Source organism: Arvicola amphibius, chromosome 4, assembly GCF_903992535.2.
Source record: "Arvicola amphibius chromosome 4, mArvAmp1.2, whole genome shotgun sequence".
Lineage (NCBI taxonomy): Eukaryota > Metazoa > Chordata > Mammalia > Rodentia > Cricetidae > Arvicola > Arvicola amphibius.
This window is the reverse complement of record NC_052050.1, coordinates 33,410,013-33,470,960: the sequence shown is the minus strand read 5'-3', so window position 1 is coordinate 33,470,960 and position 60,948 is coordinate 33,410,013. Positions and strand designations below refer to the sequence as shown.

Below are 60,948 nucleotides of genomic sequence, written 5' to 3'. Positions count from 1 at the left end.
GTAGACTCTCAATCTCCCCGTGCAGTGGGCCATGGCTCTCTGAAGACCTCTGGGCATCGTGTCCACGGCCTTGATTGAGGTGTTCCTTTTTTTGTCTGTGAAGTGCTTCAGGTGCCACCTGAAGTGTCTCTGTCCTTCCTATTCCTACCTGGGCAGAGAGATGATATGTGGGAGATGGAGGTCAGCTTGGCACAGATAGTGAGGCCCCAGGAAAGGGAGGGGCACACCCAGGGTCAGCGACAAAGCAGAGCTCAGACTCTGTCCCATGAGACTTCCTTCCTAAACAGGGCTCATCATCATCTCCCTTCACCGCCATGCCGTGTGTGTGTGTGTGTGTGTGTGTGTGTGCGCGTGCACGTGTCTGTGTGTGTCTCTCTGTGTGTATATGTGTGTATCTGTGTGTGTGCGCACGTGTCTGTGTGTGTCTCTCTGTGTGTATATCTCTGTGTGTGTGTCTGTGTGTGTGCACGTGTCTGTGTGTGTCTCTGTGTGTGTGTGTCTGTGAGTCTGTGTGTCTGGAACAGCGGCAGGGTCTGTGACAGAAGAATGAAGGAATAAAGGCACTGGTGGGCAGGAGCCGGCCCTGGCCTTACCCTCTTTCTTACATTCCAGGACTCTGGAAGCACCATCCAAGAGTCGCCAGTGCCCTCTGGCTGGCACTATAGCCTCAGTTCTGGAAGTTCCTTCAGGACCAAACTAGGAGAGCCCCAGAGCATAGCCGAGAAGAAACAGGGTCTCCTCTCCAAAGGAAAGGAACTCCTCAAAAAGCTGGGCTCCAGAAAAGAGTGACTGTCATCGGTCTGCAGGTGGAAGTGGCCCCTGGGAGCTCCAGATCCACTGGGTGCCTGGACAATGAAGCCCAACCAATCCAGAGCTCCTGTTCTCTGAGCAAACACTGACACTCAGAGGGATCCGGGCACCTGGTGAGGGCGGGGCTCCACGCATCCTTAGTGCCAGGTCCTCTAGATAGACTGTGCCAGGCAGGAGAGAACTGAGACGCAGAGTAAGTAACTAAGCACCGTCCGATCAGGGCTGGACCCGCGCCTCTGGATTCCCAGTCTGCCCTCCTAACCTCTTCCTGGCTTTTATCAGGCTCCGCTGATCCTTTCTTGACCTTCCCTGCTTCCAGGGTGGCCCCTGGGTGGAGACACCGGCCACTCTGACAGTGGCTCTGGCTGTCTCCCCCTCTGTCTTCCCTCCCCTGTGGGAACGTTTGCACTGGAGTGTCCCCTGGGGCAGGGGACAGAGCCGTGTATATATGTACATATTCAGTGCCTCAGTCCAGCTCCTCCATCTGCTTCACCACACAGGTCAGGGGAGGAGAAAGGCCATGCCAAAGCGGGCCTGACCCCGCCCCATAGTGCTCCACCCCTCCCTACCCAGGCCACCTGGCCTTGTGTCATCCCATTTCCCCCAACCCAGGGGACCAGGGGGCAGAAAGCAGGAGCTGGGTTTGCCTTATTTTGCTCATTGGATTCAACTTCTCTTTTGCATCATTTTCTTCCAGTCCCTGCTGGGGTCCAGGTGCTGAGGGAAAGGGCAGAGTTATGCAGCTATTTTCATACGTCCATTGTTCAGAGCGGGTAGAGGTTTCTCCACCCGCCTCTAACCATCCCATCTGTCACCCCTTGTCTGGGCGAGTCTCTTTGCATGTTTCCTTTGCTGTGGTGGGAGATGTTTGACTGAACCCCCACCCCTACCCTGGTCTCCAGAGGTGTGGGATGGTGGGGCATTTGTTTAAAATGACATTTTATTATAATAAAGTCTATTTTCACAAAATTGATGCTGGCCTCTGCCTGGGTGGAAGACTCCGTAGAGGGATGGGTCATGCTGATGGCTTTGGATTTATGACTCCAATACCCAGAAGCTTTCCTTGAAGGGTGGCTGAGGCAAAAACTAATCTTTCCAGAGACAGGGTAGGCTGGGAAGTGGGGGACAGACACCCCCCCCTCCCCAGGAAGAGAGTAGAGGAAACAAGAGAGAAGGCATCCATTGCAAGAGAGCGGGCTGGCCACACACTGCATCCTCCACCCGGCCCACACCAGACCCATAGACATAACAGACATAAGGAAAACAGCTGATGAGCAGGGACTTCACGAGGTCCTATTTGAAGGCAAGAAATGGGCATCTTAGGCTGGAAACACACAACAGGATTGTAAGAAAAATGGGTGAATGGGTGAGGGTCCCATTCAGAGACCCCAGAGCAGGGTGTGGATGAGAGAGAGAGTTCCACACAGTGCTCCATTCCAGGGAGACAGGTTAGACAAACAGCAACAACAGCAATAACAACAAACCAAAAATCTCCACCCTTAAAAAATATTAGGCAACTCTAGTAACTGCAGTGGTGACATTAACATATCAACCAGGAGACTAGTAGATTGGAACAATCTAGAAATAGTCAAGTCATGGGTACGTGGCGGAAGCAGCGTCACAAGTGGGCAGAGAAGTGACAGATCAGCATTAAGGGTCTCGCTGTGTGTGGAGGAGCACTCTTTTAATCCCAGCCCGTGGGAGGCAGAGATAGGAGGGTCTCTGGCCAGTCAAGGGCCACATAGTGAGACCCTGTCTCAAAAAAGTGAAATGAATAAACAAACATAAATATTTATGGTATCTCCCTGTTCATATGCATGAAGCTTTATGAATTAAAACCTAAATATGAACTGTTAAGGTTGTATAAGAGCACACACAAGAGCCTATACACAAGAATATATGCTTCCTACCTTAAAGAGGGTACAGAAAGGAGTTATCACTCAGAGAGAGGGGAGAGAGAGAGAGAGAGAGAGAGAGAGAGAGAGAGGAAGCTGACACGGAGCAAGCAAGGTGTGACTGTCTCGCTGAAAAAGGTACCAAGCCACATGGCTAGCCCAGACAAGAATAATGGGTTAATATAAGATGTAAGAAAGAGTTATGGGGCTGGAGAGATGGCTCAGTGGTTAAGAGCATTGCCTGCTCTTCCAAAGGTCCTGAGTTCAATTCCCAGCAACCACATAGTGGCTAATAACCATCTGTAATGAGGTCTGGTGCCCTCTTCTGGCCTGAAGGCATGCAAGTAGACAGAATACTGTATACATAATAAATAAATAAATATATTTTTACACAAAGAAGAAAGAGTTATGGGGACTGGAGAGATGGCTCAATGGTTAAGAGCACTGTCTGCTCTTCCAGAGGACCCAGGTTCAATTACCAGCACCCATATGGCAGCTCACAACCGTCTGTAACACCAGAGTATCTGACACCCTCATACAGACATAAATAAAAAAAAATCATTAAAAATATTTTTTTAAAAAAAGAGTTAATAAGAAGCCAGAGCTAATAGGCCAAACAGTTTATAATTAATGTAGACCTCGGTGTATTTCTTTGGGAGTGAACAGAAGCAGGACTGGGTGGAATAGAAACCTCAGTGGCACCAACGTGGACAGCTAAATCCACTTACAACCTGAGAGAGCTTGGGGAGCTATTCTAGATGGAAAAAAAAAATAGAGTTAAGCATGGCTCCTTTATAGCAGCACTTTCTTGGGTGGGCTCTACTTGCTACAGGCAAACACTCTCATTTAAGAGAGGCTTCCTGACTCAGCTTTAGCTGCAAAACCTCTTTTAAGATGTCCTGCCATGAAACACTTAAATGGTGTTGATTTAAAGCTGACAGCATACTTTTAACGCCATAGAGTTGTGGCAATAAACATGGCTCCAGCCAGTACCTTTGCCATGAGGCTAGACTCTCAGAAAAGAGCTAAGGAATGGGGTGGATCCAGCCACATCTTTAATCCTGGCCATATCGCTTAGCAAATTAAAGACTCATGTGGTCAGAAAAAGAGAGATACACAGTAAAGATAGATTCAAAGATGAAGAAAATCTCTAAATGGTTTACTGTGTGTTTAAAAATATATGTAGGCTTGGGAGAAAAAAAAAAGGATAAAGTCCTTAAAAGAAAAAGAAAAAAAAGAGAATAGTTGGGTGTGGTGGCACACACCTTTAATCCCAACAGAGGCAGGCGGATCTCTGTGAGTTCAAGGACAACCTGGTCTACAGAGTGAGTTCCAGGACAGCCAAAGATACACAGAGAAACTCTGTCTCAAAAAGCCAAAATATAAAAATAAAAATAAAAGAGGGCACAGAAAGAGGGGACAAAAAGAGACAGGGACAAAATGCAAAATCTGAAGAAGATTATCAGATGGTATAAAGAATAAATAAAAAGCAATCGATTAAGAAAATATTTGCAACATGTTACAAATATTTTCTTCATCAATGGCAACATCCATGACAACTGAAAGATTACCGTATATTTACACAGAACATAAGCAATGTTTACAAATCAACAAAAAGAGTGATGGTTCAAGAGAAAAATGGACAAAGCCAGACAGAAAAGTGACAGAGGATTCAACCTAGGGGCTCATATATGCAAGGCAAGCGCTATACCACTGAGCCATGGCCCCAACCCTTATGTAACAATCTTGAAAGTGATGTTTTTAAAATGCTTTTATTAATTCTTTGAGAAATTCACACACCTTAGTTTCTGTCCACCCCCCCCCCACCCTGACTCCTCCAGATCCACAGTTCCTTTTCCCAACTACCTTAAGTCCCCCTTCTCTCTTTTAAACTTCTTGAACCTAATTTGGACTGCTTGCGTGCTCTTGGGTGTGGGGTCATCCACTAGAGCGTGCTCTACCTACCAGTGGCCACGCCCTTAATGAAGACTGACTCTCTCTGCAGCTAGGAGCTGCCAAGAGCAACTAGAGGTGGGACCTGTGCTCAGCTGCCCTCTCCAAGTCAGGACTTTGACTTGAGTGTGTGCAGGTCCTGTGCCCGCTGAGTGACGGTTTTTAAAGGCACTTAAGGCATGTCTATGAGAAGTATTTTCTCCCCCCTTCCTCCCTCCCTCCCTCCCTCCCTCCCTTCCTCCCTCCCTCCCTCCCTCCCTCCCTCCTTCCCTCCCTCCCTCCTTCCCTCTCTTCCTCCCTTTCTCCCTCTCTTCATCCTTAGTGGTGAAGACTGAGCCCAGGGCTTTGTGCAGGCAAACACACTACCACGGAGCCACACTCCCAGCCGAGATGTGTTGCTGAGTGAAAGAAACACGTTGCCAAGCAATACACATAAAGTCAGGTCAGTTATGGACAAATGTTCCCCACAGATCCACAAATGAATGAATGTACAGCGAATGCTTTGGAGAGACAAAAATAGATGGCCACAGTGTTTGTGTTTAAAGAGAGAAGGAAAGCGACCCAAGCTGGGAGTGCCACCGTAGCCTTTTAGAGGGGAATTTTAACCTCATCTGTAACTTTCTCTTGGCATAGGGTTCCATGTATCTCAGGCTGGCCTCCACCCTGCTGTGTAGTCTAGGACAATCTTGAGTTCCCATTTCCATCTTCTGAGCTCAGACATTATAAATGCGTTACACTCTGCCCAATCCATGCAGTGTTGGGGACTGAACGCCTGGCCTCCTGCATTCTAGGCAAGCACTCTACCAACCAAGCTATATCCTCAGACCCTCAAGCAACTTCAACCCTTTAAAGAACGAAGATTTTGAAGAAAGTCAAGCCAAGAGCTATCTATAGGTTGGGTGCAATTGGTGTGTTTGCATCCCCACTGCAAATGCCTGGTATCCAGCTTCCAAAGCTTGCTGGAGATACTTCCTTACACACACACACACACACACACACACACACACACACACACACACACACACACAAAAATCTTCCTCTAATTCCAACTGAACTGTTTCCTAAACAGGATTAAGAAACAGCAATCTGTTTCGCAAGCAGTGGTTGCCCAGTTATCACACAGGAAGCTGGGCTAAATTCTGAGGACTGGGAAGTTTGGGAAGATCCATCAAGAAGAAGGGAGAGTAGTAGCCGGGCGGTGGTGGCGCACGCCTTTAATCCCAGCACTCGGGAGGCAGAGGCAGGCGGATCTCTGTGAGTTCGAGGCCAGCCTGGTCTACAAGAGCTAGTTCCAGGACAGGCTTTAAAAAAGCTACAGAGAAACCCTGTCTCAAAAAACCAAAAAAAGAAAAAAAAAAGAAGGGAGAGTAGAGAGATGTGTGCACTGGCTGGGGTGTTCCCTCCCTCCATGACTGTAGTCTGGAGATGCAGCAGTTCCAGGGGTACCCGATCTTCCCTGGGGCAGGGAGCTGGGGCGTGACTGCTGGGGCAATGCTTGTGTGGAACCTCTTTCCAGGGAGTCATCTTCTGATCTTCCAAGTTCTCAGAGGCCTGGGAGCCTCTGGTAGAGAGTCCAGACATTGGCCTTCCTTCTCAGCAGTATTCCTTGTTCTTGCTGCCTATGGAAAGGCAGGGCCAGCCTCCCAGCTGGTGGGAGCCCACAGTGTTCTCAGCATTGACCCATATTCTCCTGTTTCAAGACCTTCATAGCTGCCTGGGCCCTTAAGTACAAAAATTCACAAGAGTGTTGGGCCTTGGGCCCTGTTTGTCTCCCCAGCCTACTCTAGTGACCACTCTGTCCCTGCATTGAAATGGTCTGAGTGACATCTACTAGGTCTGGTGTTTGGGGGTATCCAGAATGCCCTCCCCAATTTGTGTTTATTTGGTCACCCCCAAACATCCTTCAAGACAGAGCATAAAGCATAGGTCCCTCAAGGAAGTCTTTTTTAGTATCCCTGACCCCCCAGTTGATCCAAGCAAGGGTTTTGACATTCCATGAGAGTTCTGTGCGGGTACGTGAGATGCCATTTGCTTGCTTTTGGCTTCCTCACTATGAGTTCCTTGAGGACAAGGCCCACACTTTGCTCCATGGAGTGTGTTCCCTGCCCAGTGCAGCTCAACACTCAACATATGCAAGGGCTTAATAAATACCCATTAAAGAAGTCACCGACGAAGGGTCAGGAGTAACGGCAGAGGCCATTGGATAAAGAGCCGTGACCTGAAAGCCAGGGAGCCTGCTTATTCTGAACTGTACCGCACTGGTATCCTTGGCAACAGCGTTTCCTCGTTGGACTTTCTTCTTATCATCTCTGTTAAAAAAAAAAAAAAGCCATTCACTGTCTCTTCCTTCCAATCACGGAAAAAGGGCTGATGAGGGCCACAGGGAACAGGTGCTGTGGTGCTTGGCTGCTGGAAGGCTGGAGCGCTGTCCCCATGCGGGGCATTGGGCAACAAATTCTAAAGGCCTAAAATTGTGCAAGCCCAAATTTTACTGCTAAGATATTTTGGACAAAAAAAAGAAGCAAACTCACCTAAGAGAATTAGATGGCAGGAAATAATCAAATTGAAAGCTGAAATCAACGAAATAGAAACAAAGAAAATAATACAAAGGATCAATGAGACAAAGAGTTGGTTCTTCGAGAAAATCAACAAAATAGACATACTAACCAAAAGGCAGAGAGAGAATATCTAAATTAACAAAATAAAGAAATGAAAAGGGGGGCATAACAACAGACATGGAGGAAATACAAAGGATCATCAGGTCATATTTTTTAAAAGTTTATTTATTATATATGCACATGACATAAGAAGGCTCCAGATCTTATTATAGATGGCTGAGGGCCATCATGTGGTTGCTGAGAATTGAACTCAGGACCTCTAGAAGAGCAGCCAGTGCTCTTAACCTCTGAGCCATCTTTCCAGCCCCCAGGTCATATTTTGAAAACCTGTACTCCACAAAATTAGAAAACTTAAAGGAAATGGACAACTTTTTGAATAAATATCACTTGCCAAAATTAAATCAGGACCAGATAAGCAAATTAAAAAGACCTATAACTGCTGAAGAAATAGAAACAGTCATCAAAAGTCTCCCAACCAAAAAAAGTCCAGGACCAGATGGTTTCAGCTCAGAATTCTACAAGACTTTCAAAGAAGAACTAATACCAATACTCCTCAAATTATTCCACACAATAGAAACAGAGGGAACATTGCCAAACTCTTTTTATGAGGCTACAATTACCCTGATACCCAAACCACAGAAAGACAATACTAAGAAAGAGAATTACAGACCAATCTCACTCATGAACATTGATGAAAAATACTAAATAAAATACTGGCAAATCGAATCCAAGAACACATCAGAACCATCATCCACCATGATCTAGTCAGCTTCATCCCACAGATGCAGAGATGGTTCAACATGCAAAAATCTGTCAACATAATCCATATAAACAAGCTGAAAAATAAAAACCACATGATCATCTCATTAGATGCCAAAAAAGAGTTTGACAAAATACAACATCCCTTCATGATAAAGGTCTTGGAGAGAGCAGGGATACAAGGAACATACCTAAACATAATTAAGGCAATTACAGAAACCAACAGCCAACATCAACTAAATGGAGAAAAATTCCCAGCGATTCCACTGAAATCAGGAACAAGACAAGGTTGTCCACTCTTTCCATATCTATTCAATATAGTTCTTGAGGTCCTAACTAGAGTGATATTTTGGAAAATATCTGGGTCTTCTTCTATCTCAAACAGACTGGCTTCAAGATCAGGATCCACCTGCCTCAGCATCTCCAGTGTTGGGATTAAGGGCATGCAGGCTGCCCCCAGCCTAAGACTTCTTGCCTAAGGAATTAACTGAAGATGTGACTAGCGATTCATCTTCAAGGATGCTCCTCCAAATATTGTCCAAGTATCTAACAAGAAAGGGTTATTTAATAAATCACATAAGTTATTCATACAGAATCTGCAGGCATAAAAATAAAGCAAATAGTGCCCAGGATGGTGGCACATACCTTTAATCCCAGCACTCAGGAGGCAGAGGCAGCTGGATCTCTATATAAATTGGAGGCTAGCCTGGTCTACATAGTGAGTTCCAGGAGCGCAAAGGCTACATAGAGAGACCCTGTCTCAAAGCAAAAAAGCAAAAAGGAAGGAGACAAAAGGGGCCAGCAAGATGACTCAGTGGGTAAAGGCACCTGCACCAAGCCTGAGGCTGCGAGTTCCGTCTTTGGGACTCAAATGGTGGAAAGAGAAAACTGACACCCCCAAGTTGTCCTCTGACAGCGGTGTGCACACACACACATACAGTCCAATAAATAAATAAATAATCAAAACCACAAATAAATACAATGAAACGAATTTTAAAAATGAAACAATTGCATATGTATTGACGGGAGGTGTGGAGACTAAGCTGTAAGAAGTTGTGACAATCTCGGTGGTGGTGTCTGTTTGCGATCCTAGTAATCCAGAGGCTGAGGCAAGAGGTGTTCACGTTCAAACAAGATCAGCTTGGGTAATACAATAAGACCCTGTGTCAAAAAGTTATAAAATAATTTAAAATTATCTTTAATAGTCTTTCAAGATAAATATTATTTCTACAAAAAGGATAGTAAATTCTATAGGATTACTGGAATTTTTTCTTTCTTATTGTTTATTTATATGACAATGACACAATTTTGAAAAAATCAACCATAAAATCAATTTATTATAAGTAATTTCTATTTACGTTGTTTTATTTCTGAGATGAGGTCTCATATAGGTCAGGCTGGCCTCAAGTTAGCTCTTCAGCTGATGCTGGCCTCTGATCTCTGATCCTCCTGTCTATTTCTCAAGTGCTTGAATTACAGGCATGTACCAGCACTTTCAGCTCAATTTATTTTTATGTTTTGCTTGTTCATATCCTCTAGATTCTCACTGATGAAAAGTATGTTACCTGTTGAATTTTAAAAGCATATTGAAGGACTGGAGGGGTGGCTCAGAGGGTTAGGAGCACTGGTTGTTCTTCCAGAGGTCCTGAGTTCAAGTCTCAGAAACTACATGGTGGCTCACAAGCATCTAGAATGAGATCTGGTGCCCTCTTCTGGCATGCAGGCAGTCAGAACATATATACATAATAAATAATTATGTATATATAATATTTATATAATATAGAATGTGTATGCATAATAAATAAATAAACCTTAGAAAGTATATTCAAAAGTTTCTAAAATTTTAGACCTGATTTTCAAAAAGCCATTTGTCCAAGTTCATACGTAGCATGACCAGAAGAATGACTCTTCTGAGTCCGGGCTCAGTTTCCCAGGTAACAGGATTCTTGGACACAGTGGGAAGATATTTGGGTGTGGCCTTGTCCCTTGTTCCTTACCCAAGATGGGATCTAAGCATAGACAAGAGTGCAGACAGGAAGGTGACCACACAGTCCTATCCCAGACCTGGGAAGGGTCCCAGGAGGTAGACAGGCACTGTACTTTCTCTGGTTAAGAATGGCCATTCCGAGCTAAGCCTTTCTCAGTGGAGAAACTCCCCCTTTCTATTTCATAACGACCTCGAGTCATTAACCCGAACCTTCCTAACTGACTGCTCTTGTCTTGGAGAGGCCCTGGGCTGCATCGCCAACTGACCATCAACCACAACCAACTCTGCCCTTCCAGGAGCAGACGTGGGTCCCTCCCCCGCAAGTCAAGAAGAAGGGGCCATGGAGAGACAGGAAGTTGCTTTTGCTCTGAGCCTCCAGCCCCCAGCGTCCTCCTTCCTGTGAAGCCCAACTGTCTCCAGCCAGATTTCCTGTTCCCTTGGCCCCACTGGGTTCCAGGATTGGAGAGGGGTTGGCTCTGGGGCCACCTAAGGGGTCAACGTTACTACATTTCCCTACCACCTTCCCTTTCTCGCTGGGGGGACTACACGACTCCCCATAGCTCCTTAGCTTTTGGCTCCTGAGCTTTGTTTCTTTCAAAGGAATCCAGGATACTCAGTTGAGCCGACATTTTGAGGGGCTAGCTGTATGTATGATCCAGAAGGAGCTCTGATCTATTCTCTTGCCCAGGTCCTCCATCTCATGGGCTCCTCTCTGTGCATCCCTGTTGGTAAAGTGAGTCAGGCAGGATGACTGAAGAGAGATGCTCCAGGATGCAATGGGGCCTTGAAGGAGTGGGGAGGGGGTCAGCTTCGGTGAACTGAACACCAAAGCGACTTTCCACAAGCATGTTTATTGACTGCTCCACAAAAGTTATTTCAGAGGGAGACAAGTTCCTCACAACACAGTCCTAATCTGTGTTTTTCTTGTTTTCCTCTTTCTTTTTTCTTTTTGAGACAGCGTTTCTCTGTGTGACAGCTCTAGCTGTCCTGGAACTTGCTCTGTAGATCAGGCTGGCCTCGAACGCACAGATCTACCTGTCTCTGCCTCCCTAGTGCTGGGATTAAAGGAGGGTACCACCACTCGCTGCAATCTTTGTGTTTCTTAAAGAGTACATCAGCTCTGTAACCCCAGCCTCTAATTGTGCACTATTTGGAGTGATTGATAGTGCAAGATTTCCCGTTTGAAGAGTCTTGTGAGGAAGATCGTGCAAAGGCTGCAAAGCTCAGGAAAACAACTCACAGAAACAATCACTTTACCATAACGATTTCTTCAAAGTGAGTCCATCTAAAAACAGCTGCTTCATTCTGACCTTTATACCAGACACAAGGGCTTCCTAAATCCCCATACACACCCCTAACCCAGCGGGGGAGGAGAGTCTAGTCTTGGGCCAGATCACTTTTTACTTCGCCCCGCCCCCAGCTTAGAGGACTTAAAAGGCCAGTTTTAGGGAGAGGTGCTGACAGTGTGTCAGGTGAGCTGTGGAGTAGAGCTCTTGGGGACTGGAGACTACAGCTGGAGGGTGGGTTGGGGTGTAGACCCCTCACTCACAGAGGCCTTCCTCATCGACTGAACCATTGAGGGAGGAGGACAAGAAGGGGACTTGGGGGGCGAGGGATGGTAAGCCTCTTCTCAATGCTCTCTGTACTCAGATGCTCTGTGTGCTTCCTGGGCTGGGGTCTTTTGCAGAGATGGAGCTATTCTTGGCCTTGACAGGCCTTCTGGCTCCTCTGGCAATGCTGCAGTCCTCCAATGCTGCCACTCCAGGTACTAGTGCCAAAAGAGGGGGAGAGTGGGTATACTGGGGAGTGCCTCAGCTCCGTGGCTCCCTTTCCCTGTGTAGACTCCCTTTGCTCTGGGGCCTGGTGAGGGTCCCAGACCACTCCTGACCTTATGGTTTATGCTTTTGGCAGCTATCCCCTGGGAAGTGGAGAATTCAATGGTCCTGGCCTCAATGGAGGAGGCCAAGCAGCTGGTGGACAAGGCCTACAAAGAGCGGAGAGAAAGGTGGGAATGCCAGGCACTGGCCAGCCCTGGGCAAACCTGCTCCACACCTTTTGGAGACGGGACACACAGTAGGGACTTTTGTAGAAAGGATGGGGACCCTTAGGTGACTCTGGACCTGTCTATGTGTCCTTGAGTTTGAAGTGTCCTTCAAAGCCACTCCTTCAATGGCCTTGCTTCTGTCTGGACATGCAGGTCCATACCCTGTGGACAAAAGAAGCCCACTTTGCTCTGTGGTTCTCCACAGAGTTCTGTCTGCCCGCCATAGGCTGGGCTCTGCTACGTGTCTCTGTACCCCTTCTCTGACCCTCCCTTGCCCAAGCAGCATCAAAGAGAGTCTTCGAAGAGGCACCGCTAGCCCGATGGAACTCATATCCTACTTCAAGCAGCCAGTGGCAGCCACCAGAACAGCTGTAAGGGCCGCAGACTATCTTCATGTGGCCCTAGACCTGCTGAAGAGGAAGCTGCAGCCCCTGCGGCCAGGGCCTTTCAATGTCACGGGTACTGTAACCCTCCCCTTTAGTCACTACCCCTCATCCCCTAGAAACTTCTACCCCATCCTCCCTAATTCTCCCTCTGCTGCAGCAGTGTCAAACTGTGGGTCACTGTTGGGAGCAGTGAGACCCCAGATCCGGAATTTCTTGTAATCCCCTGATCTGAGTGCCTACAGCTGCTCTGAGCATGAGACCTTCAGGAGTTCCTGATTGGAGAGTGGTTTCTGGTGTGTTTAGCTTGGGCGTGGCTATCTCTATATAATCTGACCCTGAACACAATAAAGGGTGCTTTCTTGGGAATTCAAGGATGACCTGTGTCGCTGTCTCTCTGTCTGTGTGTCTCTGTGTATTTTAACCTCCAGCCCCTTGCCTGAAGCTCGCAAACTGGATTCAACCCCCTTTGGGCTCCTCAGCCCCAGGTTGCCTAGCATAGGAAACGGGGTGGGGGAGGGCTCAGGTCTAAGATCCTGGTTCCCACTGGCAGACGTACTGACACCTGCTCAGCTTAATCTGTTGTCCAAGTCAAGTGGCTGCGCCTATCAGGACGTGGGGGTGACATGCCCTGAGCAGGACAAGTATCGCACCATTACCGGACAGTGCAACAACAGGTGCGGACCCAGGGCAGTTCGCGGATGTGTGGTGTAGTGGGTCTAGGTCCCGCTTGTGACGACCCCTTGAGCCAGCGCTCTGTGCTTCCCTGCAGGCGCAGCCCCACGCTGGGGGCCTCCAACCGCGCCTTTGCACGCTGGCTGCCGGCTGAGTACGAAGATGGCTTCTCCTTACCCTTCGGCTGGACGCCTGGGGTCAAGCGTGGTGGCTTCAGAGTGCCATTGGTGAGCGTCCAGTAGAGGGAGAAGAGCCTAGCCCGATGTGTGGGACCCTGGCGTCCACTGACTCCTGCTGTTGCTCGCTACAGGCTCGAGCGGTCTCCAATGCCATCGTGCGCTTCCCCAATGATCAGCTGACCCGGGACCAGCAGCGCGCGCTAATGTTCATGCAGTGGGGACAGTTTCTGGACCATGACTTAACCTTGACTCCTGAGCCAGCTACCCGGTCCTCTTTCTTCACTGGCCTTAACTGCGAGATCAGCTGCCTGCAGCAACCACCGTGCTTCCCCCTCAAGGTGCTACCCCCTTCCATCCACCGAAGATGGTTCGCATTAGTGGTTGTGCCCTTCTGTGCTCTAGATCCTTCCTAGCCCCTGCTTGCTGGTCTTGAGTCAATACCTCTCCCTCAGCAGAGCCAGCTGTCCTCTCCCAGCCTAACATGGGTGCTTTGCTGAGCTTTGCCCTGAGGGGTGGGGTGACTGGCTCTTTGCGAGCCTGGGAGAATTCTGGGATGAGAACCTCACCTGTCTCCTTCACACTCCCAGTGTAAGAGCACCGACCTGTTTCCTCCCTCTCTGAGGTTTTTTTCCCCCTAACCTACCCCCCACCCCGTGTGTGTTTGTGTGTTGTTCAGTAGTCAGGGTCCGGGTCGAGGCACCTGCTGTGTAGGGAGGGAACTGGGGAGAATGAAAGCAGAGACTGAGTGGGACCGTAGACAGACAGGGGAAGGGTGACAGGAACCTAGAGGAAAAGGCAGAAACCTCAAAGAAGAGGATTAAGATGCATGGTGAAGAAGGTTCAGAGGACTGGCCTCGCCAAACCCCAAAGGCATCTCTGCATTCCACTCAATGTATTCTTTGTCACCCCTAAACCTCAGTATCTCTGCTAGCTGAGCCCCACTAATTCTATAGGTCCAAGAGAGGCTCCTTGCATGCTGGAGGAGTTAGAATTCTCTCTAGCATGATACAAGCCATGCATGCCCACTGTCACTATCCACAAAAGCCAGGCTAGCCTCTCTCTGCGCCACAGATCCCACCTAATGACCCTCGAATCAGGAACCAAGAGGACTGCATCCCTTTCTTCCGCTCCTGCCCAGCGTGCACCGGGAGCAACATCACCATTCGCAACCAGATCAACGCGCTCACTTCCTTCGTGGATGCCAGCGCGGTGTATGGCAGTGAGGACCCGCTGGCCAGGAGGCTGCGCAACCTCACCAACCAGCTCGGGCTGCTGGCTGTCAATACGCGCTTCCAAGACAATGGCAGGGCCCTGTTGCCCTTTGACAACCTACACGACGACCCTTGCCTCCTCACCAACCGCTCTGCTCGCATCCCTTGTTTCCTGGCAGGTCAGCCTGGGGTCTGGGCTAGAGTGGCATAGAGGTGTTGCCTGTGGAGCCTATATGTGAGCAGCTTGTGGGATGTGAGGAGAGACACTGGTCTCACCATCTTATTAGTCTAGTTGCCTTGGTAACCATTTGGATAGAGACAGAGAGGAAAATAACAACCACAAAAACAAACCACACACACACGCACACACACACACACACACACACACACACACACACACACACCCCTCCACCCTATCAGTCTGAGATGGAGACACAGGGCTGTCAAGGAGCCTGTATCATCTCTTTCTCTCCTTCTTCCTCCTCTGTGCTATGGAAAAAAGAGAGCTGAGCCATCCCTTGGGGACAGAGAATAGAAAGGACAAAGAGGAATGTGTGCCCTCGCCCTTTAGAGCTACACTGTCCAGTCTGGAGCCAGTAGCCACACGTGGTTATTTTAATTTTAAATTATTTTTAGTAGGGCTTGGTGGCACACACCTTTAATCCCAGCACTCAAGAGGCAAAGGCAGGGAGATCTCTGTGAGTTCAAGGCCAGTCTTGCCTACAGAGTGAGCTCCTGGACAGTCAAAGCTATACTTAGTGAGAACTCTGTCTTGAAATAAATAATGATTTTAAACCAAATCCATTTTTTTTGTAGCAACCACATTTGAGGGCTCAGAAGTCCGATGGGCTAGTGCCTCTCCTACCGGCAGTGGAGGAGAGATTGTTTTCATCACCCCAGAAAGTTCTAGTGGATACCGTCACAGAATATCACCTCTTTGTCATTTTGGTTTTTTAGGAAGACAGAAGATGGGGTTTCAAATGGACACACCAGGCAGTTGGGGATAGGATTAGGGCAGGTATTGTGGTCAACCCAGAACTCCACCCGCTTCTCTGTGATGTAGGCTGGGTTGTATAGTTGGCCTTAGCTAGTTTGGTACTTGTTTTGTAGCCCAGGCTAGCTTCCTGTCTTGTCGCCCACCTGCTAGAATGACACATGTGTGCCACCAGGCCCTGACCAGTATGTTTTGATGTAAACACACTGGCAGCAGAGGTCTCTTCTTGGTCCCTCTCCCTTCTAAGGGCTCCTTGGGAGAGTCAAGGTCAGTGGAAGGGTGGATTTCCTAGGGGAGGGCACACTCTCTTCTGGGTTAGTCATGACCTCTAGTTGTTCATGGGGTGGAGGGCTGCTCTTGGGGATATCTTTTCCTCCTAGAATTTCCTGTCTAGAGTTGGCAAGAGCTGGACCCCTCAGTGTCTTGCAATGAATGTGCTGGCCCTCATCCCCTGGCCTTTCCTGCTGAAGGGTTAGGGAGGGCTAGAGAAATCAGGACTTAGTTTCCTTGAAGAGTCTTAGGTGTGGACTCCACACATCTTGTGCCCTCCCCCCACCAGAGCAGGCCGTACAATTGGCCCATAGTAAGCTATGTTCAAATAGTGGGAGCTTTGGGGGTCCTGTTTTGAGAAGGATTCTGAGGTTACATTTAATTTTTTGCAGAAAACATGCATGCTACTTTTTGGCTTATACCAAATCAAGACAATAAGCTGACTATTGGTTCTCAGGAGTGTTCATGCATTGTGGTGTGTGTGAGTAGTGTGTGTGTGTGTGCATGTGTGTGTATGTGTGTGTGTGTAGCAAAGGGTAAAACACAGAAAGGCACAAGCCTTGGACCGCATGCTTAAGGAGTTCCTAACGTCAAAGCTGATGGCTATTGGACAAGGATACAGGAAGGACCGCAGTGTTTCCAAGCTCTTATGTCAGCCTGGAGCTGACCTGTGAGTCTGGTGGGATAAGGTGGGTGGAGAACAGGCACAGGAGAGCCACTGAAGGCTTCTGCTGGACAGGGGAAGGAGACCATAGACATGACAAAGACTTTGTTTCCTTAAGGGGACATGCGCTCCAGTGAGATGCCTGAGCTCACCTCTGTGCACACCCTCTTCGTTCGAGAGCATAACCGACTGGCCACAGAGCTGAAACGCCTGAATCCTCGCTGGAGTGGGGAAAGGCTCTACCAGGAGGCCCGGAAGATCGTGGGGGCCATGGTCCAGGTAGGCTGTCCTACAGTATCCTGCCCATGTGTTTCTGGGCAAGTTACTGTCCCTGCTGAACACTGGCTCCTTTATCCATAATACTGCAAGGCTCAAAGGAGCCAAAGGGAAACACCCGGCAGATTCTGAGACATGCTTAGCTAGGGCAATCCCTTCCCTCTGTCTTCCCAGGACGTCTTTCCTGAGGGCCCAGGGATGGCATTGGGAGGGTAGTTCAGAGATCATTTCTATACTTTGTTACTACGGAGGCTCTGAAGCAGAAACAACATTGTCACTATTGGCTCTTTCCCCACTTGTCCCCCACCCCGGGGCAGTGTTCCTCCATCTGCTTTCTAACTTTTGATGTTGCAGTGACTCTCATTCTCCCAAAAATGTAAATAATTATACATACACTCACACATATGTATACACACACACACACACACACACATACACGCGCGCGCGCGCGCGCGCGCGCACACGTGCGCGCACGCAAGGCCATGAATTCACACTTGCACACATGCCTTTGCTAGATTTAGAGAGAGGTGAAGGCCTGAAGGTGGGGTTTGATGTACACTCACACTCACGAGTGGGATTCCCTTCAGCCTCAGAGGCAATTCCAGCCTTGGATCCAGAGCGAGACTGTCCTACCTCTCCCTTATCTGAGGACATCACACCAGAGCAGACCTCTGTCCTGCTACACACCTGCACCAAGTCCTACTGTGTGCAGGCTATTGCTGGGCACTGTGAATAATCTGTTATTTCAGCGTCCCTGGCTCTCCATGAGACATGAGACACTACTCACTTACAGGCAAGAGAGATATTACAGTGACCAACTTTGTTTAATCTTGTGAGAGAGACAGTGGTATAATTTATTCCTCGTTTGCATTTGTGGGTCAGAGAGCTTAATAAATGACGTAAGGTCACATAGCCAGGGACAGCAGAGCTCTGTTTATGTCCAGCAGTTCCACTCTGTTAAGTTCAGATCTAAGGCTGTAGGATGTAAGCCCCTGATCCTAGGCAGGAGGGACGGGTCCCCCAAGCCAGAGACTGCAGGGAGGAGTGATAGACAGCTCTCCCACGTGACTTTGTTTTAGATCATCACGTACCGGGACTACCTGCCCTTGGTGTTAGGGCCAGCAGCCATGAGGAAGTACCTACCTAGCTACCGAGGCTACAATGACTCAGTAGACCCTCGCATTGCCAATGTCTTCACCAATGCTTTCCGCTATGGTCACACCCTCATCCAACCCTTCATGTTCCGCCTGGACAATCAGTACCGGCCCACAGGGCCCAACCCTCAGGTCCCACTCAGCAAGGTCTTCTTTGCTAGCTGGAGAGTTGTGTTGGAAGGTGAGTGGGTGGGACCTGAGAGAGGCCAGCAGCTGAGGGCGGGATGGTGTGGGTTCTGCTGCAGGGAACTAGGCTGGCAAGAAATCTTTCCATAACTTCTTTGGGGATCCTGCATGGGTTTGCAGTTTCACTGACCCAAGAGGCTAGGGCTGGGGTCATCCCAAGCTTGTGAACCCTAATGTCAGAGAATGGCTGCTGAGGATTGCTCACGGGAGGCCACCTTGGTTTCAAGTGTTGCATGTACCTAGACCTCTTCTCTGAATCCTTAGACTGCACCTAGGATCTGTTCCTTTCACCTTGCTCTCTTGTCCCCAGGTGGCATTGACCCCATCCTCCGAGGCCTCATGGCCACCCCTGCCAAACTGAACCGCCAGAACCAGATTGTCGTGGATGAGATCCGGGAACGACTCTTTGTGCAGGTTATGAGGATTGGGCTGGACCTGCCTGCTCTGAACATGCAGCGTAGCAGAGATCATGGCCTCCCAGGTGAGGGAGCAGTCCCAGCTCCAGATCACCTTCCCGGTAGTTCATAGCTTCCCATCTCTTTCTCCTGCTCTCAGGAAGCACCTTAGGTGGCCCTGCCCTTTCCAGTCCCCCCCCCCCCCCGTATCTTAGCCTCTCTTGGCTTCTTTGCAAGCTGGACTCTTGTATCCTGCACTGCAGTTGGAAAAGGTATCATTCTGCGATCTGGAAATCTGTCTCCACCATCAGTTCCCTCTAACACATTCATGAACTCGAGGGCAGGAGCGTATGTACCACTGACATTTTGCCGATTAGGAAACTAGGGTTCGGAAGGGTTCAGAGCCTGGCTAGGTGCTGTAGCCAAGTCAACGACAGATCTGGAGCTTGGACCCAAGAGAATCAACCTAACCCAAAAGTCCATGCCTGTGTTGTGGGGAAGCATAAGTGGCCACGCCTCTGAGACACACTTTCACTCTCTGGGTCAGAGAGAGATGCATTGGGTGGCTCTAAGGGACAATAGGCTATTTCCATGACTGAGTCTGGAGGGATTTGTGACAATATTGGGCTTGCCAAAGAGTGAGAGAGAAAGGCAAAGATAGTGACGGGTCTGGGGAAGCCCAACTGCCCACTTCGACCTGAGCCAGTCACCCATTCAGGGCTCCGCTCTGCTTCTGGTGTGTGCACTGAGGTGGACTTTAGAATGTCTATATAGATCTCCCCTGCTGTTGCCAGTATTCTCTATACCTTGGAGGACAGGGTCCCTTTAAAGCTACCTGTTCTCTGACCTAATGCAGGGTACAATGCCTGGAGGCGCTTCTGTGGGCTTCCACAGCCCAGCACAGTGGGCGAGCTTGGCACGGTGCTAAAGAACCTGGGATTGGCACAGAAACTGATGGCACAGTATGGCACACCCAACAACATCGACATCTGGATGGGTGGTGTGTCCGAGCCCCTGGAGCCCAATGGCCGAGTAGGTCAGCTCCTTGCCTGTCTCATTGGCACTCAGTTTAGGAAGCTACGTGATGGCGATCGGTAAGGAAGCCGTGGGATGGCATGGGGGCACAGACTCGTGCTGGGCGGCGTGTGCACACCACAGCATTCATGTGGAGCTCAGAGGACAACTTAAGGAGTTGGTTCCACCATGTGGGCTTCAGTGGTGATGCTCAGGTTGTCAGCTTTGGTGGCAAGTGCCCTTACCCACCAAACCATCTTGCCAGTCCCCAAACGCCACCCTTAATATTTCCTCTGGGCTTCTCAGTGTTCCTCAGTCCCCATGCGATAGCCACAGTGTAGTTCTGCCTCCCTTTGATGTCATTCCATCATGGCCCCGAGCATCTCCATGTCCAGTTCTTATCTAACTTGCATGACACCTTTGGGAGTATTGTACAAAGGTGTCCCAGTCAAGAGAACAAATCACAACTGCCACCCAGGCTCTCTTCTACCCTTGCGGTTGCATGCACGACACAGGGGCCCAGAGACCACTGGGTGGGAGCAAGGGACATATCCAAGAAGCCATGCTCCTGTCTTCTGTGCTTAGTAGGCACTGCCTAGGACCTGGAGCGCTCCTGTGCTGTAGGGCGGAATCTCCCATGGCCCCCTCACAGTCAGGAGGCAGCTCAAGCCGGGTGATGTCCTCCCAACCCAGGATACTCTCCCGCAGAGCATCCTCAGACATGGTGTCCGTGATGCTCCCATGCAGGTTTTGGTGGGAGAACCCAGGTGTGTTCAGTGCCCAGCAGAGACAGGCCCTGGCCAGAATCTCCTTTCCCCGCATCATCTGTGACAACACTGGCATCACCACCGTGTCCAAGAACAATATCTTCATGTCCAACTCATACCCCCGAGACTTTGTCAACTGTAGTTCCATCCCTAGGCTGAACCTGGCTTCCTGGCAGGAGGCTTAGATACTGGGTAAGGGACGGCTGTACTGAAGGGTGTATCCGGTTGTCTACTTGGAACCACAGAGAACTCTTTCCTAAGTGAACCCATCCTTGTGGATTTTGAGGGTGCCAAATGAAAAAAAAAGTCTGGATATTCACTTGTGTGTGCACATGTATGTCTGCATAGATGCTTCTGCATGTCTGTATATGCAACATATGTGCATTAACATTTCACGTGTGTATTGTCTTTGAGCATGGGCACTATTTGATGTGCCTGTGTGTATGCCAATCACTTGAGTCTGCGCTTACTGCTCATGACAACATTAAGAACATGGGAGGCAGCGAGCAGACTTAACCCTGTAGCACAGAACTGTACCTTGGGAAAATTACTCTAAGATGAATTCTCTTCCTTACAAATAAAAGCGGTCATGGCTCCTTGGAAGGTCTAGTGAATCAGCCAGATTTTCCCTCACTGTGCACCTATCATGGGCTGGGCACTGTGCTAGGCTTGGGAAATAGAGGCAAAAAGACGAATGCCAAGTCCGTGATCATATTCTGGTTGGTGGAAACAAGGTGATGGCCTCTGTGGGGATGCAGTTAGCTGTTGGCCTGTGTGGTTGTGTCTCGGACCTAGGCCAGCCAAGCTCAGTCCATAGTTTCTCCTTCCTTATTCTGTTTTCTTGTTATTCACAGGAGTCTGTCTGGAGGAGAACTAAGGCCCTTGGCTTTTCTGTACCACTGGTTTGTACCTGAAGTTTACACTAATAAAAAACACCGTGGATGGGATCTTTCTGTGTCTGTTCTGTGTCTGTGAAGGGGGCTGTGACTTTGGTGGGAGGCTCCCTCCGGTCTGTGAACCTGGGGCAGTGTGGCCTGTAGCCTTCTGTTTCTGGAGTGATGGTACTGGGAAGCCCTCCTCTGGCTGGGAAGTCCGTGTGAGGAGGGTGGCTGGTTTTTAGAAGCCTTGAGGCCAGGCCACACTGAGCAGACCCTCACCCCTGCTCTCTACCGCTCCGTGAAACAGGAATGTGGCCACCGAGCCCTGGTATTTGTTCATTGCTCAGGCACGTGTTTGCCACTTGCTCGTTCTGTGTCAAATTCTGGGAAGGGGAGGGGACAAAATGCTACCCAGTGGGATGGAAGGCTGAGGTCTGGTGGGGAGGATTCGCTGGGAGAGTGGAGGCCCCTGTGTCCCTGCAAACCAGCACAGTGAGTGGCTCAGGAGTTCTCAAGGGGACAGATGACTCACTGCTCCAGGCTCCAGTGAGCAGAGAAGGAGTGTGTCTGGCCAGTGATCTTGCCAAGCTGGCCTGTAGTGGGATGGCAGGCTCCTTCTCTCCTGGATTCTCACATATGGGAGGGACCCCTGGGAGCCGATGGTGAGAAAATGGTGAGGTAACGCTTGGCTCTCACTGTGGGGAGCATCGGGACAGGTACTTCTCTCCTTAGCTCACTGAGGACAGGGATGATCATGGAGGGGAGCCTCATCCAAGGCTGGTGGGGGGAGGGTTGCAGAACAAGGCTAGGATCAAGGACTGCCCCAGGCAATCTCCAAAGATGGGGAAACAGATCTCTGATTGTTTGGCCTTCCCCTGTAGGGTCCTTTCCCCTTGTGGTGCTGATACTGAACCCAGGGCCTTGTGTATGCTAGGCAAACACTCAGTCACTTAACTACATCTCCAGCCCTTTTTTATTTTGAGACAAGGTCTTGCCAAGTTGGCCAAGCTGACCTTGAGTTTACTCTGTAGCCTGGGTCAATCTTGAAGTTATGATTCCCCTGCACCATCAGGCCTAGCAAGGGTAAATTTCTATGGTGCTAGGATTGAGCTGGAGCTTTTTCATTGGAGGGTCTTTAAACTTATTTATTTATTTTTAGATTTTTGTTTATTTACGTCTATGGGTATTGTGCTTGCACTGTGCCTAGATGCCACATGCATGCAGTACTCGCAGAGGCCAGAAGAGGGCATAGGATCCTTGGAGTATCATACAGTTGTGAGCAGCATTGTGGGTGCTGCAAATTGAATCAGGGTCCTCTGGAAGAGCAGCCAGTTCTCTTATCCACTGACCCATCTCTCCAGACCTTGGAGGGTTTTTGTTTTGTTTTGTTTTGTTTTTAAAGAATGTCAACCACACCATGGTAGTATATTCCAGCCCTAAGGAGGCTGAAGTCACCTAAATTTAGGAGGATAGAGAACTGGGAGCTAATTTGGGCTGTGTAATAGTCTGTTCAAGGTCCACCTAAGTCCTAAGTGAGACACTATGAAAAAAATTAAAGGCTGCATAAAAACACATTGGGCCACAGCCTAAGGAATGTTCTGGAGCCGCCACTTCAGAAGCTTGGCAGGCTCCAAGGACTCTCCAGGATGAATAAGGTGTTTCTTTCTTTCTGGGTTTTTCGAGACAGGGTTCTCTGTAGCTTTGGAGGCTGTCCTGGAACTAGCTCTTGTAGACCAGGCTGGTCTTGAACTCACAGAGATCCACCTGCCTCTGCCTCCCGAGTGCTGGGATTAAAGGTGTGCACCACCACCGCCTGGCTGAATAGGGTGTTTCTCAGAGGACTGACGAGATCAGTTTTAGCTCCTGGGAAACCCAGGCTTGGTTACCCATGGTAACCCCACAGCACTGTCTCCGTGATTCACTCTCTCACTGTTCTGTGACATTGCTTTTTCCCCCAGAAGCCCCTCGCCTCCTCCCTGCTTTGAGAGCTCTTGCACCTCTCATTCGGTCACTATTCTCCCCGTCAGACTGATTAGTGCCCAGGACCTCTTAGCAACTGGACACATCTGGACTGTAAACACCCAGTTTCTTATACACAGTGGTTGCAAGGCCTGCCCCTAGGAAGGAACAGCTGGATGTTTATTGGGCACTTTATGTGGTTAAGACCATGCTCTGGCTCAGGATGCTTATAATCTAAATTGAGAGGACAGGAGGAAACATAAGGGTCAAAGGTCACAGCCTCAGCCAGCACTCATCAGGGAGAGAGGGCAGAAGATGTCTGACAAGCTGGAGAGGCATCTAGTTAGAGGAGGGTTCCTACAGCCTGAGAGGGTGGCGTGGAAGTGGTGGGGGCCTCGTGGAAGAGCTGAAAAGGCTCAGACAGCCTTTGACCATCGTCTGGAGGATGTGAGACTTGAAGATGTGGACTTAGGTGCCCAATCTGACAGGAACAGGTGATTGAACTTGTTTGAAATGATATCTTGGACCACAGGCATATGCCATGTAAGAAGCCATATTGGGCAGGAGGGTCCTACTTCTTCACTGAGGCCCAGGGGGAGAGGTCCAGCTTATCAATAGCAGAGCAGTCCACAAAGCCGTGGGGGTAGGTGTTGGCCTGGAATGGGTTCAGCGGGACCTTGTTGATGCGGGTATTATCGCAGACAAGTCTTGAGAAGGACACCTTCCGTAGAGAGTCCCGTTGCTTCTCTGTGAAGACCCCAGGGTTCTCCCACCAGAACCTATAAGGACAGAGCAGGGTCATGTCACACAGTCCAGTGGCTACCTGCTCCCCCCACTGCCAAAGCACATTCTTGGGAACACGGAAAACCCCTCCTAGGGTGACATATGAGTCAGACCTCATGAAGAACACTGGGGACCCCTGCCTAGGGAAGGGCTCCTCCTGCCCCAGACAGTGATGTCACTTGCCTGTCTCCATCTCGGATCCGCTGGAACTGCTGGCCCAGGAGGCAGGTGAGGAGAGGCCCTACCCGACCCCTTTGGACAGGGGGTTCAGCAACGGCGCCTAACCAGATATCAATATTGTCGGGGGTTCCATAGAGATCCAGCAGCTTCTTGGCTAGCACCTTATTTCGCAGCACAGCACTCAGCTCTTTCAGCGTCTTTGGCTGTGACAGGCCACAGAAAGCTCTCCAAGAATTGTACCCTAGGGGAGAGGAGATAGGGTTGGCTCACCCCAGGGACTTCTAGCTCGTGTTTTCCCTGGGGGATGCAACCACTCCATCTTCAGAAGCCGAGAAAGTATGGGATCAGAGTTTTTAGGACAAGGGAAATATAATGCATCAACTTTCATCTTGGGCAAGGGTTGACAGCTGACCTGCGACTGGCTATGCGTGGGTCCAAGCACCCATACAAGAGCCATGCAAACGAATAAGAGCAAAGCAGCTGAAGCTAGCCCCAAGTCCTTGAACTAGTGCAATAGTTGATACTGATTGTCATGTGACAACATCTAGAATATCTCTGGAGACATCGCTGGGCATGCTCATAAGGGAGTTTCTAGATAGGGTTAATTACTGTGGTGAGATCCACGCTGAGCATGAAGGAAGAGGAGGGATGCTGCATCCACACCCATCTCTCGCTGCTTCCCCACCACGGCTTCACTGTGAGCAGCTGTCTCATGTCCCTGACACCATGCCTCCCAGCGCGAAGAACTGACTGTACCTTCAAACTGTGAGCCACATTCAGCCCATCCTTCCTTGCGCTTGCCAGGTATATTATCACGGGAAATGAGAAAAGCAACTCAGACAAGTAGTAAATGACACAGCTGGGATTTGAACTCAAGCAATCTGGCTCTGAGTAGCAGCAACATTGCTTTCATGTGTGCAGAGAACTCCACTAGGTCGCCGTCCTTCCCTCCCTTCCTTCCCTTCCTTCCCTTTCTTCCATTTCTTCCTTCTTTTTGTTAAGGTTTCTCTGCAGAGCTCGTGCTAGCTTTGAACAGACAATCTTCTGGCCATGGCCTCTAGAGAACTGGGATTTCATGTTGATACCACCGTATTTGGTGCTTCTATTCTGGGCTTTTAAACTGATTTAATGTGTTAGTTGTTGCTCTCATTCTCTTCTGAGGCACTAAGATGACAACAGCTGTGGATCACATCTCTGCATTAGGAAAACAAAGATTCCATTTCTGGAATGTCTTTGTGGCTTTTTAAAATGGACTTGTCTCTTGTTTCAGGATTGATTAGCTCCTTGGAGTTCCAGAGCAGAGCCTCCAGGAGCCCCAGAAGGGAGCAAAAATGTCTCCAGACCAGGTGAGCCCCCAGACCCACTCACCAGGCTGCCCGTGGTCTCGGCACCGCTGGATGTTGAGGGAAGCCAGGTCGAAGCCATGGATGGTGTGAGTTGGCTGGAACAGCATGTTGCGGAGTTCCCCTGTCATCATTCTGTCCTGGTGTGCCAACTTGGCATTCTTGGCCAGCAGGCCTCGAACCAGAGGATCAATTCCACCTGCAGAGGGACAGCAAGAGGCCATCCTTCAGCTAGGAACAGGGTGAGGGCATCTTAAATGCTGGGCCCTGCCTGCCACAGATGCCTTCTCTCAATAGGAAATGGGAACGACAGGGGCATTTCTGGCTGGGGGCGGGGAGAGAAGAGCACAATGCAGCCTCTCCTTGTGCCAGGGTGAGAGGAGACCAGGCTGGCCTTTCTGAGGTGACAGAGAAGGGCACTCATGATGTGGGAGAGTCTTCTGTTTGTGTTGATTTCATTTGTTAATAAAGAAACTGCCTTGGCCCATTTACTAGGCCAGCCCTTAAGTGGGTGGAGTAGACAGAACAGGAAGAAGGAAGTAAGGTAGATGCCTCAGGCAATTGTCATGCCTCTCCTCTCTGGGAAGATGCCATGCCTCTCTTCTCTGAGACAGATGTGATGAAACTCTGGCCCATTATGTATGCTAGAATCTTCCCAGTAACCCACCACCTCGTGGTGCTACATAGATTATTAGATATGGGTTAGAGCAAGATATGTGAGAATTAGCTAATAAGAGGCTGAAACTAATGGGCCAGGCAGTGTTTAAATAAATACAGTTTGTGTGTTGTTATTTTGGGGCATAAGCTAGCCAGGCGGCTGGGAGCCAGGCGGCAGGACAGCAGCCCACAGCCCCACACTACACACTCAGGGGCTGATGGTTCAATGAATAGTAAGAGGGTTTTTTTTTTTCATGTTTTAGTTCATGGACTCAGTTCCTTCATCTTCCACACATTCCCCCAGAGGAAGAGGGACCTTATGACTTCAGGAGTCAGCCCCATTTGGCTAAGCGTGAAGGAAAGTCAGTTTCATCTGAGGAATAAGAGAGCTGCACCCAGCCTATGACACCTCATGGAGACAGAAGGTTCTAGAACAGAACAATTTTCCAAGCTCACAAATTCTGTTTTCTGAATTCAGAGATGCCTAGAGCAGGAAAAGGCAGAAGAATCTTAGACACGCACATGAGAATCCAGAAGGAAGAAACCGCTATTACTTACCGATCGCTCCTCGTGTCTTAGGGTGCGCTACACATCTCTCTCATTCAATTTGTTGTCCTATGAGGTGGGTCCCACTTTGCCCTTATTTTGCAAACAAGGAAGCTAAGACTCAGTGAGATGGATTCCCTTGTCCATGGTCACACAGGAAGTGTCTGGAAGGTGATACCAGGTGCCCCTACAAGCTGGTTGGAGAATGAGAGGCTCAGGCGAGAGCACTTCCCTGAGAAGACTCACCATCCTTGACCAGCCTCCAGGTGTTGAAGAAGAGCTTGTGCAGGGGGAGCTCGGGTTCTGAACCCCATGGCTGATAATTCTCATCCAGGCGGTAGAAAGCAGAAGGGACCTCCAAGTGGCCAAAGCGGAGAGCAAAGGTGAAGACATTGGAAATGCGCGGGTCTACAGTCTCACTGTAGCCTTGGTATGGGGGGACCCACTTCTGCATCTCATCCCCCAGTAGGATGGGGAGATAGTCCCTGAAGGTGATGATCTGAAGGGAGAGACAAGTCATGAGGGAGGACGTGAGAAGGTGTAAACCTCTCTGCCATGGGAGGCTGGAGAGAAACTGCTGCCAAGAGGATGACAAATGGATAGCATCTGTACTCGTTTTCCATTCCTATGACCATGGCAGACATTGCTAATCAATCGTGGCGTCCTTTTCAGCTATTTCTCATGATACTGTCACAATTAGGTTATACTAATTAGTCACTTCAATCTGATACTTTCTTCTTTAGCACCAGGATTTCTGGCTCTAATATTTTATATGGAAATAGGTCAACTTAATAATTAAAAGCAGAAGTATGTGTGTGTCCTCTGGTTTTAGAACAAGTTGACACAGCCTTATTTCCCTTTCTCCTCTCTATTTATTGCAACTAAACTTTCTGGAAATTATTCAATAGGAAATAATAAATAGATGCTGAGCTGGTGTGGTGATGCATGTCTATAATCCTAGCATTCCAGAGGCCGAGGCAGGAGATTTGACTACATAGTGAGACTGCTATTTCAAATTCGAACAAACAACCCTAAAACGACAACAACAGCATATGGCTGTGGTGATACGGATCTCTAATAATCCAGTACTGGCAGTGTGTAGGCATGAGGATCGGGAGTTCAAGGTCAGCTTTGTCTACACAGTCAGTTTGAGGCCAGCCTGAGCAACATGAGACCTAGAGAGACTGGAGAGATGGCTCTCTGGTTAAGAACACTTGCTGCTCTCCTAAAAGATCTGAGTTCAGTTCCCAACACACATATCAGAAAGTTGTCTGTAACTTCAGCTGCAGGGAAGCTCATGCCCCACCCCTTAGACTGCGCACACACAGATCCAGAAGCTAAAATTTGAAGAAGATACTCTGAAAGCTAGAAAAGAATATGAACTGTTGGAAGAACCCAGAATTTGAGGGATGACCACATGGTGAATTCTACATGCCCCTAGATTGAACTAGGTGTAGAAGAGGTTGGTGGCCTGAAACCCCCAACAGAGATATACAAAAAGAAGCCAAGAAATGCCTGCTTTTTCTTTTCAGAGACCATAGGCCATGGAAGTCCAAGGCAGACTGGCAGAGAGCCCCAACTCCTGCCTCACACACCAAGCCCTCGAGAGCCCTAACCAATCTCCCCTACACCTGAGTCCAGGCCATGGACTGTCTCAACTTTCTGTGGGGCAGTGGATCACTGTGTCTGTTTCCTCTCACCCCTGGCTCTTCACCAAGGAGACGCAGGCATGGTGGCTTCTGCTTCTGTCAGAGGTTGCTTAGCAACAGCAGGCAGCCAGGAAAGAAGAAACTTTGGTGCACTGAAGACAGCACCAGCAGGAACAGAGAGGAAAGTTCACATGCACTGGAAGAATGAAGTGGACCAGAGGGGCACTGGAAAGTCCCGGAACCAGGCTGTCATTGGAGCAGAAACAAAAGCAGACCAGAACCAGAAAAGTGCTAAACCTAAGCAGGGTAATGACATGCTCGAGTAAAGATTCAGATGGTGGGAGCTGGAGAGATGGCTCAGAGGTTAAGAGCATTGACTGCTCTTCCAAAATTCCTGAGTTCAATTCCCAGCAATCACATGGTGTCTCACAGCCATCTGTAATGAGGTCTGGTGCCTTCAGGTATACACAGAGACAGAATATTGTACACATAATAAATAAATATTTCAAAAAAGATTCATAGGGCTGGAGAGATAGCTCAGAGGTTAAAAGCACTGACTGCTCTTCCAGAGGTCCTGAGTTCAATTCCCAGAAACCACATGGTGGCTCACAATCATCTGTTATGAGATTTGGTGCCCTCTTCTGGCCTGGAAGCATACATGCAAGCAGAACACTGTATATGTAATAAATAAATAAATCTCTAAAAAAAAGATTCATATGGTGTTAAAGTCACTAAAATGTTCAGTAATACCAATAATCGGGAAAGCCACACTTTGCGTGAGCAAAGGCTATCCACTGATGCCAATACCGACAGGAGTCAGATGGAGTTAATCATAAGGATTTCATACAGCACTGGGGAGAATGCTCAGTCAGTAGGGATCTTTGCCTTGCAAGCCCAAAGACCTGGCTTTGATTCCCAGAACCCATTAAAAAAAAAGCTGGACATGGTAGCATGGACTTGCAGTCTCAGAGCTGGGGAGTCAGAGGCAGGTAGAGGCCTGGAGCTTGTGGACCGGCTAGCCTTACCTACTTTGTAAGTTCAAAGCTAAAGTTAGTGTTTGACTCTCTGGAAGAATGATACATGAGGGAGTCTGACCTCTGGCCTCCATGTACACATATGTACATGCATATCCCCCCCAGACATGTGTGCACACCCCCCAAGCACACACACAAACACATGAATATTTTATTTGCTGCAGAGTTTCAGATTAAACCCAGAGCCTCAACTGTTCCAGTCAGGGAAACATTTTAAAACAGGGAGCTGATCAGTGATGTGGGATTCCCCTCTGTATGCTGTGAATACTATTGGTTAATAAAGAAACTATCTTGGGCCTACACAGGGCAGAATAGAGGTAGGTGTGGAAAGCTAAATGAATGCTGGGAGAAAGAGGCAGAGTCAGGGAGAAGCCATGCTCCTGCCGGAGACAGATACCTAACAGAACCCTGCTGGTAAGCCACAGCCATGTGGCAATACACAGCTTAATAGAAATGGGTTAAATTAAGATTTAAGAGCTAGCCAATAAGAAGCTAGAGCTAATAGGCTATGATTTAATCAATATAGTTTCTGTGTGGTTATTTTGGGGCTGAGCAGCTGGGAACAAACAAGTGGCCTACTACAACAGATCAGACCCATGGAGAGAAGCAGAAAAGAGGAAGGAGTAAGGAATGCAGCTGGAAGTAACCTAACAGAAAGCAGAGGTGGGTGTTGGAGCAGGCAGCTGGCTGTGGCAGGCGCTCCTGCCTCCATACCTGTATGAAGGCTCCCATGATTTTCCTGGCTTCTTGATAGAGCTTCTCGCCATCCCACTCGGGGTTAAGTTTATTCAGTTCTCTGGCTAATCGATTGTGCTCCCGGAGAAGGAGTGTATGGGATGTGGCCAGCAAGATCTGCTCTGAGGCTCGGGAGTCTCCTAAAAGCCCAGAAGATACGAAGATGGGTTCTCTCTAAGCAGGACCAGGGACTCTCACAAAGAAAGATGGAGCCCCAAGACTCCCTCCAAAGCCTCTCCTTTAAGGTGATCAGGTGGAGAGGGACAGGCAGATGGGCAGTGAGGAATGTGGTGGGATTACAGAACTGTGCCACCAAGCAGGGCTAGAACTATGCCTGTCAAAGATCACGCAAGAAAGGTTTATATTGAAATACTAATGACTAATATTGGTGGATGGTGGGCTTATGTGGATTTTCTTTGTATTATTTTCTGGACTTATCTTGTTCCACAGTGAACACTTGTTCTTAGATTCTTTCTCTGGGCCCTTTATCCCTAGCTCAGTGCTACAGACAGTGGTGTCTTGGGGCATCTTTCTGGGAAAATGCTGGGATGGAGCGGGCTCCTTTGGTGATCTCCTTATCCCTTAGCCCTTTGCTTTCCTCCCAGGCTAGACTCACCTGCCAAGAAGCAGGGCACTCCAGCAGTGCGGTTGATGACCTCACAGGGGCTGGGCTTCACACTGACAAAAGGCAGGAGGGGCAGTCCATGGTCTGAGACCTCTTCATTGACAATCATGAGGCCCAAGGGGCTGCTGAGGTTTCGAAGTCGATTTGCCAGGCTTGGCTCAGAACCATACACCAAGCTAGCATCCATGAAAGAGGTTAGAGCATTGATTTGCTCTCGGGCCAGGGATTGATAGGGTGGTGTAGGACAGACAAATCCAGCTCTGAAGAAAGGCATGCATTTCCCCTGAGTCTTCAATTTAGGGTCACCCTTTGGAAACTGTAGAGAGATGAGTTTGGGAGTTACTGCACAAGGACGTAACATCAGTGCCCCAACCACCCTTCCCAGAGTCAGTCTGGTTGAAAAGATGCTCATGACACCACTGTGGGAGGCTTGCCAGACTCTGGCCCTAGATGCCTCCAACTGACGTTACACTTCTCGGGGCCAAAAGTTCATTGTATCCTGATGTGCAAGAGCAGAAAGTAATGATTCACTCTTTCATAGCAAGATCTCAGAAAAGGCAGGGTTTCCTGAGAGCCCTAGACAGGCAAGCGGCAGATGATTTGCACTTTAGGATTTACTACTGAAATATCAACCCTGGAATTCTATGTGCCAGCCAGCACGCATACCGCATCTCATTTTGTCCCTCAGAGAGCCTGTGAGTCTCTTATGCATGAGAAAACAGTCTCAATAAATTAACTTGCCTCAGCACCTACAAACTAGGAAGGAGAGACGTGAGACTCAAGTCTAGATCGGCCTCAGCCCTTGGTTCAGATTTTTTTTCACTACAGCACAGAGTCTTGATTTGCTGTCCTAAGTAAACAAATACCTCTCTAAATGCAAACTTTATGGTTAAGAAGAGGTGACCACTGTAAGCCCCTCTCTCCTGCTGGGCATTCCATGTCCTTGCTGCTCACCGGGTCACTTGGCTGCTTTCAGCTCCCTTTGGGGAAGAGAAGTCTTCCTTCAGGGCAGCATATAGCAGCGCTCCACACACTAAGTATAGGATGAACCCCATGGTGGGAAGGGGGGTGGGTGGGTGGGACAGATATGTCTTGATAAAATATCTTAATAAAATGCAGACTCTATCTCCCAACATCTGGCAGGGAGGCTTGAGATTCCCAGGAGACTCAGATGCTGCTGGGTGGGGGTACAGACAACCCCAAACGTCCCAATTCTATCAACAGTTCACATGTTCATTTTCGTGCCAGCCTTTGTCCTTGAGAGCAAGCATGGTATCTTACCTTTGAATTCCTAGTGTCGCTATAGTCCCTGGCATAGAGTAGGTTATTGTCTAATTACTGAGCGGGTGGATGAGCACATGAATGGATAGGAAGCTATGATGTTTGCATTCAAAGCTGTCACGAGATCCCCATCTTTGGGCTGGGAATGTGTGCTACAGGGAAGTTGCCTGGGGCTTGCCAGGGACATCGCTCTGGCTGCAGAGGCCTACCATGATGGGGAAGCAGTTGTCTCCCTGGAGACAGTGTTCATCACACTGGGCTTTGGAGCTGTTATCACTCCCCATCTCATTTTCAGGGGCAAAGTCCAAGTCGTGGTCCACGATTTGACCCCACTGCATGAAGAGCAGGGATCTATTTCCGTCCAGAACACCCTCCTCATTCAGATAGCCAAGGATCTTGTTGGAGACATCACGGGGCTGCACATGGAGGGGAAGGGGATCAGGTCTGAACAAAGCATGCTTTGAAGATTCAGATTCAACCACAGTTTGTTGGGGACCTATGATGCAATCCCCACAGGCGTGTGTGAGGTGGGATGCATGGGAACTTAGTAGATGGCACAGTCTTAGAGCTCTTGTCCTGGGCCTACAAAGGGCTAGGGATGGCACTGAACCTCGGTCTGTGCGACTGGACAATGCTCAAGCTTCCTTACTATGGAGAGAGAAAACCAAGGCAAGCTGATGCTGACCTGCCCGTGAGGAAGTGCCAGGTTTCTGGGCATGGGAAGAAGGCCCCTGGCGAGGGACTGCCAACTCGGATGAGGCCAACAGATCAGACCCGCAGTAAAAACGACAGCTGCTGCACGCCAGGGGCTGGGACTGGGTGAGCGCAAATAGAATAGAGCAAGGAAACCATCTGCCTGGGAGACCCCAGGGTATCAGACTTGGGACATTTCAGACATTAGCGCCACCACCTGGTTGGGCTCCGGGCTCTGCTGCCCTCTCGTGGCAGTTCGGGACACATATCGCCAGGGAGCTAGTCCTAATCTCAGTTACGCCTCCATTTTTCTTTCTTCCTCCCCCCCCCCCCCCCCCCCCCCCCCGGATGCTTTGACTTGTGTGGCTCATCGCCTCCCATCCTGTACCCCGCCCTCCTTCACCTGCGGGAGAAGGAAGCCGTTCCGCTTCTTCCCTGGCGTCCACCCAAAGGGGCGGGAGAACCCGTCCTCGTACTCCGCGGGCAGCCATCGAGCCAGCGCCCTATTGGCGGATCCCAGCGTTGGATTCTTCCTGAAACCCAGCAAGACAGCTTTCAACTTAGGCAGGTAGCCTCCTGGCTCACTGCCTTCACCCTGCGGCCCTTAACCTGAACTCTGCAGGAGGGAAAGCGGATGTGGAGGAGGGGCCCTCTGCACTATGGGGTTCTGAAATTTCCTAACCCCAAAGCATGGGACTGTCTGCCTTGGTTGAAAGGATTGTTCCCAGTGGACCACAGTGACCTCATTGGAGATGGGTACTCTTCAAAGGGATCCAAGAGTTGTGCCTGCAAGGTCCAAGGGGCAGAGACGCTTGCTGGGGTGATGGCTGGGTAGGGTCACCTGTTGTTACAGTCTCCAGTGATGGTCCGGTAAGGGTTGCTTATATCGCAAATCACTGCCTTAGCAGGGGGATCACAGCCCACCTCCCAGGAGAGCGAAGTCAAGTCCAGGCCTTGGCCTGAAAAAGAAGAGAACCCCAAATAGGGATTCTGAGACACTGGCAACAGGCAGAGAATCGGAGTACAGGTGATAGCCCAGTGGTCCCCAGAACAGGGTAGAAGTTTCATCTCTGGAGACACTCTCAGCAAACCCATATGACACTGGTGGCTTATGTCTTGCCTTCACCCACAGGAGTGAGGACACTGGCTTGGGGCCAGAAACCCCATTTATTGACTTTGGCATTTCCTTCAGGCAGAAGCCTTACAAACCACCACAACACACCGAGCACAGATTTTTCTTCTCTATCAGTTGGCCGTATAACCTTGTCACAATGAGTTCTTTCACCTGCAAAAAGGACACTAGCCTAGCTGTCCCCAGAGGCCCTCTGAGCTCTGCCAGTATGGCCCTTGGGTTTAGCTAAGAAGGAAGACAGAAACACCTTTGTGTAGAGAGTTTCTAGCAGCTTTTGTGGCCTCAGTTGTACACATGATCCTTTCCTGTCACTACAGGGCCGTGAGTTGTCTGTACCTGTGACATTTGTCAAGGTCACCGCCTTCTTCAGTTTCTTTAGAGACTCTTCCCACACCTGCCCATTGCGGATGGCTGTGCGAGTCCGGCCTTTGGCTTGCTTGAGATACCCTGAGAGGTGGCGGGTGGTGGGAGCCTGGGTGATCATGGCGGTCTTCAGCCTGCGGTAGGAATCAATGGGGCCTTGTGAGCTGCTGGTGGATCCCAGGAGAGGTGCAAGGGAATGTGAGAAGAGGGAAGACGGAAGGGATTGAGGAGTAAACGCGGACTCTCAGTACCCTCCTATTGTCTCTTCTGACGTTGCCGCTGGAAAGACCTCTCTGAAGGGGAGAAGGAAGCCACAGTGGCCATGTAGCATAGTTAAGTCTGACCTTAAGTAAAGCTGATGGATGGATCAAAAGATTCCCGAAATCCAGCTGGAAGAGTGTACCATGTCAGAACCAGATGGGTATCCTAAGACACCCGGATCCTACAGTGGGTGGATCCAGACTTTAGAACTCTGGTCACTGTTGAGCCTTATAACTTAAGAATTTTAGGACCGGGACACCTGAGGGCTTCTGTTTCTGTCCATTCATCTGGCCTTAGAACTGGTGTGGAGTCTGTGGACAGAAGCACCCTGCCTAATGCCAAATGTCTCAGGAAAGCTCAACCTTAGCTCTTTATCTTCCACGTGCAAAACAAGAATCCCTAAAGCATTCTACCCTGAAGTCTATCGCAATTTGGGGAGGCTAGAGACATGAAAATAATACCCTATTGCCTAGCTGTGCCTCAGTTTTCTTGTGTGTGAGGATTTCTCTATAAAGCCTCTGTCTCTACGGCTCTGAAATATTGAAAATGGCTTAGGTTCTCACAAAACCAGCCTTCTGGTTGTGTTTTTCTCCCTGGCTGTAATGCCTGTCTTATCTCTTCCCCCCCCACCTGGCACCGGGGGGGGGGGGGCCTCTACCTCCTTGGCTAGTCTTGATATGTAAACCAGGCTGGCCTCAAACTCACAGAGACATGCCTGCCTCTGACCCTTGGGTGCTTGGATTAAAGTCACACAAGACCACACATGTCTTTTTTTTTTCTGTTTTTATGAGACAGTGTGCTCAATAGTCCAGAGGGGGTGGGGTCAGGTCTAAAGCCAGACACCCCAAACATAGGCTTGGTGTGTTCAGTGCAGGCCAGAGAATTTTCCAGGTCTTTGAGTTGGTAATTGATTTCTTTGTGTACTCAGAAAAGAAGTACACTAAGCCACCGAACTTTTCAGGACTGGTGGAGTTACCATCCCTGGCTTCCCTGTTCCTCTTTCTGCTCAGCCTCCAAGGAGCGTCCTGGAACAAGGGAGAGGACCTCTTGGCCCCCTCTGGTCACCACAGAGCCCAGGGCTTCAGAACCAAGGCAGTCATCAGCTTGGGACTTTACCTCCTCAGGTTGACCTTTGAAGTCCTGAAGTGATACTATTTCTGCGGGACTAAAAACATTCTAAAAGCCACCGAAAGAATCGTGGACTAGAGAGCTCATCCAGGGATGAGGCTGAGAAAAGCCCCGTTCTAGAAACAGAACTATGAAGGGTTGAAGATGCCTTCTGCTCCATGCCGTGGCCACGCCCCCCTCTGCTGGACTGGGGACTGAGCCCAAGGCTTTGCACTTGCTAGACCAGCATTCTCTCACTGAGCTGCGTTCTCAGCTCCCCCTTTTCCTGAGACAGGAGCCTACTGTTTCGCTGATTACCTAGGCTGCCCTTGAACTCACTCCATAGCCAGACTGGCCTTGAACTTGCCATCCTCCTGCCCTAGCCTCCTGAGTGTGCCGCCAGGCTTGGCTACAGATGGCTCTTGTTCTTCAGCAACTCTTCTGGTGGAAGGTTGACTTCCTGAGGGGAGAGCCTGGTCCACATTGCAGTTTCTAGAGTCCCAGCTCCCTTCCCAGGGTGGGTGGTGCCTTGGTCTGCGATCCATCAGGAGGGTTTATGTGCTCCTTGCCCAGCTGCTGTGGGTGTAGCCCCCAAAGGCTCACCCCTGTAGACTTGTTTTGCTTTGCTCCTGAGCTCTGGCAGCTGCCTGGTTAGAGGTTCCCAGCAATAGCGCCAGCGTTCTTAACTCTTGCTCCTGGAGCCCCAAGCCTGGGGCCACATCAGCCACATGTGGGTATCTGAAAACTCTACACCCTGTTCCGAGGTGGGACAGACTCCACGGTACACCTTACACCCTGGGGACCTCTGGGTGGTGGTGGATCGGTCAGGCTGAGGCTGGACTTCAAACTGCGGTCGCGCTTAAGTTTGCTTTATGCTGTGACTTCCTTGAGAGAACTTCTCTCGTCAGTTCCCTGCACTGACCTGAGGCAGACTATAGTAGATAAACGAAAAACCTTCTGAATCTGGCAGGCATAACCAAAGGGAACCTGGGCCACATGGAGGGAAGTCCTTGCAGGGTAATGTTAGATGTCCCCCTCGAGGCCCCTTAGAAGCTGGGATTTTAGGATTTGGAAGCTACTGTTCCTGTTTGCTGCATACTTGGTGGGGGTGGGGTGGAGAGGGGTGGAAAGGCAAGTTTTATAATTGCTTTGGCTCACTGACTTGTTGGGGCTGGTCTGGGTGCCCTTGTCGTTCACAGGAAGCCAGAGAAGGGAGTTCACACACGTGCACGCGCGTCTCACTTACCTGGTCCGGGAATCCAGGAAGGCCTTGTTGACCCAGACCTTGACCTCATCCACTGTTTCGCGCAGGGTGGCGGCGGCGGCCGCAGCGCTGGCTGATGAAGCGTGGGGAGGGAAAAGCAGAAGGAAGGATATCACATATCACTTTTTTGAGATGCTCTTTGCTTCTGCTTCCCTCTCAGCCATGACCTCCTCTCTCAAACCTGAGCAGGTAGGGGATCAAGGCTATTTTACAGACCCCTTAAAGCCATGGTTTTTAACCTTCCTAATGCTGCTGCGATCCTTTAGTACCGTTCCTCAGGTTATGAGGACTCCCCAGCCATTATTATTCTCAGTGCTACTCCGCTACTGTAATTTTGCTACTGCTATGAATTATAATGTAAACAGCTGATATTTCCAACGGTCTTCAGTGACAGCCGTGAAAGGGTCCTTTCAACTCTCCACAGGGACCCACAAGTTGAGAACAATAGACTTAAAAGAAAAGGCAGCAAAGAATGGGAAGAGTCTAGACTGTTCTTCAGCAAGATGTCAAAATTGCTTTTTGGAATTCCAGGGGAGTGTCCAGGAGAGGACAATAGGGTGTCCCCAGGAACAGGACAGCAGGACGTGCAGTGTAACCAGCTTGGGCTGCCCGGTTTCTGGTGAGATGGTCTTGTGGACCCTTAAGCAAGCCTATCAGAATTTACCCCACGGGCGGGACCTCGGAGCAAGGAAGGCAAGGACACTAAAGGAGAGCTGTTCTTTGAGTCCCCCTCAAAGTGGACGTGTGGAGTATGAGAGGCAGCCTCTATTCCCCATGAGGAGACTGTAGTGGCTTACTTAAACTGTGTCTGGTTGGAAGTTCAGTGTTATTTCCAAACAGTCTCTGCAGATGAGATCAATTCAGAGGTCATGCTGATTAGGGTGAACCCAAAGTCCAGAGACTAATGGATTTAGAAAAGGACACGGAGAGAAGGCATGTAGAGCCGGGGGTGGGGAGGTAGCTACAAGCCAAGGATACTAAAGATGCCTGGAACCATCAGAAGCCAGAAGAGGCAAGGGACCGCCCCCTCCACCCCACCCTACTTAGAGCCTTCAGAAGGATCGTGACCCTTCCATTACCTTCCTCTCGGATTTCCAGCCTTCTGGGATGCGTGAGAATGAATCTGTATTGTCTGCAGCCACCCAGCCCCTACGGCTTTTGTCCTAGCCTTATTCCAAGAAGCAAATACAGTATGACACTTACCATTTCTGGCTGACACTGCCGTCTGGAGCAAGGTTAGGGAAGCTAGGAGGGCCGGAAGATGCAGAAGGACTTTCATTGCTGAAAAGAGACAAGGATCATACTAGGAGCCTCAGTGGGGCGACACAGAAAGAGATGGAATCTCGGAAAGCAGAGAAAACCTGGGTGAGACCAGATGCCCTGGCCACACAAGCTCACAGTGTGCACAGGCTGGGAGTGTGCACAGGCTGAAAGTGTGCACAGGCTGGGAGAGCCCAAAGATGCAGGCAAAGAAGCTTTGGGGTCTGAGGCCCTGAGTTATAGCTCTGCATTGGCCCCACCCAGCGCCATCAGCCTGGACAAGTTACTTAACACTGGGCCACTGGCCTGCCAGTAAGGGGGCAGGGTCAAATGCTCCAGTTGTCCTATTCTGCCGGGGGAACCTGGGCTTGTCATGTCACAGATAGAAGTATTTCTGAAGTTCTTATCCCTTCTTCAGATAGCTTGCTTCCTGCTAGCCAGGCTCCTCCTGGGTAACAAAGGGCATGGGCTGGAAGGAGTCGCCACGCCTTTCCTCAGAAATTCCACAGGGTTTTCCCCTCCCTCAAAAAAATCAATTTGGCGGGCCCATATGGAAGAATGTTGGGGCACGCCTGAGCTTCCCTGGGCCAGCAGCGGTGTCTGGGGCTTCCTGCAGTGGAGCAGCCTCTACATCATGACTTTACTCCAAGACTAAATCACCAGACTAAAATTTGAGCAGTCTTGTCTCCTCTTTCTTCTCTTCCCCTCCCTTCTTCTTCCAGTCCTTTCTTGACTTCTTCTGTCCTCACTCCCCCTCCCCCTTTCTGATGGTGACCCAAGACTTGTCTACATTATACGCGTGCCCTACCACTAAGCAGCGTGCCAGGCCCTCTAAGACCCTCCACCTCATTGAATGTGTCTTTCATAGGCTAACTTTAGAAATAAAGTGAGCTATAAATCAATATCTCTCTGGCCAAGAATTTTCTTTCCAAGGCAGGGTTTCTCTGTGTAGCCCCAAGTGTCCTAGAACTCACTCTGTAGACCAGGTTGGCCTCGAAACTCACAAAGATCCACCTGCTTCTGCCTCCCAGGTGCTGGGATTAAAGATTTATGCCACCATACCCAGTGAAATTTTTTTTATATCCAAGATGAATTCTCTTTGTCTCTCTGTGTGTGTGTGCATGTGCATGTGCGTGTGCGTGTGTGTGTGTGTGTGTGTGTGTGTGTGGTGCTGGGGGCTGAACTAAGGCTTTGCCTGTGCTAGTCAAGTGTTTTATCACTGAACTATATAGCCCTTGCCCCAAGACAAAATTTCCAATAACTCAATTCCTCAGTGGGTTCTTGTTCTTCCTTTGTCTGACCCCAAGTAGGAAAAGGTTCTGTGACTTTATAGCCCTCTGCTGTTCCTTTGTTTCAAGCCTTAGTACGTAGCCCAGGTTGTCCTTGAACTCAGCCTGAGCACTAGGATTACCGGTGTGTGCCCCGCATCTTTCTGTTACCGCTCCTTTGTGACTACAGGACTCTCACAGCGACCGTTGAGTCAAGCAAATATGGTTTTACAATATCACTGAGGTGGTTCTGTTTTTAAGTGTTTACAAAAACAGCACAGATATTTCCACCATAACCATGTAAACCACACAGCGCAGAAATGCTGAGCTTGCAACAAAGCTCTAGAAAGTTTTGTTGTAAACTTTGCAAAACCTTGAAAAATCTCACAAACCCACCCAACACCCACCCTCTCATTTCCTCTTCTTTCCAATCATCATATCTGATTAGGAACCACTGCTACTCATTTCTCTTGAGACACATGAACACTCTCATCACTAGGAAGAGGAAGAAAAAATTTAAGGCCAAAGCTGAATTATTTTCCGTGTCATGGCTAGGGTTCCTGATTGGCATGAAGGAACAGTGTGGGGCTAAAAGCAGAACCAGGCAAATATGGGGTTGTGACACTGGAAACCAGGCGTACAGATAGCCTGGGAAGGCTCTCTGTAGCCAAACACAGCCTGGATAAAGCATCGAGAGTATTGGGTTTCTGTGCTACTTAAGGTCTCGCGTTGAGTTTAGGCATGTCCCAAATCTCTCAGTCTCCATCTTCCCCTGAGACTCAGCATGCTCTGAAGAGAGACCCACAGCCTCCTTCCCCCCAATGTGTGTGTGTGTCTGTGTGTGTGTGTGTGTGTGTGTGTGTGATGTGGCGGGCCAACACAACCTCATGCCTCTACTCAAGCAATGTCTCTGCCTCCTGCACACCTATGTGCTCTCAACACCCCAGCCAGATGTTCCCTTCTTGGTGAAGTTGATTCCTCTGGGAAACGTTAGGTCATTCCCACCCTGCCCCACCTCAGTATTTTACCCATATCTTTTCATGTCTGTCTCCATAGGAGACCACGTGTTCCTGGAAGCCAATGCCTCACTTCATCCTTTGGTGTTCTTGTGTGTCTAAGCATAGCATCAGCACAGAATAGCACCGAACACACGCTACGTATGTGACGGAGTGAAGGAGTTGAGCATCTGGAGGTTGCACGGGGTCAGAGCGCTGACAGTCTCTCATACTGCAGTGTGTATAAGAATCACATACTACAGCAGGGTGCTTGAAAAAACAGACTCTGGCTTAGAAAGTGGCAGAAGGAGACCCGAGTCTACACCTCCAGCAAGGTCACAGGCAGTAGTTCTGCCCTGAAGGCCACACTGCATGGAGTACTCTGACTTTCCAGAGTCTGACTCTCTGATTTACAAGTCACCAAGGAGGTTGGAAGACTGAGCGGGAAGGAATTGTTAGAGATCATTTCCACCAATGGGAAGAGCTTGCGGAGGTTGATGGTGGAGTGAGACAACCAGAAAACCAATAAACCCCATCTCTAGGAGGAACGCTGCTTGCCTTTCAGACAGCTCCGGAATAAAGAGGGGAGAGCAGAGGCGATAGTTGCAATATTATGGCAGATGATATGTATCTCTATGTTTCATATATTATATATCTCATGTGTTTTGTGATCACACAGGCACGCACACACACACACACACACACACGATTTTCATCTACAGTAGTTCCTGGCTCATAACTCCCTCTCTCAATTAGGATATAGAAACTGTGATTTCTTTTTCCTGAGGAACATCCCAGAAACTCTCTAGTCCCCTCTACCCCCAGCCAACTTTCTGTATTGGTGCTGACCATGAAATTCTCAGAACTATGTCATCTGATAATGGACCATAACCCTCCGATTTCAGAGGGGGTCCTGCCCTGTGTCTGGGAGGAGGAAGGAAGGAATGCTGCTCAGAGAAGCTAAGAAGAATCTCAACAGACAAGCCTTGCTGGGATTCCCCGCTCAGCCTATTAGCAGTAGGTCTAGGTAGCTGTCTGGGCTTCTAGAGTGCTCATGCCAACAAGTCTCCACAGAACTCCAGAGGGTTTCCGGATGGTTGGCTGCACGTGGAAGTTGCAGAAGGTGGTGTTCCCAGAGAGAGCAGAGACGCTCCATGCGCCTTCCCACATACTTACCTGCCCTGTGCTCACTTCCATCTGTGTCCTTTGACGTAACCAGCACAAGTGTTCCCCTGAGTGACTGAGCACCTCCATCGAGCTGATCAAATTGGGAACTCTACCCAAGGCACAGGCAGAGCAACCTGGAGCTTGTGTCTGGCATCGGGAATCAGGAGTTCGTCTCCGGGACTGAGCTCTCTGCCTGTGTGAGCGGAGGCTATCTCCAGGTAGAGACTATCAGAACCGAATGGGATTAGGAACACCTAGCTGGCATCCAGCTACTTGCTGGTGGGTGGGGAATTCTCCCAGACCTCATGTCAGAAGCAAGCTGTGACAGGCCAGTAAGAGAAATTGAGTTTGAGGTTGAGTTTATTTTCCTTCTATATCTCAGTGGCTCTTAGAAAGCCCTCTGAAGCAGAAATAATCCTTTGCCCCACTGGGTATGTGCTGAATATGGTCAGTTACATAAAAAGCAACGCAATTCAACCCCCCAGTCCTTCCCAGATGAGGCCCATCTTTGTCCTGTTACAGTTCAGGTACCTGTTTGAGACCCAGAGGACCTCCGCATATTTAAAACACTGGGAACTAAACGGTCAGAGCTGACCAGATAGTCAGATCTGCTGCAGCCAGCAGGCATGAAGATAAAGATCCGAGAGCGCTGGCTTAGAGAAGACCCCCCAACTCCCTGAAACACTGTATCGTCTTACTACAGAGGAGAGCTACGTTTCATGTTCGTCCAGAGACACCACATTCAGTAACTGTCCCCCAACTCTCTGAGCGACCACGGACACCTGTCTTGGGCCTCCGTTTCTAAACAGCGCAGATGAGAAAGGTTCATGGAACCTTCCAGATCTGCCAGTTTATGTCTCTGGCCTGGTTTTTGGTGCAGAAGAGGCTTCTCGCCCCGCAGTGGATTTAGTCACCCCCCTACAACCCACAAGGAGATGCTGCCAATCGGTTGCTAAATCTGGTACCAGAAAATGCCCAAGGAAGACAGGTCTAAATTGAGGACTAAATGTTCTCCAGTCCTGAGGAAATTTCATCATCTTTGTAGGAACCAGGAAGTCTTACCTGCCATGTGTCTTGGCCTCCCGTGGCAGCTAGAGAACTTCTCTGCTTAGCCGAGTTGCTCTTTTATATCCTCCTGTCAGAATTTGCTCACGGGAAAGGCCCAGAGGGAAGGCTTTTGAGCAGCTGGAGTGACTTAGAGAAGACACTCAGGCTCAGCAGGGAACACCCTGTGACTCCGGCCAGATGCAACAAGGAAACTATAGGATGACAGGGAACAGTTGAGGCAAACTGACTAGGCAAAGCTACCCCTTCCCCACTTCCCAGCTTCAGTCTGCTAGCCTGGTTTAGCCCTGGAAGGTGCAACGCCAAGTCGTGCACATGCTTGACCCCCAGTTGGTCTGAATTGCTCTTCTAAGTAGGTCTAATTAAGAGTCTCTCCCTTAGTGATTTACTTAGCATGTTTTGATTCCTTCCTTACCTTCTACCCAATCCATTGTAGGATCATTGGGCTCACCTTTTGTATTCAGGGTGATGAAGCAACATTAATTTTGGGGGGATCAAAATCACAAAAGACTTACTTTTTGAAAGGAGTCACCGGAGGTAAGAGGAGGCCTCACCTACCATCAGGATGGTGGTTTGCTGTCTCCTCAAACCACTTCTTGTCCAGTGCCTTACGTCACCCAGCGGCAAAATCAAAGGTTAGTTTCGGCGGTTAGCATGCTTCTTTGATTTCACGCCTTTTATAGTGTCTCCTTAAAAAACGCCATGGCCCCAGAAATTATTGGTGGAAATCCCAGAGATTAATATATAACTCTTATCTTAGGGACTTGGAAAGAGTCAAGTGCATCAGAACTGAAGAAGGAAACAGAATTTCGTTAGTGTGTCTTACAAGGTGGGAAACTTTAAGGAAGGGCTCTATAAAATCAAACTTTGAATCGGAAACACTCAAAGAGGACATTCATCCACCATAACCCAGACCCCTAGTTTCTAGCCCGTCTCCAGTCACTGAAATAGATCTAAAGACAATTTCTATTTTTCTTTTGCTGGACTGTAGTCCAGGTTGTCTCAGGCCTCACTAAGTAGCCCAGGGTGGTCTCCGCATCACAGATCTTTCCACACCAGCTTCCGCAGTGCTGGGATCACAGGTGTGAACACCGGCTTAAAGGTCATTCCTCTTCTGAAGAATGCAGGCAAACGAGCTAGCCATCTCAGAAGAAGGCTGTTGCCCAGTAAGGGCACAGACTCAGGCTCTGCTTGTTTTCTTTCAGAGACATTCCAACTCCTCAGCCAAGCCATGTTTCTTTGCCTCTGTTCCTTCCCTGAATGTTAGAGCCTGTTTCTGGTTTTGCACTTAGGGGTTCAGGATGCTCTGTCTGTAGATGGATTTTATTTGAGGGTGGTTGTGCTTGGAATCAATCTCGGGCCAGGACAGTGTTAGGCAAGTGCTCTACCACCAAGCCAGGTCAAGATGGAGCTTCCTTCTAGAACGCTCCATGGGATAACTCGGTGTCCTCTGAATACTATATGGTGAACTACTGCCGCCACAGTACTGGCAAAGTGCAAGTCCGATGTCTCTGCATCTGATGCACTGTGTCCTGGGTTTGCTCAGGGATGAAGCTGCATCAGCACCAAACCAGTGTGGCCCATCATCCCTCGATGTTGGAAGGAAGTATCACTTGGCGTCAAGCCTACCTGTGGACAAGCCATTGCCCCGCAGCTGACTGTATTTTTATAGCTTTGCAGACGTTATACTGATAGCTTACTTACATGATATCTCATTTTGCCTAAACTGTCTTAGCAGGAGTCACTGTCTTCCCAGTAGTGAACTGGCAAATGGGTCTGAGAAATGGAGGTCAGAAGAGCAAAAGTTCAGAAGCTGAAAACTGCCAGAATTTCTCATGAGTCAGCACAGAGATTTCAGGATATTTTAGCAGTTGCAACGGCAACAGCAGAAACAGAGCATGCCCTGTGAAGTCAAGACGCAGACAACAGACTCCTGCATCTACCACACACGGCCACACACAGTGTAGACAGGCACACAGAGATATATACAGGCACACAGACACAAACACATATGGACACACACACATATACACAGAGACAGTGACAGACACACAGACACACACAAACACAAACACACACACAGGGACACACATACATAGAGACACACACAGACACAGATGGACACACACACATATACACAAAGACACACAGAGACACACATACATACAGAGACACACACAGACACAGATGGACACACACATATACATAAAGACACACAAAGACACACAAAGACACACACACACACACACACACACACACACTCCAGGAATTCAGTGGCCTCAGACACTCTTTGCTTACCTCCATTTCCTTCTAAAATGAGAACCCTGCTCGTTGCCTGCACAACCTTCGGCAGGTGGGGTGGACATCTATGCTCAGGGATTGACTAATTTGCTAGGGGTGGTCATAGCTCTTGTGTTGGTCCACAGCCTTTCAGCCCTGCCTGCTATCTTTGGAGATCCCAGCTCCTCTCTTCCCTCACAGACTGATTCAGCCTTCTCTTACTGGCTTGGCAGTCATTCGCTTCTGAGGCAGGCTATTTTTTTCTGTTCGTGTTCGAATACGTTTCCTCTTGTTGGTTTCCTAGAACAATAAACAAATAGACCTCTTGTCCTGCAAAGGGCCCCACATGCCAATGTCTCCTCTTTGGGGTTCATTCACTTGTCCTGGCTCAGAGAATGAAGGATTTTAGGTACTCTGGCTTATGCCATCCCCAGGCCTCTGGAGCACTGTGAATGGTGTCCCTGAGCCATATAGACCCTGGGGACAGATAGAAACACTGCCAGATGGCTCCCTTCAGAGCAGGAATTAGCGAACAAGGATAATGTCCGAAGCGGATTGTGGGTTTCCCTGGAGGCGAGAGGAGTCTCTCTTGTCTTCTCTGTGGTTTCTAACATGTAGCTGTTTGAAGTTGTGCAATGGATGTTGATAAGCTGTGTATTGACCTCTGAGACTGGCATAAGGCTTTTGACCAGAAAACCCAGCACCGGTGAGTTTTTCCAGTTAGTCACAGCCTGTTGAGACTGAAGAGTCAGTGTCGTTCAAGGCCTTCCTGGGACCAGCCCACTGAGGAGGGCAAGGGGAATTCCTAAGAACTACCCTGGTAGGTGAGCAGAATATGATCTCTTCCTATTCTTTATTCATGGAACACATGCCCCTTCCAGTCAAGGCCATTCTTCTCTTTCTTATCCATGGCTTGCCTCTTGCTTCCGCTTAAATATTTATTGAGTTCTAAATATTATATATTTCCTGTTTTCTCTTCCTTCTGTTCCTCCCTCAGCCCAGACAGCTTACAAATTATAAATTTTAATGTTTTCTTCAAATGAAAAAAGGTGTCAGATCTGTTCCCTGTCTTCTCAGGGTGATGAAGGCAAGTGGCTGGGGAGAATGACAAATCTCAGTCTGCAACAAAGACAGTTTACCCCAAATAAACTTCAAAATGGTCCTGGGAGAAATGAAGCCATGAGCCGATTATCATAAGTCATATATAAACATGGGATTTTAAGCAAAAAAAAAACCCACCTTCCCCCAATTTTATTATCTGGGAAATAGACAAAATACATCTTATGATAACTCCGTAGAGAAGATATTTCAAGAGAGGTCTCATTTCTGGGCTGAGGATGTAGCTCAGTTGGAAGAATGCTTGTCTAGAATGCACAGAGCCCTGGGTTTGTTCCTCAGCGCCACACACATGGGGCATGGTGGTACCTACCTGTGATTCTAGCACTTGGGAGATAGAGACAACAAGATCAGAAGTTCAAGTTCACCCTCAGCTAGGGAGTTTGAGGTTAGTCTAGGATAACTAAGGTCAGCCTGGGTTAAATGAGATCTTGTCGAAAGAGGACCGGGATGGGGGCAGGGAGGCTCATGTCTCAAGCAGACATGTGTATGCACATCCCATCCACCACTTGGTGCCAGTAGAGAAATAAGACGTACTAGCATATTTAGAAACAAGCCAACTTCTAGTCCTTGTTTGCTATGCTAACCATGTGACCCTGGAGAAATCACTCTATTGAGACACCTTGGGCTCCCTTATCTGTAAAGGGGAGCAGACACACTAAATGATTGAGTTTTTCTTGGGTACCCAAGGCTAGAATTCTGTCATGAGCCACCCACTGTAGGAGGGTCCTGTTCCAGCTTGCCTCTGCTCCACCGTACAAGCCTGTCCCAGTCACACGCCATCTGGTTCTTGTTACCATTGTTGGACCAGCTGGGCCATATGGCAGGAGCCAGTTTTCCTCAAAGCCATTTTCCTTTGTCTCAGGACAGCCGGAAACAGGAGAATCGGAGAAATTGATGGTACAGTTTTATAAAGAACGTGGCCATCTTGCAGATACTCAGGTTGGAAGCTAGAGAGCCATCAGGGCTCTCCATCCTTCTCCTTTGCTTTGCCCACACTCCTCACATCTCAGTGGTTACCAAGTGCTGTCTGTCTGCCAGAATCTCTTGGTTTGGTTGCTTCTTCACTTTCCCCACAGTCTGATGCTGCCCCAAATCGTCTCCAAGCACAACCCCTCCTTACCGAGCTCCTGCCACACCCGCCTCTCCACCCCACCCCACCCTTCCTTTACCCTGACATTTTGGTCAGCCCACTGCTATCCAGAAGACAAAACTTGAGTGTTAGTAAGACTCTAGACCTCTTATTCTGCTTTAGCATTTACCATTCCTTCACCTAAACTCTTCCAGCTGAACTGCTCCGCTCACTCTTCCCCAGCCCATAACATAGCATTCTGCTTGCATGTCTTTCCCTCTGCCATACTTCATGCCTAAGCTCGTGGATCTCATCTCCATCACCCCAGACTGGCCTTGAACTTGCTTGTTCCAGAGGATGACCTTGAACTTTTAATTCTCCTGCCTCTGCTTATCTGGAATTATAGGCCTGCACCACCACGTCTGGCTTATGCGATACTGAGAATGGACCCCAGGGCTTCATGTATGTTAGGCAAGCACTGTACCAACTAACTGAGCTACATCCAGCCCTCGTATCTCTTTAGGCATCCACCACTCCTGTCACCCGAACTAGACCAGAAACTCTGTAGAAGCTCTCAATTAAGCTGGGCAATCACTACTATTTGCTTTGATGATCAGGATGACACTAATATAAAAAGTATCTTGCTGGCTTAGCCTACTTACTCCAGTCTTGGCTGTCAGTTCTAACGCTGTCCCAGGGATCCATTTCCTAACTTGACTGAAATAGCACGGTGATTAGAGTGTAGCTAGGGTCTATGATAAGCATATTTTTCTTTGATCTTTTTTTCTCCCCTGTCTTAGGATCCGCGTAGCCTATTACAAACTAGACAGATTCGGAGCAAGCCCAGCTGCCATGCGGAGTATCATCACTGAGTTGTGAGCTCAGAATGGGGCCAGAAAGTTGGGATCTGGCAGCCTGGCAGCAAGCTTATCTACCCCACACCAGTTCCCACCCTCACGCCAACGCCTGTTTCCCGAAAGCCCCTACTCTTCCCAAAGCAGCTGCAGTAGCGGGCTCCCAGTTTTATGTCTTTCACTCTAGGCTCTGTGTCAGATGCAGGCTGGAGTCCTGGAATGGACATCCCTGAGAAGGCTCCCTCCTCCCGTGAGGGCTAAAGCAAGACCGTGATACCCTCTGGGCAGCACACGGTGTGCTCACCGGAACTTATTGTCAATGGCCGAGTTCTCTTGTTTTCCCTTCTGGGGCTCCACCCAGATGTTGTAGAGCACAGCAGGATAATAGATGCCCTGGAAGACTGTGGTGGAAGCTGGAACGGAGTGAGGTTTGGACTGGAATTCCTTCTATGCTCGTGGGAAGCTCTGGAGAGCTAAGTGGCTGTTTGCCACTTCCTCTCCTCAGCGCTAAGAGAGCAGACGCGAAGCTGGGCATCTTTACCGTTTCGTCTTTTGTTCTCTTAACAGACACTGGAAGCATGCACCAATGCAAGCCCTTCTACCCTGCAAGCCACACAGTGGGAGCAGTGCTTCCCAAAACTGCCTCCCTCTGATGATGGCTCGGCGGTTAAAAGCATCTTCTGCTCTTTCGGAGGACCCAGGTTCCGAGCACCCATCTGACAGCTCACAGCCGTCTGTGACTCCAACCTCAGGGAAATCTCTCACATTTTTATAGAAATCAGTGAGAAATCAAGGACTACTCAGGGAGTTGGAAGACTCATGTTTAAAATGACGGTAGACCCAGACTGAGCAAGCACTTCAGAGAGACAGCCTAAGCCACAGCTTTTACAGTGGTTGTAGGTGGAACAGCAGTGGAAGTCCGGTCCTTCTGTCACTGGTGGAGTTAGCTGTCCTAATATTAGACAAGCATTCTGTTTACATTTATTTATCTTACTTTATGTCTGTGAGTGTTTTGCACATATGTATAGTATATATGTGCACATTTTCCTGGTGGCCATGGAGCTCAGAAGAGGGCATCAGCTTCCCAAAACTGGAGTTAAGGATGATTGTGAGCCACCATGTGGGTGCTGGGAACCAGACCCAGGTCCTCTGCAAAAGCAACAAGGACTTTTTGGGTTTTTGATTTTTTTTTGTTTGTTTTTTGTTTTTGTTTTGTTTTTTAGACAGGGTTTCCCTGTGTAACAATCCTAGCTTCCTAGCTGTTCTGGAACTAGCTCTTGTAGACCAGGCTGGCCTCGAACTCACAGAGATCCGCCTGCCTCTGCCTCCTGAGTGCTGGGATTAAAGGCCTGGCAGCAACAAGTGCTCTTAACCGCTGAGCCATCTCTCCAGCCCCTGCAGCAAGCAGTTTTGACAGAGGTGAGACTGAAATGGGGAAAGCGGCTTTCTGACAAGAGTCTGGGTTTTCCGTTTTTAATCTTACACGTGTGTGTCTGCGTGGGGGTACGTGTGTGTATGTGCCGGTGCCAGAAAGGACAGAGCATTGGATCCCCCAGAGCTGGAGTCACCTGATGTAGGTACAGGGAACCAAACTCAGATCTCCTGGAAGAACACCAACCCATCTCCTGAGCCCCAGTGTCTGTCTTCTTAAAAGTAAAGGAAGAGGGTGCTAGCCAAGGGTGCCGGCTGAGGCAAGCAGGAGAATAAGGGTATATGTTGTTTTTATGTTTAACCTGTTCTTGTCTCCCTCTTCCTTATACCTCAAACAAAATGGGACAATGACAGAGTTCCCTTGGAGAAGGCTGAGATACTGAACTTCCTCAGAATCTCCTCATTTTACACACACACACACACACACACACACACACACACACGAGTTTGCATCAAAATAAAGATTGGCATCTGCGGGGAGGAACTAGTAGTAGGGTGTACAACTTCAAAGAAACCCTTACTTTTTATGAAACAGTGCTTCATTGGACTGTCTCCAAATCCATAATCCTCCTGCCTCAACCTCTCCAGTGCCATGATTACAGGTTTATGTTCATACCTGGCTAAATAGCTCAGATTTCTAAAAAAAATAATTGCTTTAGTTTTGTTATAGGTCCACTGTGTTCTTTTTTAAAAAAATAGCACATTGACTTCACACCTGTGTCTGCTATCACTAACATTTCCCATTCATGGGATACATTTGTCACAGTTCAAAAACCAATATTGTTTCCGTATTAGTAACTAAAATTTAACTTCAAATTTTTATACTTTTTGACCTATTTGAAACTCACCTGTTTTGACATGGACATTTAAATCTTTCTCATCTTATCAAGTTAAAGCCGGTGTTTGGGGACTTTGGCTGCTTAGGGAACACGGCCACATTTACTTCAGGCTTTGTATTCTCCCCAGGGAGGACAAACAGCCACCTTGGGCAGCTTGGGTCACTGAGAGGTAAGTTCAGAATGGGGCCAGAAAAAGGTCTCACAGGGCTCTCCTGCGGTGGAAACCCTAGATGCCCTCTCGCTCTCTGGCCCTTGCCATCCTCCTCTGGTGAGAGATAATAATAGCTGGAGCCTGCCTCCCACAGCGTTGTGACGCTCGTTCCCACGTGCAGCGTGATTACACGTAAGAGATTTTTATCAAGGCGGTTTCTGAGTCGTGGGAGTGGAGCAGATACTTCAGGGTGAGCTGGTCCTCGAGATACTGCATTTGGATTTCCATCTACCATCTTGATGAAGGCCTGAATCCGCTGAAACTAGACCCGGAAGTGACTTCAACCCCGTGTCCTCATTGCTGGGTTGCAGGTCAACGACAGGGGAGGTAAAAATGAAATCTCAATCCCTCCCTCCCTCCCTTCCTCCCTTCCTCCCTCCCTCCCTCCCTCCCTCCCTCCCTCCCTCCTCCCTCCCTCCCTCCCTCCTTCTCTTGTCTCTCTCTCCCTCCCTCTTCCCTCCCTCTCCTTCCCCTTCCTTCTCCCTCCCTCCCCTTCCTTTTTCCTCACTCCTTCCCTGCCCCTTCCTGCCTTTCACCCTCCCCCACTCTGCTTCTGCTGTTGGGTTTCCTTTCTGTCCGGATGAATCATGGGGCCGTGCATTGCCTGATGAAGAAAATCAGATGATGGGGACCTTCCTGGCTCCTCCGGAAGCCACTTCTGGGGTTTTTGTTTGTTTGTTTGGTTGGTTGGTTTGGTTTGTTTTTCCCAGCATGGTGTCCATGTGAAACCCCACGTGGCAGGTGGCTCAGGCCCGAGGCAGGACTTCTCTCAGCAGCCCCTGTGGACCTGGCTGTAGCCGAGCTGGTGAGGTCATCAGAATAAAGTGCAGCCCCATTCTCCAGCATTGCAGCCAAACTATCTTTCCTCCTACACCTGTCTTTTCCTTGCCACACCCTTGGGGAGGGTCTATCCTGAGCTAAGCATGAGGTCCAGGAATGGATGCCCCACTGTTACCTTCCCCTGTCCAAGCCCTGGGACCTTTCTCCTGAATCTCAGCCCACAGTCACTGTTACTCCAGATAATGTAATTCAGTTTCACCCAGCTCTGACAGTTATACCCCGAAAGACTGGACGACCCGAGAAAATGAAGGTAAACTGAGTTCAAATTCTCCTCTTAGGAAGGTTGGTTGAATGAGAACCGATCAGATTCTGGGTGCTTAAGTTCTGAGCTAACTCAGGATGGACAGCATTTCTGTCTTCATGGAGCTGAAAGCTGACGGTAACTTTTGAAATATCAGGTGTATAAATAGTGATAGTAAGGAATGTTGGAGGGGTACGCAAATCTGACGACAGATAATGAGGGGCCCAGTACAGTCAGCACGGGAAGGCTGCTCTGGTCAAGGGTGTTTGAGGTAAGGATGGAAGGTAAGCTTGAGTAGGTTGGCAGGAGAGGAAGCTTCTGTGGTGGGAGAGACACCTGTGTGTGCCAGGAGGAGATGGGAGGCGCACCTCACCCAGGCTTGATGGGAGAATGGCCAGATGGCCAGATGCAGCCTGACCGAATATACCTGTTTTCCTCCCTCTGGCTAGTGCCCACATGCCAGGCCTCTTCATACAGGCCTCTCCACGTGTTTGCTTCCACCTCAGGCTACTACCTGTAGCCCATCAATTTCAAATTTTACTAATCCAAACGACCCTTCCCCTAACTCCAGTTCTACATCCAGCCCCCCCTAGATCTAGAATTTGGCTCCCACTTTCACGAACCCTTCTGGATCAGTTACAGCTCTTAATGTCCTGACCAGAGCAACTTAAGGAAGTTGATTTTGGCTCTCAGCTTGATAGTTCCTTAACGTGGGGTGGGGTGGCAGTAAGAGCCTGCTTCAGCTGTGGCAGCAGGAACAGGAGATCACCTGACAGTCAAGGAAGCAGAGAGAGGTGGCATCTGATACCCAGCTTGGTCTCTCTCTCTCTCTCTCTCTCTCTCTCTCTCTCTCTCTCTCTCTCTCTCTCTTTCACTCAGTTCAGACCCCTTGCCTCTGGATCGATACCACCCACATCCTGAGGGGATCGCGTCTCCTCACATGAACCTCTCTGGAACACTCCCAAAGATGTGTCTCCCTGGCGATTCTAAATCTCATTGACAGGAGAGATTAACCCTCACAGTAGCCCTGTTAACGAGAGATTTAATGGTGATGAATGAGGTATGAAAATCAGGAATTGCCTGCGATTCTGAAGTATTGAAAATCTACAGGGCTGAGGAGATGGCCCAGTTGATTAAATGCTTGGCGCACAGCATGAGTCCTGAGTTCAATCCCTACCGTCCACCTAGAAGCTAGGTGCAATGGCATGTGCCTGGTGCTTGCCATCTGGGGAGGCAGAGGCAAGAGGAGCTGTGGGGCTCAAAGGCTAGCCAGTCTAATTGAATTTGTGAGCTCCAAATTCAGTGAGAGACCCTGCCTCAAAACATCAAGTAAAATGTGATTGAGGAAGACACCCAATGTAGAGCTCCAAACTTTGAGCCTATATATGCACATATACACAGATCCTCTAAACCAGCCGTTCTGGACCTGTGGGTTGTGACTCTTTGGGTCACAAGCAGTCTTTTCATGTGGGTTGCATATCAGATATCCTTCACATTGGATATTTACATTATGATTCATAACAGTAGCAAAATTACAGTTAGAAAGTAGTAAAGAAAATGATTTTATGGCTGGGAGTCACCACAGCATGGGGAATTGTATTAAAGCGCCACAGAATTAGGAAGGTTGAGAACCACTTCTCCAAACCCTCATACAGCGTTTGGGATTCTCTCTTCGTAGCTGCACCACAAGCAAGAGACCGTGGCTCTTTCGAGCTCACTTTAAATAATCCTGCTTGGAAGCTGGTTTTGGTGTGTCACACCATCCCAGATTTCCTTGCCATATTGTGTGTGTGTGTGTGTGTGTGTGTGTGTGTGTGTGAGAGAGAGAGAGAGAGAGAGAGAGAGAGAGAGAGAGAGAGAGAGAGAGAGGCTCCCCAAGCAATCTAATGTGGAAGTCCTTCTTGTGCTCACTCATGCCTGTGTGTGCCTAGACACCAGAGGAGGACATCAGGTGTCCTGCTTCAACACCCTGAACCTGACAGCGCATCTCACTAGACTCTCGAGTTAGGCTGGCAGTCAGCAATCCCTGCAATCCTCTTGTCTCTGTCCACTTCCCCCACCGCTCAGGGCTTGAGTTATAGACACGCATGATTGTGCTATGCTCAGCCTTCTACATGGGCTCTGGGGATTTGAATGTAATGCTTTTTACCTGGGGAGCAGTCCCCCAAGTCTTCTTTTTAATGTTGTCTGTTTATTTTTATCTTATGTATGCATGCAATATATGAGCGTATTTGTGTATACGTACACATGTGTGTGAACATGCATGTGGAAGCCATGTGTGTCAAAGCTGGCTTCCTTGCAATTCTCTACCTTGTTTTTTGAGAGGGTCTCTACTCAAGATTGACTTGAATGATAGCCAGCCGGCCCCAGAGATCTGCCTTGTCCTGGCCCCTACCCAGTGCTAGGGTTACAGGTGTGTGCTGCCAACACCTGGCTTTATTTTTTTCCTTTGTGGGTACTGGGGATCCATAATCAGGTCTTTATACTTGAATATCAAGCATTTTCTCTACTAAACCATCTCCCTATTCCCCAGAAGTCCCTTTTAACAAAATTACATTGGATTATTGGGCAAATGGATCTTAACACATTATTAATAAAGCTATTTTGAGAGCACAGTATAAATCCTATCTAGAAAAGGCTTAGTTCTTTGGGAAGAATGAGCTCAGAGTCACACAACAGTGAAATGTTTTAGTACTGGAGCTGTTTCTGCGAACATAGTTTAGTCACCCCAGCTTTGTCCCATGGGATGTGTGTCAGGTTCTTCAGAAATGAAAGCTGGAGCTTGAAAAACATTTATGAACCCCGTGGTTCTGTGGCTGTGTCCCCCCGTGGTTCAGTGGCTGTGTCTGGGTTAGTAGACAGTTTGTTCAAAACACCAGTGCCCAGGACCTGCTTCTAATTGATAGAATTCAAATCTCTGGCCTTGGAGCTAAGCATTTTGATCCCTCATAGTCACAGGAGGGATGCTAACATGAGGCACGTTTAGAAACTTCCAACTTGGCTGAGCTTTCCGCCTTTGTGGAATTCCCTACTACATCCATGTTTCTCAGGGTGTGGTCCAAGGACCTGCCGTGATGGGCTCTTCTGGGAGCTACTTATAGATCAGCATCTCAGGCCTACTGAACCAGAATTCATCTTGATGAGATTCTTAGATAGCATCTGATCATGTTAAATGTGATCTATGACCAGTCACCAAGGCACTGCCTGAGCACTTCCTGAGGTGGGGACTCACGGCTTTACTGGCAATTACTTCATGACTGGGAAGCCTTACTTAATTATCAGATCCACCCTTCCTTGGTAAGAGTTGGAGGGGACAGTACCGGAGCCAGAAAGGTCAGGTTGGGAACTAAACAAGAACTAAAGATAGCATAGGTTCCTCCCTCCCTCCCTTCCTTCTTCTTTCTTTGGCCCCTTAGCTCTTCCCCTCCCTCCCTCCTTCCCTCCCTCCCTCCCTCCCTCCCTCCCTCCCTCTCTCATTTCCAGACAGGGCCCTACTGTGTAGCCCAGGCTGGCCTGAAACTTGCAGTCTTCACACTTCCCACCTCTTGAGTGTTGGGGTTACAGGAGGGTTAGCATCATGTCCATCCTGAGCTTTTTCTTATTGTGAATTCAGTCATGAACTCAATCCTTAGACAAAAGTGAGAAGAATGATTTTAAAGTTGGGTAAAATAGACAGAGCCACGTTATCTCACTTTTTTTTTTTGGTTTTTCGAGACAGGGTTTCCCTGTAGTTTCTAGAGCCTATCCTGGAACTAGCTCTTGTAGACCAGGCTGGCCTCGAATCTCACTTTATTTTTTAAAATTGCACCTAGAACCTCTCTTTACTGAGATATAATTTAATATTTATTTTTGCAAAGGCACAGGCCAGTGTGAAGCTAAGTATGCCTCTTTCGGGTAGAGTCTTAGTGATGGCCGGTAGAGGTTTGTTCCGGAGTTTTATTGTTATTGTTATAAAAGTTTCCTACCTGTAATAAAATACACAATAAAATATATCATTTCAATCATTTTAAATATGCAGTTCCGTATTGTACAGTCTGTTCAGATTACTGTATAATCCATATTTGTTCCACAGTATTGAACATCTGAAATTTAAAACCACCAAAAGTCATGGCGGTTCATAGGCAGATCAAGTTGGAGACCTGACTTCATCTAGTGGTTCTGGGCTCCTGTACCCTGCAGTTTTTCTGGCTTTGCTTTTTCAGGTCTCAGGCTTCAAATGCACACTTCCTTTGGGAGCAAGAAGGCAGACAGTGGAGTTCAGGCAAAGCAAAGAATTTCTCAAAGGAAGCAATGACTTCCTCTAGATTTCTGGCCTCCCTCTGTCACACCTCACCAGCCTGCACTGGATCAGGTACCCATTCTTTAATGACAAAGAGATTTTAAGGATCCTCACATCACGACTTTTGGAAGATCATTTTGCCTTCAATATGGCTAAGTTTTGGAAGGGGACAATACTGGAGCCAGAAGGCCAAGTGGGTATTTGTCATCAAGACGAAAACTAATGGCAGCCTGGAGAAAACGGAGCTCTAGAGAAGGAGCTATGGAGAGTTCCAGAGACATTCCCATGATGGAGATATTAATTCCATTTTTTGCCGTTAAGAAAAAAAAAGGTAGAAGTACTTTCCCCTCTCCTCTTCCTCAAGAGAACAATGAAAGCTTTGTGTCCTAAACAATTGGATTTACCCAGGGAGAGTCAGGGGCTCCTCCTGCTGTGGTTACTGTTTAAAGAAGCAAATAAAACGCCAATCAGCCAGCAATAGCAAACACTAGGGAACTTGGATCCAGGGTGGGGTTGGTGGTGGGGGTTGGGGGAAGACAACAACTAAAGCCCTTGCAGGTTCCTGGAGTCTGGGGAGACAGAGTAATTGTTGCTGGCTTCCTTGAAAATGCAGGACCAAGAGACAGGGTATTTCAGCTCCCATGCAGCATTCCTGAAACGGAGTGGTACCTCCGCCAGGGTGGACTATGGTTACCTGGGACTGGGGTCTAAGAGCTTTGTTCTCCGGGGTCCCCAAAAGAAGGACACAGAGAGAGAAAGAGCAGAGAGCAGCACACTTGGCCTTGAGCATTGGTGGTGACCATTTTAGTACTGATCCTCATACACGGGGTCTCCTACCCAGAGCATGAGGTCCCTCCTTGAGCCTCAGAAGTGAGGATCACTGCAATGGCTGGCATGGGGTCTCATCAGCTTCAAGGAGGGGGGCGCCTTAAGCCAGATTTAAGTGAACAATGTGGACAGTAAGAATTCATATGCAGTTATAAAGCAGTTGAGAATTAAGATTATGTGCACCCACGCCTCACCACCTGCCTAGCTTTGTTTCCACTGCCTGTTTCTTATCTTCATGGCTTTCTCCCTCACCATCTTCAGCTGGATTATTGCTTACATTACATCATCTCCATGAACATTTTCCAATTCCCATTTTCAAATGTCTTTTCCTGGTACAGTTCTTTATCCACCGTTGCCTCAATGGGCCTTATAGAACTGCCTACCATGTGTTGTGCTATACCCAGATCCATGAAGCCCCCCCAAATGCCAACAAGGAGACCGAGTCCCGTATGCAAAAGCAGGGAGCCTTTATCTTATACAAGTTTGCAAACTCAGTCTCTCCGCATGTCTAATGTATTGAAATAAATGGAGAGCCCCGAGCTCAGTTAGAGTTGGGTTTTTATAGTAATAAAGGTGGGGGTGAGGGTTTTTTTAAGGTTCAGGACCCCTAATTGGCTGACATTTTTCTAGGGGTGTCCTGGCTGGTGTGCTGGCAACCATTAGAACGTTAGGCATTTCCTTTGGATGGTCTGTTATTGGCTGGTGCTCAGGTAATCTCAGTTTGTGGTCCTTCCTGCAACCAGGTATTGCAGGGTAAACTACTGAGACTCAGGCCTCCATTAAACTTATCAATGGCTGAGTCCTACTCTGGCAGGTGATAATGGTTGGAAGTAAAGAACTTCCTTTGCTTGGTCTGTTTCTATTTAGCTTATCATGGCCTGTTCTTACCTGTTACAGAAAGCTTTGCCTCCTCATGGTGGATCGAATGATGTAAATCCCAGGCCAATGGAGGCTGTCTAGACCTTCACCTAGTCCAAGGCCATCTATCACAAACACGTGCGGATGAACTAGTTAACAAACGGTGGGGCAATCTTGGAGCTACCACAGTTTACAATGGCAGACAGGATTTGAAGGGACCCTCACAGAGCTGGCTGCTCCCTCCCAGGCCCTGGATTAGGCACAAACCACATCCAACAACCATTTTCACAGAGAGAACCTTCATTCAGGATCCTTCATTCAGGAGAAGAAAAGTTAAGATGCTGATTTCTGACTCCAAAAAACGACAGCAAATATCTTGCAGGTGTGATTTTTTTTTTTTTTTATGAAGGGAAAAGGGGAGGTCTGTGTTTGCATGGGCTAAGACACAGTGGTGTGTTTAGAGTGGGCATGTAAGTTAGGTGAGCAAAAGGGGGCTTTTGATTGCTGGACTTCAATACATTGATAGCTGGCCTCAGGAAGAGGAAGCAGCCAAATAAGGGAACAGACCTTGGTGGCCAGCTTTAGTGATGTAATCTATGGTCTAGAAGGAAGAGGGCAGGGGGAAAGAGAAGGCCTACCAGATCTGCCTTTCCATGCCTGGGCCTGCAGGAGCCCTGTTTCCATGCCTGGGCCTGCAGGAGCCCTGTTTCCATGCCTGGGCCTGGTAGAGCCGTTCAGTACCACCTTTTTCTATTACTGGGTCACTGGGTGCTGGGTAAGTGGGCATCCTTCTCTCTGGCTGCTTTCTGCTGACATTGGAGCATTGTTATTAGGGGACTGTGGAGGCCGAAAAATGCAAGCCCATTTCCACCCTGTCTGACAGTCAGAGTTTGGAGACTGACAGGCACAGTTGCACCTCCTAATTCAGGTGATGGCTTAGTTCTTTTGAAATTAAGATAGCTCATTCTAGTGAGTCCATGCCATCCTGACAGGTAGTTGGGATATGCAAATGTACTTCTGCTCCTTTAGTAACTATGAGATCACCTAGGGAAGGGCCATCTTCGGAATAGTGACCTAGAACACCTTTGCGACCTAGACAACAGAAAGCTAATGATTTGATGTCTCAGAGTGATAAAGCCATTGACTGTGTGAGTTATCCTTTTGTCTCATGTTAATAAAGTCTTTTATTACACACACACACACACACACACACACAGAAAAAAAGAGAAAGATATATAGAGAGAGAGAGAGAGAGAGAGAGAGAGAGAGAGAGACCTTATTTATGTTGGGTGTAAAAGCTGTGGAAAAATAAATGCAGGTGAATTTTAGGATTTCAGTCACTGGAATGCCCTCCTGATACTTTCTATGTTTTCTGTCTTATTATTTTTATGCGTCTTAATATTCTTTATTTATATTTCTTCAATTCCCACGTCTCTACCCTGGTAAGAAGTATTTTTGCCAAGGCCAGTCCTTGACAGGGGACTTAGGAAGTTGGATTCTGCTCAAGTCCTGGAAGAGCAGGCTATTTCACTTGTACCCTAGGAAACAGGCTGTGAGGCTGGGCTGTCTGGGGTTAGCCACTTTGGAGCTGTCTAGGATGTGGATTCCAAGGGTGGCACTGGCGTTGCTGGCTCAGTCTGCAGCTGGTTTGAAATCCGCTGGAACAGATAGAGACAGAGGTAAAAATAAGGAGATTAGGGATTTTTTTTTGTTTTGTTTTAGCTTGGATGTATATTTGAAACTTCTAGGCCCCTGGTCCCTGTAGTTGGGAAGAGGAGTCCTAATACCAGGGAAAGTGGAGAGATACCCCACCCTTAGGAGTCAGCAATAGGCAGGAAAACTTAGGCTGTTGGTTGGCAGAAATGTACATATCTGGAGTCTGTTTGAGAGTTCTTGAGAGGAGCCAGGAAAATTTAGATTGACTGTATAAGGTTAATTGGGGAACAACTGTTGTCTGAAAGCTGGGAGAATAAATTTGAGAGGCTTTTGTTACTTCAGAACGGTCTTTCCTGGGGTGTTCAGGTGGGTTCTGAAAAGGAGATATTTTAGGAACATGGATGACTGGAGAGGCTCTTGGCCAATGGTTGAGAGGGATGATCTGTAACAGGTTTGGGGTTGGTGTGGAAGTGGTCACGAGAACTTGGGTTTGGTTCTCAAAGGGTGGGAGCCTTGGATGGTGTGTTCATTAGGGTTTCAATTGTTGGGAAGAGACACCATGACCACAGCTTTCCAAACTTGTGAGCGAGAAGAGTGATCTCAAGAGACTTTAAACTATGACATGCACAGCCCAGCCGAGCTTCCCTCCCAAGATGCCCCAGACTTGAACTGAGTGCACCAGGTTGCCACAATGGTCTCCTCTCCCCCACAGGAGCCACTGTTTTTTTTTTTAGCAGCAGGCAGTAAGGTGAGAGTGGCCATAGCCATGGATTGCAGGGGCTTGGGGTATGAGCTAGGGACAGAGCCCTGAGCTCTAGACCCAGCACTACCTGCTACATTGGTGATATTTGAATAGCTTAAACATTTGGGCTTATTGACTGCTCAGTATAATGATAAGGTAATAGATGGGCAGGGACCCTGCAAGCTTGATCACGGAAGATGAGTTCTGAAGGCATTGCTAAGGCTGGTCCTTGGGTCTGGATTGGCAGGTAAAATTCATGCAGAAGGCTGAAGGAGAAGCGTGGCCTGTCATGTGGTTTCCCTAACACCTGACGCTAAGTGTTTCCTTCATCTTACATTCAGCTGCCCTCCTATGGGACCCTGTCCATAGGCCCCAACCATGCTAGTCTTCTATTTATAACCCCTGCCCGCCCTTTGACCACTTTCGGAGCCCCCGCTTTTACCTAGCTCCCTCCAGGAGGCCATATTTAACCCCCTCCCAAGTCAAGCTGGGGCCTAAATCCCTTATTCAGCACCAAGGAGCCCACTGAGAGCAGCTGCTGCTTTATTAAACTCACACCGGGCTGCCCGTCAGGCAGCCATCGACGTCAGCGTGGTAGGAGGAGGGAAGATTGCGAAAGCTTCTCAGATCCAACAGGGAGGCCTCCAAAGCGAGGGTGTTGGCTCCTAGTTCTCCGGGTGAGGGGCACTCCAACGGGAGGGATGGGGCAGTGATGGAGGGATGAAACACCCAATGAGACTCTCCAGCCTAGGTACCCAGTGTGGCCGTCACTAAGACACAGTCTGATGGACAGACAGGGTCCTCACAAGCTTGTGGTCCGACTGACTTCTTTCTGTACTCAAAATAATCAGAAGGGACTGAAAGAGGAGAGGGACCAGAAAGAGGGTCTAGGCAAGGGTCATGGGTCCCCATGCCTTTCGCCATGGGCCTTATGGAGCTTTTTCCCATGAGATCTCGTTGGGGTTCTTTTATTTTCCTTATAGCTAAGTTTTGTCCAGTGGTCACCAAGTCTATCAGACACTAGGACTTATTTCGGTATCCTCCTCTACACATTAAAATAATTTGAGTGATACGCATTAAATGAAACAAACAATAATGGCTTGACATGTATGGACGTTTTCTTTGATGATCTTTGTGCATATACAAACACACATATACACGCTTACGCACATTAACATATACACACACAATCCTCTCTATATATACATATATACATATATTT

General features: G+C 48.7%; 2 protein-coding genes across 3 annotated transcripts; one reads left to right on the top strand and one right to left on the bottom strand.

Annotated features, from left to right (window-relative positions):
* The first annotated feature begins 11,711 nt into the window (after positions 1-11,711).
* On the top strand, positions 11,712-20,419 carry Mpo (myeloperoxidase). Its single transcript, XM_038328174.1, has 12 exons — positions 11,712-11,787; positions 11,934-12,027; positions 12,350-12,525; positions 13,003-13,126; positions 13,222-13,351; positions 13,435-13,641; positions 14,375-14,693; positions 16,561-16,721; positions 17,798-18,053; positions 18,369-18,539; positions 19,310-19,547; positions 20,215-20,419. The coding sequence occupies exons 1-12, from the start codon at positions 11,712-11,714 to the stop codon at positions 20,417-20,419; spliced, it is 2,157 nt and encodes a 718-aa protein (XP_038184102.1).
* A 2,795-nt stretch (positions 20,420-23,214) lies between these two features.
* Lpo (lactoperoxidase) lies at positions 23,215-45,018 on the bottom strand. Of its 2 annotated transcripts, XM_038327280.1 has the most exons (15): positions 44,778-45,018; positions 43,034-43,168; positions 42,477-42,673; positions 37,929-38,005; positions 36,707-36,807; positions 34,066-34,226; positions 33,439-33,556; positions 33,001-33,130; positions 32,114-32,320; positions 30,615-30,939; positions 29,978-30,138; positions 26,827-27,079; positions 25,403-25,576; positions 24,038-24,275; positions 23,215-23,850 (listed from the first exon to the last, which is right to left on the bottom strand). In XM_038327280.1, the coding sequence occupies exons 3-15, from the start codon at positions 42,481-42,483 to the stop codon at positions 23,643-23,645; spliced, it is 2,160 nt and encodes a 719-aa protein (XP_038183208.1). In that variant the 5' UTR covers positions 42,484-42,673; positions 43,034-43,168; positions 44,778-45,018; the 3' UTR covers positions 23,215-23,642. The 2 variants fall into 2 exon arrangements, with proteins under 2 accessions (XP_038183208.1, XP_038183209.1); XM_038327281.2 differs by lacking the exons at positions 42,477-42,673; positions 43,034-43,168; positions 44,778-45,018 and adding an exon at positions 38,117-38,252 and having other exon boundaries at positions 37,929-38,073.
* Positions 45,019-60,948: the final 15,930 nt, after the last annotated feature.

What these genes read in the sequence shown, in the direction of transcription:
- Lpo (XM_038327280.1), bottom strand. An exon ending in ACGGCTTCCTTCTCCCGCAG is followed by an intron (nt 32,321 to 33,000) that starts GTGAAGGAGGGC and finishes CTCCATGTGCAG; the next exon opens with CCCCGTGATGTCTCCAACAA. An exon ending in ACAACTGCTTCCCCATCATG is followed by an intron (nt 30,940 to 32,113) that starts GTAGGCCTCTGC and finishes ATCTCTCTACAG; the next exon opens with TTTCCAAAGGGTGACCCTAA.
- Mpo (XM_038328174.1), top strand. Translation starts at nt 11,712, where the DNA reads ATGGAGCTATTCTTGGCCTTGACAGGCCTTCTGGCTCCTCTGGCAATG. An exon ending in CATCCCTTGTTTCCTGGCAG is followed by an intron (nt 14,694 to 16,560) that starts GTCAGCCTGGGG and finishes TGTTTCCTTAAG; the next exon opens with GGGACATGCGCTCCAGTGAG. An exon ending in CAGAGATCATGGCCTCCCAG is followed by an intron (nt 18,540 to 19,309) that starts GTGAGGGAGCAG and finishes GACCTAATGCAG; the next exon opens with GGTACAATGCCTGGAGGCGC.